The 72,089-nt window shown below is 37.5% G+C and overlaps 1 protein-coding gene, 1 long non-coding RNA gene and 1 other non-coding gene across 4 annotated transcripts; 1 reads left to right on the forward strand and 2 right to left on the reverse strand.

Moving 5' to 3' along the window:
* Positions 1-22,353: 22,353 nt before the first annotated feature.
* On the forward strand, positions 22,354-22,461 carry LOC112773623 (small nucleolar RNA R71). The gene has a single exon (XR_003188164.1). It is a non-coding gene; the product is annotated as a small nucleolar RNA R71 (small nucleolar RNA).
* A 3,267-nt stretch (positions 22,462-25,728) lies between these two features.
* On the reverse strand, positions 25,729-28,860 carry LOC140181537 (uncharacterized). 2 transcript variants are annotated; one of them, XR_011876271.1, is made up of 3 exons: positions 28,685-28,860; positions 28,537-28,592; positions 25,729-26,400 (listed from the first exon to the last, which is right to left on the reverse strand). It is a non-coding gene; the product is annotated as an uncharacterized lncRNA (long non-coding RNA). The 2 variants fall into 2 exon arrangements; XR_011876272.1 differs by having other exon boundaries at positions 28,496-28,592; positions 28,685-28,850.
* Positions 28,861-29,857: 997 nt separating this feature from the next.
* LOC112771370 (ribokinase) lies at positions 29,858-32,997 on the reverse strand. The gene is made up of 5 exons (XM_025816097.3): positions 32,250-32,997; positions 31,792-31,977; positions 31,087-31,282; positions 30,882-30,994; positions 29,858-30,232 (listed from the first exon to the last, which is right to left on the reverse strand). The coding sequence occupies exons 1-4, from the start codon at positions 32,901-32,903 to the stop codon at positions 30,903-30,905; spliced, it is 1,128 nt and encodes a 375-aa protein (XP_025671882.1). The 5' UTR covers positions 32,904-32,997; the 3' UTR covers positions 29,858-30,232; positions 30,882-30,902.
* Positions 32,998-72,089: the final 39,092 nt, after the last annotated feature.

A 72,089-nucleotide genomic window follows, 5' to 3' on the forward strand; every position in this document is an offset into this window, starting at 1 on the left:
ATGCAGTGATATGTTTGTTAAGTATTTCCAGGATTTATAGTGCAGGAATGGCTTAGAGGATGGAAAGGAAGCATGCAAAAGTAGAAGAAACACAAGAATTTGGAGATTTGAGAAGCTGATCCCGATGTGTACGCATGAGTGACGCGTACGCATGACCAAGCCATAGTCCAAATGACGTGTACGCGTGGCTGATGGGTACGCGTGACAAGTGGCACGTGCCTCATTAAAGTGGAAACATTAGGGGCGATTTCTGAGCTGGTTTTTGGCTCAGTTTCGAGCCCAGTCTGCAGATTAGAGGCTGGAGAGTGAATGAGGAGGGGGAGAACACAATACACACATTAGTTTTAGATAGATGTAGAATTCTAGAGAGAGAGGCTCTCTCCTCTCTCTAGGTTTTAGGGTTCTTATTTTCTTTTTAGATCTAGATTTATTTTTGCTTCAATTTAGTTTTCCTTTACTTTTTATTGTTCTAGTACCTTAGTTTATCTTCTTCTCTTGTTAATTCCTTTATTTTGCCAATTTTAGTTTATGAACTCTCTTGTTATTTTTAATTCTATTTTAATGTAATTTTATGTTTCCATGTCTTTTTATGTTTACCTTAGTTGCTATTGTTGATTTCTTACTTATGTTAGTTATAGCTTTTATTAATTCTTGCATTTTATGATGTTTCTCTTTATTGCATTTTATGTGTTTGATGAAATGTTTCTTTTAACTATAGAGTAGATTTTTCTATTCTTGGATTGGGTTGGTAACTTGGGTGACTTTGAGTTGCTAATGTCCAAGTTATTGATAATTGGTGTCCATTGACTGTAGTCTTCACTAATTCAATTAGTGAGTAGCTAGGACTTATGGATTAGGGTTGATGAAGCTCATTTGACTTTTCTTCAATTATTAGAGGATGACTAAATGGGATTAATCCTTGTAATTACCATGTTGTGGTTAGTAACAAGGATAATGATCCTAAACCATCAACCCTTACCAAAACCTTTTACCATTTGATTTCCTTTTCTTTGTTAGTTAATTGTCATTTAATTTCTTGTTATTTATATTTCTTGTCCATTAATCCCAAAAACCCTAAAAAAAACCCCATAACCAATAATATACACACTTCCCTGTAATTCCTTGAGAGATGGCCCGATGTTTAAATATTTCGGTTATTTTTATTAGGTTTGCACTAGTGACAAACAAAATTAAACTTTGATTGAGGATTAATTGTTGGTTTGGAACTATACTTCGACGGAATTATTTTTGTGAAATTCCTAACTGACATTAATACTCCATCAGAGGTAAAATGCTTAAAGCTTTTAATCATACAAATATCTGTCTTATTTCTAAGATTTTGAATGCAACTACTATAAAGCATATTAGCCCTATCAGCCTGAGTAGTGTGTTTTACAAAATAATTTCCAAAATTCTTGTTCATCGTATGCAACATATCATGAATAGAGTAATTAGTGATAATCAAAGTGCCTTTCTAAAGGGTAGGCTAATCAGTGACAATATTCTAATTGCTCATGAATTCATGCATTTTCTTAAGAACAAGAATAATAGAGGTTATGAATTAGCTCTGAAGCTATATATGAGTAAGACATATGATAGAGTTGAATGAGACTTTGTTAGGGCTGTTATGAGAAAATTGGGTTTTTGCAATCAATGGTTGAATTGGATTCAGGAGTGTGTGATGATTATTTCATATTCTATTACTGTGGAAGGACAACCACATGGTTATTTTAAACCATGTAGAGGATTGCGGCATGGCGATCTTTTATCAATCTATCTTTTTTTGTGCAGAAGGATTATCCCATCTGCTCCACAGGGGAGAAAAGGAGCTGGATTATTCTGGTTTGAAACCTAATCCTAGATATCTGAGAATCAATCATCTATTCTTTGTAAACGACTCAATTTTGTTTGCTAAAGCTATAGAACAAGACTGTCTCAATTTAACTAGAATTCTTCAAGCCTATTAGGAGGTTAGTGATCAGATGGTTAATCTTGATAAGTCTTTGATCTATTCTAGCAAAAATACCCCTAGTCATGTAAGCAAGCAATTGGCTTTGATTCTACAAGTGGCTAATATTGGGAATCAAGATAAATATTTGGGACTTCCGGCAACGGTTCATAGGTCTAAAAAGGCTACTTTAAACTATATTAAGGACAAGGTGAATCAGAAACACTGGAAATTCTCATTACTCTCATCTAGTGGAAGAGAGATTTTGATCAACGCAATTGAAATCGCTATACCGATTTATATGCTAAGTTATTTTAAACTTCCCAAATCACTTCTCGAAGACATTCAGAAAGCAATTATGCGATTTTTGTGGGGTCAGAGAGGCACAAAACGAAGAATGCATTGAGTTGGATGACAGATTTCATGCAGATCAAAACAACAGGGAGGACTGAATTTTAAGGATTTAAGAGCTTTTAATCTGGCTATGTTAGCTAAGTCAGGTTGGAGATTACTTACTCGGACTCATTCTCTAGTCCACAAGGTCTTCAAGAGTAGATATTTTAAATATTCTAGCATTCTAAATGCAAAAACGGGGTACAATCCGTCATAGGGATAGAGGAGTATTATGGAAGGAAAAAGGGTGTTAGAAAAGGGCATTCTTTGAAAAATTGGAAGAGGTAATTTAGTGAGAAAAACAGAAGACAACTGGCTAAAAGAGCTTAGTCCACACAAATTATCATTCCAGTCTAATTTGAACTATCAGCCTACTTAGATTTCTGAATTAATTCTACCAAACACTCAATGGGACCAGACCAAAATCACTCAACTATTCAATCCAGCAAGTGCACATGCAATATTAGAAACTTCTATACAGCAAGGTGAAGATAAAATTACCAAGCAAAAGGAGAAATCTGGAGAATATTCAGTGGCTTCAGGATATAAAGTAGTGTTCCAGGTTTTCCATCCACCTCAAGAATTTCTACCAGAACGGTAAAGATCAAAACAATTATGGGCTGAGCTTTGGAACTTGAAAAACACGCCCAAAGTTATGAATTTTTTGTGGAAGACTTTACATGTAGGGATCTCAATAAAAGCAATTCTTCATTCAAGATTCAAAATATAAACCCCACCTGTCCGATTTGTGATGCTATGGAGGAATCGGTACACCATTGCCTTTGGGGATGTCAAAGCGCGGTTGAAGCATGGGATCTTGTAGGACTTCCACTATTGAATCAAGTTATAGATCCATGAAGATGGTGGTTATCTTTAATGGAGTCTTTGAATAGAAGCCGAGAATCTTGAAGGAAGAAGGAGCTTGCTACGAACCTTATTTGGCGCATCTAGAAGGCAAGAAATGTTGTTGTCTTTGAGAATCGGAACGATTACTAATGAAAATAGCTGAAGAAGCTTGCTGCATGATTGAGAAGAGACGCCTCTTACATGAAGCGTGAAACTCTCATCTGAACCTACTTTACCTTTACTTTTCTTCATTTTCCTATTGTTGTTTTACCTTTCTATTAACATAGTTCAAAATACCTTTTTGCTTGTAGTCCATTATGGACTAACCAATTTTATCTAATGAAATTCATTGTCTATGGGAAAAAACAAAGTAAACGTGCAACACTGTCAAATTATATATTTTATAAAAGAAAAGTGTACTTTGTGAGTGAACGAATCAGAAGGAGATTTTCTTTTCTTTATTGCCATAGTGGTTGCGTTAAAACTTTTTTTTTTATGTCTTAATGTCAACAAATTAGGTTAGAGAATAAAATAATACTTACTACAACGGATACGCCGAACTGCCAACAAACAACATACCAGCGGTTCCATAAACGTTGCGGTTTAGGACATGGACATTTGATTTTACGGCGGTTTTTATGAACCGTTGATACAACAGTCACCAATCAGGGTTATGATTTTATGGCAGTCTATAACCGCAGCTATTTTAGTAGGTGAATTAAAAAAAATTTGCGGTGGTTACAAAACCGCCGTAAAATTATGTACGTTTTAAAAAAATTTTGCGACGCAATTTCATACACGAGCTTAAAAAAAAGCTTACTAACTACAATAGTTTATACCATTTGTCTTTACTATAACCTATCTTCTTTACATCATATTTATTAAACTCGAAATATTAACATAAAAACACACTAAATAAATAATATTAAACTTGTAGAGAATTCATTGGGTGCTTAGTTTTTTTCATGATCTGATATCACCTAAAAAATGAATTACATTGGAAAGTCATTAGAAGCTTCATATATGTTCAATATATTTGGGCTAAGGATGTTATATAGACAATTGACTTAAATGTAATTTTTGTTCCGTATAGATATACATCGTTTTAATTTTAGAGTAGTACTGCAGGGGCTACTAAGTTAAAAGGTAGGATATATTATTACCTAATTTTTTTAGTTTCTTCCAATCAAAATATTTTTCTTGCCTTGAGGTAGAAATATATAAGGAAAAAAAAAAAGCAACAACAACACCGATAATTATTTCAGATGTTGTCAGCCAAAATGCAAACTGCATACAAATTAAAAAATTTAGTTATTTTATAGAAATTTTTGGTTTCTGAGACCAAGTGACAACCATTTGCAAGAAGAATCAAGAAAGTCATGCATGAAATTTGATTTCAAAAAATAACATACCATATGTTCTTCAAGATATGACTTCAGGTTCTTGCCAAATATACCTGAAATCATGAAAAATAATCAATCTGATGCATTTGATATTCATGTAGCATCCCTAAGTTCTTATGTAATCTGCATATTTATTTTTGATATTTCATTCAACATCAAAATTGAGCAGTTGAAAATCCTAAATATTAGCAGTCCTTGTTCACTATAGGTAGAATAATAAGACAAGAATTTTGTTGTTATCATGGTAATAATTTATGAAGCAAGTAATGAAATGCTTAAAGGCCAAATACAAGTTCATATGTTTTAGCCTAACTTCAGAATTTTAAAACCTTGTTGTCAGACTATCTACCTTTGGCCACTCAAAAAAACTTGATCTTGACCATTGCTCTTGCTCAAATTTTGACAAATACTCCCACGCTTGTTTATTGATCCGTTTCACATTAGCCATTGCATCGTTAAACTCTTGATCAGTAGTTGCTTTCGTACATTGCCAAAATGCTCCCTTAAGTTCTTTATCCTTCTATTTCTTGTTCAGGTTTTTTCACATATGCATACAACAAAATTTGTGCTTGACACCTGGCATCACATCCTGTAATGCTGGTATCAATCCCTGCATCATAGAGTAGATTCAAGAACAAGAATATATTCATGCAATAATATAAAGAATCTAAACCCACAAAAACAAGTTAATAGTACATAGTCACCTTTTGCTGATCAGACATAAAAACTCATTCATTCTCATTGTAGTCCCCTATGTCATTATGTAATTCCTCAAGAAAGAATCTCCAATTTTTTCTAGTCTTTGCATCCACAACCCCATACGCAATTGGGAACAGTTGGTTGTTCACATCTTGACCAACGGCTATTAGTAATTGTCCTCCAAAGTTATCTTTCAGAAATGTCCCATCCAATGTGATAAAGGGTCTACACCCTGCTTTAAATCCATTCTTGCAAGCAGCCAAACAAATATACAGGTTCCTAAACTTTGCCAACCCATCAGGCCGTGGAGTAGTCCCCATGTTTGCTCTTGACCAAAGATTTGCCTTCATTATTTCATACAGATAGTCTCTCAGCCTTAGGTATTGGTCCTTCTCTGTGCCTTAAATAACATCTTTTGTCTTTTTCGTAACCCTATACATCATCTTCTAATTAACCAAAATGTCATACTCCACCTTAAACCACTCTTGTGCCTCCCTCTGTAACATGTTGGGATGGATTATGAGCTTTGACACCAGCTCTTCAGCAACCCAAGAACATGTGACTGACTTACTCTTGTTGCTTCTCAGACACATATGTTCATCTACAAACATCTTAATCTAAAATGAGGCTGGATAAGTGGTCCTGCCATAGTAACACAACCAAGGGCAATCGGGGTCATAGCATATCACCCTGCACCTCTTCTTCTCGTTCCTAAGATAGAATACCTATCTCCTAATTTGTATATTGTACTTCTGCACTGCTGTCTTGAAGTGGTCCATGGTCTTGAACTTCATGTTTAACTCCAAAGTAATTTTTTCATACGGTGTGTTGGGATTATGTTGAGGAAATACAGGTTCCTCTTCATCATCAGATCCAGGAGGACTGCATAGTTCTTCAGACTCATATTGATACATCTCAGCTCTGCTATCTCCATATTCTCTATTCGGGTTAGGCACCTCTACTGTAACACCCTACCATACAGAGTCTTATGCTTAAGTCATAATTCAGAGATGGCAAGGTATTATGACCTCTAAAACAAAAATTTAGTACGTATAGTAGTATGAATAATTGATTATAACTAGGAGCCTTTGTAGAAAAAGGGGTAAACAAAAACCGTAACTCGAACGCGCAACACTCCGATCGATAACGTAACGAACAGGGATAAGCTAATGCGAGATCATATATATACAAAGAGTGTCAAAAACGGGAATATCAAGACTCAAAATCCGGTTACGAAGATAACCGGTCCAAGCATAAGAAAACCCCAAAGGAAACCCAAAGGGACACAAATACAGAAACCTATTCTCCAAAAATCTCCTATAAGAGGAGTAATCACAGTTTGTATTATTTAATGGAGATAAAAGTATCTAAGTAAAACATATAAACCAAAATAGAGTCCTGAAAACAAGTGTCTTCGCTAATCTAGAAGCCTCCAGCATGCTTCAGCGAGAAACCTCACGCCTTGCATCTGAAAACCACAAAATCCGCATGGGTGAGAACCAGAAGTCCCCAGCATGGTAACAGCTTCCACATATATAATACATAATAATAGAGGAAAGCCGAAGGCAATCCTAGAACTTCCTCCAGATAATATCAAAGCTTATAAACAAACTAAACCGTAAGTGGCAACTGACTAAAGATTCTTCAGTCTAACTAATACTTCCCTTTCTAATTCCTTCAGACCTCCCAACCACCAGCAGGAGTATAATATAGCAAACACAGTTATATTAGACAAGAGATTTACAAATAGGAACAGATAAGGCATTTAGACAATTAGCAAGTAATATGCAGTCAAATAGGCAATCTCAAACAATTCATATAGTATGCATATGATGAATGCCTGTCCTTAGTGGCTGATGATATCATCTGTCGGTTATAGAGCCAACCCGACAAGTCCTGGTAGCTAACTGTTGGACTGTCCCTCTGTCGCGCATCCCCAACTCGAGTTATACTCATCATAAACTTGATCATAATCATGATCCATATCCATCACTCTCACTGGTGAATGTTTACGGGGGCGAGCTCATCCGGGCCTTTCATAGTGCCCGGCCACACTTACGACATAGGGTCAAAAGAGCTTCGAGTCTCAACCTGGAGTACGTGGTGGCTAGCCACTGCTTCCTCCCAGGGAAACCCTCATCTCCGATGGTGGAAGTGCAAACATTCACAATTCATTTAACAGCATATAAGCATTTATACTTAGCCATAATCATGGCTCCGCCGTAACACGGCAATAATCTAGCCATCCGGCTCACAGTTAAATCCATAACCAGCCAATTCATTAACAATTACGGCCCTTCGGCCCATGGCACAATAAGCACTTCCACCGCCATTCTCCTCATCTCACATAATCATCTTTGATCCTCATTGATCATTCATTTTTCCCTTGCTTCACTCGCAAGTTACCACATTTACTAGCCCGTTGCCTCATTTCTAGGCCTATTATAATGATTTAAGACATAAGTGGTGAGATCGGAGGCTTAGAAGTATGAAATTTGGCTTTTAAAACTCAAAAATCAACTTTGGGATGAAAACAGGGCCACGCTTACGCGCACTCCACGCGCACGCGTGGATGGCCACAAAATCTCATCGACGCGCAAGCGTCATACGCGCGGACGCGCGGGTTGAAAATAGCCAAACGACGCGCGAGTGTCAACCATGCGTACGCGTGGGTGCTCTTGCGCCCCAGGCACAAAACTAGCACAACTCTGGCACAACTCTCTGAAAAATGGCTGGGCATTTGGTGCAGCGCATCGACGCGCTCGCGCACGCCACGCGCACGCGTGGATGGTGCTTTCTCGAAGAACGGCGCGTACGCGCCAAGTGCGCCTACGCGCGGGGGGTCATTCTGCTAAAAATTTTCTAAGTTAAAAGCTGCAGAATTCACAGATTCAACCCCCAATCTTCCGACGGACATAACTTTCTCATTTTAAATTGTTTTTCACCCGTTCTTCGAACGGCATGGACATCCCGGATCCAATTTCATTTCTAAATAGATTTGGCACAAATCAGAGATCTCTAGTCCAAGTTATGTCCCGTCAAAGTATGCCTAAAAACCATGTTTTCATACAAAACCATAAAGTGCCATTTTCAAAACAAGTCACTTTCAACTCTTTTCAAAATCAATCAAAACATGCCAATTTCATCCCTTTTCTTTGAAATCAATCAAAATATACCAAAATTAATATCAAGCCATCCTCAACTCACACATTGACATTTTACCAAATTTTCCAAAATCACCATCCAACCCTTTTAACACTTCTCAATCAAATGGCTAAAGGACAAACACAATATCATGTCATACATCCTCCCTCATCCTAATTTCCAATAATACCATTTCTAATCAACCATTATTATACATAATCAACATCATACTCACCATCAACATGGTATCACCCATCAATTCAACCTCAATCATCCATCAAGCATATATCACAACATGCATTTCTCATATATCACACAATCAAGGCATCAATATTTATAATCACATATATGATCACATCATATATCTCAACCATTCAACAACATCAACAATTCAATGCCTATCTTAGGGCCTCTAGCCTAAGTATTTCCTACCACATTACATATTAGATACGGGAAACCGAAACCATACCTTAGCCGATTTCCCAAGCTCAACCGGAACACTTCCAAACCACTTGTCGACAAGCTCTCAAGGTCTCAACACCTCCAAGAACAGATTTTATCACACAAAACCCTCTCCCAAGCTTTCCAAAATCACCAATCAAGCTCCAATATTCACATACACACAACCTAAGCCACAATCATCATACCCATACACAACATCTCAATACCCAAACATCATAGAACAAAAACTTACACTAGGGTTGAGAATCTTACCACACCCAAGGTCCAAGGAGACAAGATTAACCTTCTCCTTCAAGAGAGTTGGGTCCTATAACATCAAAGAGCCCAAAATCTCAACATTTCATCCATGAAACTCGAAAATAAGGGCTGGAATTTCGAAGAGCAAAACGTGGCTTACCTTAAGATTGATTGTATGGGTTTTGTAGAGCTATTTGCGGTGAATGCGTGGCCGCAAACGGTGCAGCAATCGGAGCTCTGGATCAAAAGTTATGGTGGTTTGAAGATCAAGTGAGAGATAGAAGTTTGAGAGAGTGTTCTTCCCCTCCCTTACTCCATTTCAGCGTGTTTGAGTGATAAGTGAGGAGAGAGAGTGCTGAAAACTAGGGTTTTGGTTTAGTTTAGTTGGGCCAAGGGCCCATTTTGGGTCTGTTAGACCGGTTTGGCCCCTTCGGTCCAATCTTGGTCCGTTTTCTATAAAATTGGTACCGAAATTCTCGTCTCAATCTCCTCTATCATATTAAGCCATAAAAATAACATCTTTGGCTTTCTAGAATAAATTCTCATTTATGGATTAATTAGCCGTTAATTAACCGGGTCTTACATCTACCCTTGGTGCTTTATCATCCTTTCCAGGTACAATTCACTGTCCAGGCAGTTGAGGCCTTAGATGATCTCTTTTTGTCTTTGTCTCCTCAGTTGTTTGTGTAACATTATCTGTTACAAATACAGCTAAGATAGGTAACCATCGAATCCAAGTTATGCAATGATACATGTTTCACAGCAACGATACAACGTTTATTGAGATATACTTTAAGTAAACGGTAACAAAAGGTTTACCTGTTGTGTTTTCTGTATTAACTTCCTCTACCATCAAGTCATCCACAATTGGATGGCCAAAATCAGAACCTTCGTTAGGATCATTAGCTTCATCAGCATTACTCTCATGTGTGGCTTCGTTTACTGTCTCAGCTTGTCCAGCATCACCCTGAGCTTGTCCATTTTCACCAACTCTTCTATCTTGGGATAAACCACTTGGTGGTGGTCTTGGATGCCTCTTTCTAACCTTCTTCACACCCTTCTCTGGAGCTAATGCCACTTTAGTGTCTTTATCCCCATTCACTTCATGCACTTCTTCATTCATTAAACCACTCACACCTTTATCCAACTCATTAACCTCAACAGTGGCTTCATTCACAACTTCGTTCATAATTTCATTCACAACACCACTCACACCTTTATTCAACTCATTAACCTCAACAGTGGCCTCAGTCACTACTTCATTCTATCTCTCATTAGTCTCACCAACTACTTTATTAGTCACTTTATCTTCGTGCACATCATCAACAGGTGGATTGATCTCATACACACTATCACTACCACCATCAGACACAACATCGTCGTCAACAATTTTAGGGTTGGCATCAATAGGTGATCAAAATAAAGATGGACAGTGTTGTAATTATTCATAGCACTCTCACACATCCTCATCACTTCAGCATCCGTCCTAGCCAATACACTTCATTAAATCCAGGGTAACTTAAGTCTACAAATAAGCCTTCAACAAAAAATAAATTGCATGTTTCCACATTTACCTTATGTATCTCAATTACTAAACCCCATCGTATATCACATTATCGTCTCCACCCCTTTTCAAGGAACCCATGTGATGATACACAAACGTAACTAGACGATTCATCTAAAAAATAGTAGAAGAAAGATACAATGAACAAACAAAAAGTTATAAGCACAGAACACAAACAACAAAAATGGTGCACTACTAAAACCATCGAATGAAGCAACACCTACCTCTTCGTAGGGTCGTTCACAGCGAAGAATGGAATCGCGATGCTGCCACTTGCAATCCCTTACACTTGAAGCTCCAGATTCGACAATGTCTCCCACGTCATTTCGTTCTTCTTTGCGCCATGCATCCACAGCAACGTCTCTCACTCTCTACGTGACCTTTCAGTTTTACTCGTAGTGAAACAATGGGAGAAACACTTAGTCACAATAAGTCAGTAACTAGCTAATTATGGCTTAGGGAAAACAATTTGATTTAGGGCAAAATGAATCTGAATTAGGAATTTTTCACCTAGGATGATGATTTATGTAATTCAAAATTTCAACTAAAATTAAACTTACCTTGTCAGCAAAAACCGGTTGCCAGCTCAGCATCGTTCTCACCGGAGCTATGGTCCGGCAAGTACGAGGATACGCTTGTCAATTTTTAAAATCATTCAAGTACCATTTTGTCAATAACAATAGTGGGGTACCATTTTGTCAGCGCCATAATCTTTCGGGTACCGATTTGATAATTAATGTTAAAACTAATTATTAGTAAAAAATAAATTCTTTTACATGAAAATAATAATTAAAAAATTTATTATTTAATTTTTTTATTTACGAAGATCCTGACCTTCTTAGTCTTACGACCTTTTTATAAAAGTAATTTAATTTTATAAATCTTTTGTGCCATAATCTATAATGTCAAGATAAAATTGACGTAATTTTAAAAAAATTATATTCTCGTAATGTTATAAAATCGACTTAATTTTAAAAAATTTATATTCTCGTAATGTTATTACAGAAAAAAAATACTTGTATGACTTAAAACATAAGACCAACGCATTTGTGCTTGTTCAAATATTTTAACATTTGTGTTTTTTTTTTTTTGGTAAAGTGGATTGGACAACCCTCAATTCTAAGTATCAACATTTCTTTCCCTTAAAAGTCTAGAATTAAAAGATTGACAAAAACAACAGAAATTTTATGTTATTACTCACTATAAGACTAAGTTAATGTTTTATGTTTAAAATGCATTAGACTTTAGACTAATGCATACCTAACTCAGCCTGCAAAGCTAAGGCTGGCCGGAGAATATTTACATATATATACATATCCCGAAAACCCAAAATACATAACTGAAAAATTAACTCTCCTCAACCCTCTAGGAGGGACAAAATAAACAAGTTTCTTGGAGAGAAAGCTAAGTACATATATATAAAGTTGTACATCAAAATAACCCAGAGACTACTCCACTTCAGAAGTCTAGACGCCTAGCGAGGAGCCTCTCGACCTGCATCTGAAAACAACAACACAGTATGGGGTGAGAACCGGAGATTCTCAGCATGGTAAAGGTGTGATAAACCCCAATTTTGTGGTTTATATTGTGTAGAATTTGGGGATTTTTGTCAATATTTTTCACACTTATCCACAAGAAATGCATGGTTTTGTGTTCTCTTCCTAGTTTTGCTTCATGATGAAAACATGCTTATTTTGCTTTAGAATTGCTATATTTTGATCCTCTTTTATTGCCATTTGATGCCGTGATATATTTGTTGAGTGATTTCAGGATTTATAGGACAAGAATGGCCTAGAAGAGAGAAACAAAGCATGCACAAGAGGAAGGAACATGAAGATTTGGATTTTGGGAACTTCAGCATGGGCGCGCACGCGCACTTCACGCACACGCGTGGATGTGGATAGCTGGAAGCGGCGCGCGTAAATTGGCGCATCTGCGTGGATCAGAGAAATCCCACCGACGCGCACGTGCACATGGCGCGCACGCGTGGATCACAAAATCAATTGGCGCGCACGCGCGACGAGCTGCACGTGACCTCATTAAAGAAAATCATGCCTGGCGATTTCTGAGGCTCATCAGGCCCAAATTCAAGCTATTTCTGCATGGAAAAGACCCAAGGATGCTAGGGAAAAAGGGGGGATCATTCATTTTACACTTAGACACAATTTTTAGCTAGTTTTTGGTTCTTGTTCTTCTAGAGAGAGAAACCCTTGTTCCTCTCTAGATCTAGCTTTGATTTGATCTTCCCTTGTTGAATTCTGAATTAAATTTTGTTAATTACTAGTTTTAATTGCTTAATTTGAATTCCTTAGTATAATTTTGCTTAGATCTTGTGTTAGTTTTATAATTTCTTGTCAATTGTCATTTTATACCCATCTCATGAATGTTGTGAACCTTGAATTGCTAATGTTACATTTATGATTTTTATGATTAATTGTGTTGTTTGAGTGATTGTATGTTGATAATTGTTAGTGGGTACTTGTTAGTTCCAATTTAATTACAATTTGAATATGTCTTCTATTAATTCTTACCATGTGTTTGATGAAATGTTTCCTTTGATTATGGAGTAGTTCTCTTTACTCTTAGCCTAGGCTAAGAGAATTGGGTAAACTTGAGTCATTGAGTCTAATGGATTTGATGATTTGGGAACCCTTAGTGGTCAATTTGATAGCCATTGACACTAGCCTACTACTAGGTTAATTAGTAGTGAGGTTGGACCTTATGGGTCGATGTTGACTAAACCATTTAACATACTTCAAGTATAGAAGTAGACTTAATGAGTTTGGTTCCTCATAATTGTCAAGATATGGTTATTAGACAAGGATAGTGACCCCAATTCCCATGTCTAGCCAAGAGTTGCTTTTAGTAATTATATTTGAAAACCCAAAATTTCTGATTGCTTTGTCTTAGTTATAGTTAATTGTTTAGTTTTAGAATAGAATTATATTGAATGTTATCTTGTTAGTTTAGAATTACTCACATCTTGCCTTAGTTATTTGGATTAGTTTCTTGCACCTCAAGATTACTTGCTTGTTAAGATTCCTAGTTTAATTTCTTGCTCATGACTTGCAACCCCAGAATTCTAACCAATGTTGATGCACATGTTTGCCCATTCCTTGTGAGATGACCCGAGGTTTGAATACTTCGGTTACTTTTATTGGGGTTGAACTTGTGACAACCAATTTTCTTCTAAATTTGACTCGAGACTTGACTATCGGTTTGGGCTATACTAGCAACATGAAAAATCTTGTGAAATTCCTTACCGACGGTACCCGTGTACATCAAGGTGCCACGCATATAATATATAAGGTCCTAGAAATGCCAGAGGCAATTCTAGAATGCTGACACTCAGATTATCAAGCCTGAAAGTATTAAACAGAAACCATAAAGGGGGTGGCTTTCGAGAGATATCCAAGCCTAACATAACTTAACCTTAATCATATTTCCTTCCGCCTTTCCTCCTTACCTCCATCTCCAATGGTATATCACGTACAGTTAAACAGATAAAATCAAACACAAGAAGAGTACAGGTACTGCAGATAACAATTATACAATTAGCATAGCAAATACATTTAGGCACACTCAATTAATGCACAAACAAGTAATTTAGGTAATATGCATATGGTGCATGCCTGTCCTATGGCTCAGGAAGCTCATCTGTCGGTTATCAAGCTAACCCACAAGTCTGGTTTGCTAAACCATGGACTGTCCCCCGATGCGCATCCCCAAGAGTCTATGCATAGCTTTTTCTCAAATATAATGAAATTGCTCAATGGGGGTCAACCTTCCCAGAAATTTAGAGTGTCCGGTCACATCTTACGTCGTAGGGTCAACAGAGTATCGAGTGTCGACCTGGAACACATGGGGGCAAGCCACGGTACTTTACCCGAGGAAACTTGTATCTCAGATCAATTGAGTATATAATGCCACAATAATATTCATAATATTCATAACCATTATAATCTTTGCAACTCATATCATACATGCTGTAATATCATATATGCTCCAATTATACTCATTTCTATATTTATTTCACCACTTTTCCTACTTTACTTCATCCCCAAGCTATCTTAATTTCCTATCTCCATTCTAATACTGGACCTCATACTAAGATTTGAGACTAAAAGGATGAAAATATAAGTTTAGAAGCTTAAAATTCGGTTTAAAAAACTCAAAATCTGGTTTTGCAAAAAACAGGACCACGCGTACGCGTGGGTATGCGTTTAGGCCAAGACGCGCACGCATCCCCTGATTACGCGTATGCATTAGCGCCAGGCAGTAGCGCATGGTCACGCATGAGGATCTTGCGTACGCATAAACCTCAAGTCATGCGCACGCGTCGGCCACGCATACGCGTGGGCGTGCAAACTTAGCCCATTAAGCGTACGCATAGACTAATACGCGCACGCATGCGTAGGAGGCAGTAACTACCTTACGTGAATGATGATTATGTGTACATGAAAGTCTCATATCACGCGTACGCGTGGGCGACGCATACGCGTGGGCATACGTTTTTCCAAAAAATTTACCAAATTAGAAATCTGCAGATTTGCTAATTTAAACACCAAACTTCTGACGCACATAACTTTTTTGTTTTAAATTATTTTTCCTCTGTTCTTTGAACTCCGTAAAATTCACGGACTCAATTTTCATACAAAAGAAGTTTGAAATCGTTTGGAGGTCCGGAAGCCAAGTTATGAGTCACCGAAGTTCGGCCAAAAACCAAATTTCACAAAAAGCTTCAAAATCTCATTTTCTTTGCAAAGCTCATACCAACCCAAACCATCATACCTATAATCATCAATATAACTTACCCTTAACAATATCACAACAATCTTTGCAATCCTACCATTTCTCAACTCAATAACAATTTCACTTCAACCTAAATTTCACAAGTTTATCAACAAACATCAATATACCAACCTATATATACATTTTGCCATGATCACAAGTTCATCAAACATCATCATATCATCATCCATCATTCCAATATTAACAGAACCAAGTGAACACCACACATACTCAAATCATATCATTATCACTAAACATTCCATACACATAATCATTCCAGCTTATTGGTGCACGAAATTGTGATGTCCAGGCTCAAACAATCCCTGGCAACGTGAGCAACTTGGTACGCGCAATCGTGATTACACTTTGATTATGTAAAATTCATGGCTCTTTATTTCCCTGGCAATGGCGCCAAGAACATGGTGCCAATACCATGGTTCACAACTTCGATACAACTAACCAGCAAGTGCACTAGGTCGTCCAAGTAATACCTTACGTGAGTAAGGGTTGAATCCCATGGAGATTGTTGGTATGAAGCAAGCTATGGTCACCTTGCAAATCTCAGTCAGGCAGATATAAATTGATAATGGTGTTTTCGAATATTAATTAATAAAATAGGGATAGAGATACTTATGTAATTCATTGGTGAGAATTTCAGATAAGCGTATAGAGATGCGTTTCGTTCCTCTGAACCTCTGCTTTCCTGCTATCTTCATCCAATCAGTCTTACTCCTTTCCATGGCTGGCTTTATGCAAGGGCATCACCGTTGTCAGTGGCTACATCCCCTCCTCTCAGTGAAAAATATGCTCACATGCTCTGTCACAGCACGGCTAATCATCTGTCGGTTCTCGATCATGCTGGAATAGGATTCACCCTCCTTTTGCGTCTGTCACTAACGCCCAGCACTCGCGAGTTTGAAGCTCGTCACAGTCATTCAATCATTGAATCCTACTCGGAATACCACAGACAAGGTTTAGACTTTCCGGATTCTCTTAAATGCCGCCATCATTCTAGCTTACGCCACGAAGATTCTGATTAAGAGATCTAAGAGATATTCATTCTAGCTTATTTCATGTAGAACGGAGGTGTTTGTCAGGCACGTGTTCATAGGGGAGAATGGTGATGAGCGTCACACATAATCATCACCTTCATCACGTTCTTGGGTGCGAATGGATATCTTAGAAGCGAAATAAGATGAGTTGAATAGAAAATAGAAGTACTTTGCATTAATCTTTGAGGAACAGCAGAGCTCCACACCTTAATCTATGGAGTGTAGAAACTCTACCGTTGAAAATACATAAGTGATAGGTCCAGGCATGGCCGAGATGGCCAGCCCCCAAAACGTGATCACAGGATCAAAATACAATCCAGGATCCAGGATGGTCAAAAAGACGTCTAATACAATAGTGAAAGGTCCTATTTATAATAAACTAGCTACTAGGGTTTACAGAAGTAAGTAATTGATGCATAAATCCACTTCCGGGGCCCACTTGGTGTGTGCTTGGGCTGAGCTTAAGTGTTGCACGTGTAGAGGTCCTTCTTGGAGTTGAACGCCAGCTTTTGTGCCAGTTTGGGCGTTCAACTCTGGTTTTGGATCCTTTTCTGGCGTTGGACGCCAGAATTGGGCAGAAAGCTGGCGTTGAACGCCAGTTTACATCGTCTATTCTTGGCCAAAGTATAAAATATTATATATTGCTGGAAAGCCCTGGATGGCTACTTTCCAACGCAATTAAAAGCGCGCCGTTTCAAGTTCTGTAGCTCCAGAAAATCCACTTTGAGTACAGGGAGGTCAGAATCCAACAGCATCAGCAGTCCTTCTTCAACCTCTGAATCTGATTTTTGCTCAAGTCCCTCAATTTCAGCCAGAAAATACCTGAAATTACAGAAAAACACACAAACTCATAGTAAAGTCCAGAAATGTGAATTTAACATAAAAACTAATGAAAACACCCCTAAAAGTAACTAGATCCTACTAAAAACATACTAAAAATAATGTCAAAAAGCGTATAAATTATCCGCTCATCACAACACCAAACTTAAATTGTTGCTTGTCCCCAAGCAACTGAAAATCAAATAGGATAAAAAGAAGAGAATATACTATAAATTCCAAACTATCAATGAAACAGAGCTTCAATCATATGAGCGGGACTTATAGCTTTTTGCCTCTTGAATAGTTTTGGCATCTCACTTTATCCATTGAGGTTCAGAATGATTGGCATCTATAGGAACCTCAGATTTCGAATAGTGTTATTGACTCTCCTAGTTCAGTATGATGATTCTTGAACACAGCTTCTTTATGAGTCTTGGTCGTGGCCCTAAGCACTTTGTTTTCCAGTATTACCACCGGATACATAAATGCCACAGACACATAATTGGGTGAACCTTTTCAGATTGTGACTCAGCTTTGCTAAAGTCCCCAATTAGAGGTGTCCAGGGTTCTTAAGCACACTCTTTTTTTTTTGCTTTGGACCTTGACTTTAACCGCTCAGTCTCAAGTTTTCACTTGACACCTACACGCCACAAGCACATGGTTAGGGACAGCTTGGTTTAGCCGCTTAGACCAGGATTTTATTCCTTTAGGCCCTCCTATCCACTGATGCTCAAAGCCTTGGGATCCTTTTTATTTTCCCTTGCCTTTTGGTTTTAAGGGTTATTGGCTTTTTGCTCTTGCCTCTTGGTTTTAAGAGCTTTTGGCTTTTCTGCTTGCTTTTTCTTTTTCTTTCTATTTTTTTTCGCCTATTTTTTTTTCTGCAAGCTTTGTTCTTTGCTGCTTTTTCTTGCTTCAAGAATCACTTTTATGATTTTTCAGATTATCAAATAACATGTTTCCTAGTCATCATTCTTTCAAGAGCCAACATATTTAACATTCTTAAACAACAACTTCAAAAGACATATGCACTGTTCAAGCATACATTCAGAAAACAAGAAGCATTGTCACCACATCAATATAATTAAGCTAAGTTCAAGGATAAATTCGAAACTCATGTACTTCTTGTTCTTTTGAATTAAAACATTTTTCATTTAAGAAAGGTGATGGATTCATAGGACATTCATAACTTTAAGACAAAGTTACTAACTACTAATGATCATATAATGAAGACACAAACATGGATAAGCACACAACATAGAAAACGAAAAACAGAAGAAATAAGAACAAGGAATGAATCCACCTTAGTGATGGTGGCGTTTCCTTCTTGAGGAACCAATGATGTCCCTGAGCTCTTCTATGTCTCTTCCTTGTCTTTGTTGCTCATCCCTCATTGCTTTTTGATCTTCTCTTATTTCATGAAGCATGATGGAGTGCTCTTGATGTTCCACCCTTAGTTGTCCCATGTTGGAACTCAATTCTCCTAGGGAGGTGTTGATTTGCTCCCAATAATTTTGTGGAGGAAAGTGCATTTGAGGCATCTCCGGGATCTCATGTAAATGAGCTTCTTGCGCCTCTTGAGCTCCATGACTGGGCTCTCTTGCTTGCTCCATCTTTTTCTTAGTGATTGGCTTGTCCTCTTTAATGAGGATATCTCTCTCTATGTCAATCCCAGCCGAATTGCATAGGTGGCAAATGAAGTGAGGAAAGGCTAACCTTGCCATAGTGGAGGACTTGTCAGCCACCTTGTAGAGTTCTTGAGGTATAATCTCATGAACTTCCACCTCTTCTCCAATCATGATACTATAGATCATGATGGCCCGGTCTATAGTAACTTCAGACCGGTTGCTAGTGGGAATGATTGAGCATTGAATGAACTCCAACCATCCTCTAGCTACAGGCTTGAGGTCCAATCTTCTTAGTTGAACCGACTTGCCTTTGGAGTCAACCTTCCATTGAGCTCCTTCTACACATATGTCCATAAGGACTTGGTCCAACCTTTGATCAAAGTTGACTCTCCTTGTGTAGGGGCGTGCGTTCTCTTCCATGTTTGGCAAGTTGAACGCCAACCTCACATTTTCCGGACTAAAATCTAAGTATTTCCCCCGAACTATTGTAACATAGTTCTTTGGATCCGGGTTCTTACTTTGATCATGGTTCTTAGTGATCCATGCATTGGCATAGAACTCTTGAACCATTAGGATGCCGACTTGTTGGATGGGATTTGTTAGAACTTCCCAACCTCTTCTTTGAATTTCATGTCGGATCTCCGGATACTTATTTCTTTTGAGTTTGAAAGGGACCTCGGGGATCACCTTCTTCTTGGCCACAATATCATAGAAGTGGTCTTGATGGGCTTTGGAGATGAACCTTTTCCATCTCCCATGACTCGGAGGTGGAAGCTTTTGTCTTCCCTTTCCCCTTTCTAGAGGATTCTCCGGTCTTAGGTGCCATCAATGGTAATGGAAAAGCAAAAAGCTTATGCTTTTACCACACCAAACTTAGAATTTTGCTCGCCCTCGAGCAATAAAAGAAAGAATAGATGAAGAAGAAGAAGAAATGGAGGAGAGGGAGAGTGGGGAGTGTTTCGGCCAAGAAGGGTGTGTTGTGTGAATTTGATGAAGAATGGAGGGCTTTATATAGGGGAGGGAGGGGGGGTTAAGGTTCGGCCATATGGGTGGGTTTGGGTGGGAAATTGGTTTTGAATTTTTGAAGGTAGGTGAAGTTTATGAGGTAGGTTTATGGAGAAGAGTGGATGGATGTGAGTGGTGAAGAGGTGATGGGGAAGAGAGTTTGAGGTGATTGGTGAAGGGTTTTTGGGGAAGAGTGTTTATGGGGTTGTGTGAAAGAGAGTGGTGAGAAGAAGTGAGTGGAGGTAGGTGGGGATCCTGTGGGGTCCACAGATCCTGAGTGGATCCTGTGGGGTCCACAGATCCTGAGGTGTTCAAGGATTTACATCCCTGCACCCATTAGGCATGTAAAAATGCCTTTGCACCCAACTCTGGGCGTTCAGCGCCAGGTTGGTGGCCATTTTGGGCGTTCAACGCCCATTTGTGTGCCATTTCTGGCGTTGAACGCTAGAACCATGCCTGTTCTGGCGTTCAGCGCCCAGAAGCTGCCCATTTTGGGCGTTCAGTGCCAGAACCATGCTCTGTTCTAGCGCTGAACGCCAGACAAATGCTCCTCCAGGGTGTGATTTTTCTTCTACTGTTTTTGATTCCGTTTTCAATTTTTATATTTATTTTGTGACTCCACATGATCATGAACCTACAAAGACATATAACTAAGAAAAATATAGTTAGATAAATAAAAATTGGGTTGCCTCCCAACAAGCGCTTCTTTAATGTCGATAGCTTGATAGTGGGCTCTCATGGAGCCTCACAGATGTTGAGAGCAATGTTGAAACTCTCCAACACCAAACTTAGAGTTTGACTGTGGGGGCTCTGGTTGACTCTGCTTTGAGAGAAGCTTTTCATGCTTCCTCTCCATGGTTGCAGAGGGAGATCCTTGAGTTTTAAACACAAGGGAGTCCTCATTCCATTGGAGGACTATTTCACCTCTATCAACATCAATCACAACTCTTGCTGTGGCCAGGAAAGGTCTTCCTAGGATGATGGATTCATCCTCTTCCTTTCCAGTATCCAGGACTATGAAATCAGCAGGGATGTAAAGGCCTTCAACCTTTACTAACACGTCCTCTAGTTGTCCATAAGCCTGTTTTCTTGAACTGTCTGCCATCTCTAATGAGATTTTAGCAGCTTGCACCCCATAGATTCCCAGTTTCTCTATTACAGAGAGGGGCATGAGGTTTATCCCTGAACCAAGGTCACACAGGGCCTTAAAGATCATGGTGCCTATGGTACAGGGTATTATGAACTTTCCAGGATCCTGTCTCTTCTGAGGCAATGTCAGTTGATCCAGATCACTTAGTTCATTGATGAACAAGGAAGGTTCAACTTCCCAAGTATCAATGCCAAATAATATGGCATTCAGCTTCATGATTGCACCAAGAAACTTGGCAGTTTGCTCTTCAGTAACATCCTCATTCTCTTCAGAAGAGGAATACTCATCAGAGCTCATGAAGGGCATAAGGAGGTTCAATGGAATCTCTAAGGTCTCTAGATGAGCCTCAGAGTCCTTTGGTTCCTCAGAGGGAAGCTCCTTATTGATCACTGGATGTCCCAGGAGGTCTTCCTCCTTGGGATTTGCGTCCTCCACTCCCCTTGTAGGTTCGGCCATGGTGCTTATGTCAATGGCCTTGCACTCTCCTTTTGGGTTCTCTTTTGTATTGCTTGGGAGAGTACTGGGAGGGATTTCAGTGATCCTTTTACTCAGCTGGCCCACTTGTGCTTCCAAATTTCTAATGGAAGACCTTGTTTCATTCATGAAACTCACAGTGGCCTTAGATAGATCAGAGACTAAATTTGTTAAATTAGAAGTATTTTGTTCAGAGTTCTCTGTCTGTTGCTGAGTGGATGATGGAAAAGGCTTGCTATTGCTAAACCTGTTTCTTCCACCATTATTAAAGCCTTGTTGAGGCTTTTGATCCTTCCATGAGAAATTTGGATGATTTCTCCATGATGAGTTATAGGTGTTTCCATAAGGTTCACCTAAGTAATTCACCTCTGCTATTGCAGGGTTCTCAGGATCATAAGCTTCTTCTTCATAAGAAGCCTCTTGAGTACCGTTGGATGCAGCTTGCATTCCATGCAGACTCTGAGAGATCATATTGACTTGCTGAGTCAATATTTTATTCTGAGCCAATATGGCATTCAGAGTATCAACTTCAAGAACTCCCTTCTTCATAGGCGTCCCATTACTCACAGGATTCCTTTCAGAAGTGTACATGAACTGATTATTAGCAACCATGTCAATGAGTTCTTGAGCTTCTGCAGGCGTTTTCTTTAGGTGAATGGATCCACCTGCAGAAGTGTCCAGTGACATCTTTGATAGCTCAGATAAACCATCATAGAATATATCCAGGATGGTCCATTCTGAAAGCATGTCAGAAGGACACTTTTTGGTCAACTGTTTGTATCTTTCCCAAGCTTCATAGAGGGATTCACCTTCTTTCTGTCTGAAGGTTTGAACATCAGCTCTAAGCTTGCTCAGCTTTTGAGGAGGAAAGTACTTGGCTAAGAAAGTCGTGACCAGCTTATCCCAAGAGTTCAGGCTGTCTTTGGGTTGAGAATCCAACCATAATCTAGCTCTGTCTCTTACAGCAAAAGGGAAAAGTATGAGCCTGTAGACTTCAGGATCTACTCCATTAGTCTTAACAGTATCACATATCTGCAAAAATTCAGTTAAGAACTGAAAAGGATCTTCAGATGGAAGTCCATAAAACTTGCAGTTCTGCTGCATCAGAGAAACTAATTGAGATTTCAGCTCAAAGTTGTTTGCTCCAATGGCAGGAATGGAGATGCTTCTTCCATGTAAATTGGAATTAGGTGCAGTAAAGTCACCAAGCATCTTCCTTACATTATTATTATTTTCGGCGTCGAAAATTTCTGAAAGGTTATCTCTGGATTGTTGTATTTTAGCTTCTCTTAGTTTTCTTTTCAGAGTCCTTTCAGGTTCTGGATCTGCTTCCACAAGAATGTTCTTATCCTTGCTCCTGCTCATATGACAAAGAAGAGGGCACAGAAAAAATAATAATAATAATATGGATCCTTTATACCACAGTATAGGGATCCTTTTGTGAGTGGAAGAGAAGAGGGAGACAAAGAGTGTGATGTAAAGAAAGAAACACAACTGTGAGGATGGCAGAGATGTGAGATGAGATGTTAGTAGATGAATAAATAAATAAAATAAGATGGGAGAGGGAGAATTTTCGAAAAATATTTTTGAAAAAGAGTTAGTGATTTTCGAAAATGGTTTTTGAAAAATGTTAGTATTTTTCAAAAGTTTTTAAAATAAAAAATAAAAATAAGAATAATTAGTTAATTAAAAAGAAATTTTTGAAAAAGAGGGAAGATATTTTCGAAAATTAGAGAGAGAGAGTTAGTTAGGTAGTTTTGAAAAAGTTAAGAAACAAACAAAAAGTTAGTTAGTTAGTTGAAACAAATTTTGAAAAGATAAGAAGTTAGGAAGTTAGAGAAGATATTTTGAAATCAAATTTTTGAAAAAGATAAGAAGATATTTTTGAAAAGATATGATAGAAATTAGTTTTTGAAAAAGATTTGATTTTTAAAATCTCAATTAATGACTTGATTCACAAAAAATCACAAGATATGATTCTAGAACTTAAAGTTTGAATCTTTCTTAACAAGTAAGTAACAAACTTGAAATTTTTGAATCAAAACATTAATTGATTATGTTATTTTCGAAAATTTGGTATAAAAATAAGAAAAAGATTTTTGAAAAGTATTTTTGGAATTTTCGAAAATAACTAAGAATTTTGAAAAAGATTTTGAAAAAGATAAGATTTTCAAATTGAAAATTTGATTTGACTCATGAGAAACAATTTGATTTTAAAAATTTTTGAAAAAGTCAATCCAAATTTTCGAATTTGATGAGAGAAAAAGGGAAGAATATTTTTTTTTATTTTTTTGAATTTTTTTATGATGAGAGAGAAAAACAACAAAAAGACTCAATGCATGAAAATTTTGAATCAAAACAATGAATGCATGTATGAATGATATGAATGTCAAGATGAACACCAAGAATACTTTGAATGTCAAGATGAACATCAAGAACATATTTTTGAAAAATTTTTGATGCAAAGAAAACATGTAAGACACCAAACTTAGAAATCTTTCATGTTTAGACTCTAAGAAACGAAAAATGCACATGTAAAACAAGAAAAGGCACAAAACATGAAAACATCAAGATCAAACAAGAAGACTTACCAAGAACAACTTGAAGATCATGAAGAACACTATGAATGCATGATATTTTCGAAAAATGCAAGATGCATATGCAATTGACACCAAACTTATGATATGACTCAAGACTCAAACAAGAAACAAAAAACAAAATATTTTTTATTTTTATGATTTTCTAATTTTTTTTGTAATTTTTTCGAGAATTAATTGAAAAAGAAAAAATAAGGATTCCAAAATTTTTAACATGAATTCCAGGAATCTTGCATTCTTAGTCTAAAACTTCAGTCCAGGAATTAGACATGGCTCATGAGCCAGCCAAGCTTTCAATGAAAGCTCCGGTCCAAAACACTAGACATCGCCAATGGCCAGCCAAGCTTCAGCATGTAATTCAGACATGACACGCCTGACATACTCATTCCCAAAGGAATTAGACATGGCTTTACAGCCAGCCAGGCTTCAACATGCTTCATGAAACACTAGAATTCATTCTTAAAAATTTTGAATAAAATTTTTGAAAACATTTTTATATTATTTTCGAAAACAGATGAGAAAATTTTAGAAATATTTTTGAAAAATTTTTGAAAATAAAATAAAAAGAAAATTACCTAATCTGAGCAACAAGATGAACCGTCAGTTGTCCATACTCAAACAATCCCCGGCAACGGCGCCAAAAACTTGGTGCACGAAATTGTGATGTCCAGGCTCAAACAATCCCTGGCAACGTGAGCAACTTGGTACGCGCAATCGTGATTATACTTTGATTATGTAAAATTCATGGCTCTTTATTTCCCTGGCAATGGCGCCAAGAACATGGTGCCAATACCATGGTTCACAACTTCGATACAACTAACCAGCAAGTGCACTGGGTCGTCCAAGTAATACCTTACGTGAGTAAGGGTCGAATCCCACGGAGATTGTTAGTATGAAGCAAGCTATGGTCACCTTGCAAATCTCAGTCAGGCAGATATAAATTGATAATGGTGTTTTCAAATATTAATTAATAAAATAGGGATAGAGATACTTATGTAATTCATTGGTGAGAATTTCAGATAAGCGTATAGAGATGCGTTTCGTTCCTCTGAACCTCTGCTTTCCTGCTATCTTCATCCAATCAGTCTTACTCCTTTCCATGGCTGGCTTTATGCAAGGGCATCACCGTTGTCAGTGGCTACATCCCCTCCTCTCAGTGAAAAATATGCTCACATGCTCTGTCACAGCACGGCTAATCATCTGTCGGTTCTCGATCATGCTGAAATAGGATTCACCCTCCTTTTGCGTCTGTCACTAACGCCCAACACTCGCGAGTTTGAAGCTCGTCACAGTCATTCAATCATTGAATCCTACTCGGAATACCACAGACAAGGTTTAGACTTTCCGGATTCTCTTGAATGCCGCCATCATTCTAGCTTACGCCACGAAGATTCTGATTAAGAGATCTAAGAGATATTCATTCTAGGGGGAGAATGGTGAATGAGCGTCACACATAATCATCACCTTCATCACGTTCTTGGGTGCGAATGGATATCTTAGAAGCGAAATAAGATGAGTTGAATAGAAAACAGAAGTACTTTGCATTAATCTTTGAGGAACAGCAGAGCTCCACACCTTAATCTATGGAGTGTAGAAACTCTACCGTTGAAAATACATAAGTGATAGGTCCAGGCATGGCCGAGATGGCCAGCCCCCAAAACGTGATCACAGGATCAAAATACAATCCAGGATCCAGGATGGTCAAAAAGACGTCTAATACAATAGTGAAAGGTCCTATTTATAATAAACTAGCTACTATGGTTTACAGAAGCAAGTAATTGATGCATAAATCCACTTCCGGGGCCCACTTGGTGTGTGCTTGGGCTGAGCTTAAGTGTTGCACGTGTAGAGGTCCTTCTTGGAGTTGAACGCCAGCTTTTGTGCCAGTTTGGGCGTTCAACTCTGGTTTTGGATCCTTTTCTGGCGCTGGACGCCAGAATTGGGCAGAAAGCTGGCGTTGAACACCAGTTTACGTCATCTATTCTTGGCCAAAGTATGGACTATTATATATTGCTGGAAAGCCCTGGATGTCTACTTTCCAACGCAATTAGAAGCGCCCCATTTCGAGTTCTGTAACTCCAGAAAATCCACTTTGAGTGCAGGAAGGTCAGAATCCAACAGCATCAGCAGTCCTTCTTCAACCTCTGAATCTGATTTTTGCTCAAGTCCCTCAATTTCAGCCAGAAAATACCTGAAATCACAGAAAAACACACAAACTCATAGTAAAGTCCAGAAATGTGAATTTAACATAAAAACTAATGAAAACATCCCTAAAAGTAACTAGATCCTACTAAAAACATACTAAAAACAATGTCAAAAAGCGTATAAATTATCCACTCATCACTTATCCTATGGTTCTCTAGCCTAAGTTTTTACACGACATTATATATTATATACGCGAAACCTAAACCATACCTTGGCCGTTTTTCACGTATTAATTAAGGTAACCCACTAAGCCAAAATACAGCTCCAAGGTCAAAAATCACCCGATTCAAAGCACTTAGCCTCTGATGCCAGAGCTTTCCAACCATGTATAATAGTCGATAGTGAAGCACAAAATTAAAGCTTAAACCAGGGGCAACTTTGGGCATCAAAACTGAAACCAAGAAGAAGAAGAGCCAAGTTGTTAGCAACAACTTGGGCTAGCAACGCCCATCTCTCCAAATAACTCCCAGCCCAGGAAATCCATGAGCACGTTGCCAACGTGCATTTACATAGGCGTGTTGGCCAAAAACGTGCTCCATTGGGCCAGAATTGCCAAGACATACGCACAAGCTCTCTGTTTTTAACTTGGTGCTACAATTTCATTTAGAAGCTAGCTAATCCAACCTCAAGCAAGCAAAGCCCATAAATCTCAACCAATCAAGGCCACAAGAATCATCTAGAATAGTTAATTTTTATTTTGTTTGTAATTTGTTTTTAATTTCATTTTAATTTGTAATTTAGGAAAGCCTATATAAAGGCCATAGTTTTATAGAATTAGTGAGCTCTCTCTTAGATTTTTTTAGACTTTTTATTTTTTTATTTTTAGGACACTTAGACACTTTTACACTTAGAGTTTTTTTTTTTTTTTGTTTTCACTGCTTCTCAACCATATTCTATTTTGTTTTCTTTTGGCAACTTTGAATTTCAGTTTTCAAGAACTTCTTCTCCATTCTTCATCACTCTTCTCTACTCAATTTTAATTTTCATCTATTGCAATTGTTGTTGAAATTGGAGCTATGATTCACTAAACCCCACTTTCATTAGGGGGAAGAGCTCTGCTTGTTTGAATGAATTGATAACTCTTCTCCTCCTTCTTAATTCAAGTGGTTAATCCAAGAGGAAACTCTTGTTCTTCAAAGATTCAATTACCATCCAGAGAGGGATTAATCTATATGAATTATGTGGTGAATTTGAGAAAGGAGTTACATAATTCAGTTTAGAGTTCATCCTTTCATGATTTCCTTAATCAATACACTTTGGTTGGTATGTGAGATGTAACCTCCCTTAGTTGAGATTCTGGAAATTGTGTGGCTTGGATTAGGAATTGAACTTCATCTCTTCTCATGAACAATTAGATCACGAGAGTGGCAATTGGTTGTGTTGAGAGAAATTGAGTTACCAAGAGATTGGGACTCAATTACCCACAAGTTGCCATGGATCTATACCCATGATTGAGAAGGAATTGATCAACATCAATTCAGGAGAATTTGCATCTCTAATCCCTAATGATCCTCTCCATCATCAATTCTCATTTCTTTTGCTCTTTAGTTGTTTGAATACCCATTTCCCAATTTCCTTCTACATTCTTGCAATTTATTATTCTTGTCATTTACATTCTGTTTCTCTATTTCTTGCAATTTCCTTTTCTGCTTTTTACAATTCCCTAATCTTTACTTTCTTGCAATTTATCTTTCATGTCATTTAAGTTTCTTGCATTTTAAGTTTCAGTATTTACTTTCATTGTTTTTCTTTATTCTAGTTCTTTAAATTCCTTGTCATTTAACTTTCCGTAATTACATTAAAAAAAAATCAAATCTCATGAATTCAAAACCATGTTTGCTTAACTAAATCTACCATTTAACTAAAGTTGCTTAATCTACCAATCTCCGTGGGATCGACCTCACTCTAAGTGAGTTTTATTACTTGATACGACCCGGTATACTTGCCGGTAATTACGTGAAATTAATTTTTTATGTATCAGCCTCCACCAAATTCTAAGGCTTACAATCCAAGCTCCAACCTATACATATATAGACCTAATACATATATACATCACATACATACCCAAAATCAATACCCACCTCACATAGGCTAAGAAATTGTAGAATTTGAAAGTCCTCACCTTGTCTATGCCATGATTGAACAAAGACCCACAAGTTTCTCAAGCTAAACTTGAACCTAGAGAACCAAAATCACAAATTCTCAACATGAATTCTCACCAATTTTTGAAAATTAAGGGGTAGAGAGGCTGGAGCGTTAGAGTGACTTACCAAAAAAATTACTCTGATGAAATCGTAGAGCTCAACGCGGTGAACGCGTAGCCGTAAATGGTGCGGTGATCGGAGTTGGGATGAAGAAGTTATATCAAATGGAGTATTTGAATGAGGGTTTGGAAGCTTTAGGTGTTCTTCCTCCTCATTAAATGTTTCCCAGCGTGAATGAGGCTAGAGAGGGGAAGGGAAGCTGTGTTGGTAAGGTATGGTTGGGCCTAATTGGGCCTTGGGCTCTTTTCGGGTCCGGTTCGATCGGTTTGGCCCGTTTGACCCAATTTTGGGCCAAATTCTATCCTATTTTGACATAAGATTTACATTTCTAATTTTTCTTACTAAAATTCAATTTATTGACTAATTATTTACTAATTTAGCGGGGTTTACAAACTTTTGTCCCCTACGACTTTTTTATAAAAGTAATTTAATTTTATAAATCTTTTGTGCCATAATCTATAATGTTAAGATAAAATCGACGTAATTTTAAAAAATTTATATTCTCGTAATGTTATTACAAAAAAAAAATACTTGTTTGACTTAAAACATAAGACCAACGCATTTGTGTTTGTTCAAATAATTTAATATTTATTTTTTTTTTTTGGTCAAATAGATTGGACAACCCCAATCCTCAGTATCAACATTTCTTTTTCTTAAAAGTCTAGAATTCAAAAACAACAGAAGTTTTCTTTTGTAAAATAAGCATACTCAATAAAGTGTCTATTCTCGTTCAAAATAAAAGTATACAGAAAAGAGAGTAAGAGTGAATGACAAATTATATGGGTTTCACTATTTTTTGTTTAAATAAAATATGATTTTACCAACAAGTATACTTATTTTCTGTTTCTTATATATTATTATTCTGTATGTGAATATTGACCACTCAATAATTTACAACTCGCGTAAACTTTGGATATTGTTCATTTAATTTGTTAAAGATAGTATTATCCTTTGTGTAGATAGACAGGAATCGGGGTAGGAGTTTATTCCCCTTTTAAATGATTATAAACCCCAAAATTATTGAAAGTCATTTATCCATTGTTTGATCATCATTCATCAAAGACTTCATTCATTGCATCATAAACGGAATCTTTTAATGAAGCAAAGTGAAATCTACTTCATTACCAACCTTTTCATTCCATCATATATTATTAATCCAAACAATAGAAACTCATTAAATTTTGCTGAATTCTGTTCTATTCCTCTGAGTACCATCAGTCCAAATATAGCCTAAGGAAAATCCTAGAAAGCCAACAAGCTAACATTTTGGCCAGAAAACTCATCACATTAGCCAGGAGATCTTTTTCCTTTTGTCTTCTTTTCCCCCTTAAAATTAAACAAGCTAATTTATTAAAATGATTTTTTGCATGTATGTTACAACCCCATGAACCAAACTTTTTCTTTAACCTCAGAAGTGATTATTCAGCCTAAGTGGGTAGCTTAACCTTATTTCAATGGCATAAACTTGGCGAAAAATTCTGCTTTCCTTGTGTCCTCTTTCAGGGATCTTTCTTTCCCTTTGTCATGAGTGGTGATTCTGGTAATGAATCTAACCTGTGGCAGATCAAAGGTTGCAAAGAATATGTGTCAATTGATATCAGTTTTGTCTTTTGTGTTTCAACGTCATCAATGTTTACTGTAATTTGTTTAAGTTGATTAACAATAACATGAAAGAAAAATAACAAGATTCTCCGATGCAAGCACTGGTACCACACCTCTAATGCGAGAGCACATGCATGGAAAGGAAGGGTATGAAGAGTAACCCTCCCTTTCCTCGTCGCTTTCAAAATCATAACTCACAAACACCCTTAACATTAAAAATCATAATCGCGGCCTTAGAGAACAAGTTTTGAACATTAAACTACAGAACTTTTTCAATAAATGGAATGATCCCCAAAGGTGTATTTGAAAATTCTCAAACAGAGTGATTATTGCTTCTTAAGATTTCAAGACATCGGAAGGATATTTCATATTTGGGAGGATCCAATGATGGGAATTTATCATTTCTCATTTAAATAATAATTAACCAAGAATCATGAACACTGACAATTTAAGATCCAAACACCAGGAACTTCCTATGTAAGTTGAAAACTTGACATTATGTCGTTGACTAAATGATATCAGAAGAGGATTTTTTAATTTTTCGGACTAATAAATAAGAAGTACAAATGAAGGGTGACTGGGTGAGTATGAAAATAATCACCTTTTGTCTTATGCAAGATTCTCAATGATAGTTAAGAAGTTCCAGAACAGATTTCCTATCAGGCATGCTGGGAATGGCCCCCTTCACTTGAACACAAAGAGAAGCCGCGGCAGCTATTGCACAAAATTGGCACACAAGAGTTAGGCACATCTTCCATAATGGAAAATTGTAGAAAGAAAAGGGAAATGCCTACGGTAAAGCATACCGGCAAATTTGAGGCATTCCTTTTTGGATTTGCCCTCAACTAATGCAACAGCAAAAGCAGCTGTAAAAGTATCACCAGCCCCAGTGGTATCAAGAACCTTCTTAGCAAATATGGCAGGTTGCTGAATTGGTTCTTCTCCTTCAATAAAAAGTGCTGATCCTTTCTCCCCGAGTTTCACAAGGACTTGCTTAACTCCCTAACAATAGAGAAACATAAAGAACACTAATGGCATACAAACTAGAATCACACAGACATAAATAATGCCATTGCAACCACAGTGTCATTCATCTATCAATCAGCATTTTGCAATCAACAAAGACACATGAAGAGAAATTGAGACAACTTGGAATAAAAAAAACAATCAAGATATTGAGAGGACAAGTGCAATTAAATAGCTTCAACAGTTATTGAACAACTTCTATTTATTTATTTATCTAAGTCATGAAAATTATAAGGGTGGGTAATGAAAACCATAAAATTAAACAGTTGCTGTGTGCCACCCAATTAAGGGATAAAATATATATAATGGCATATCTTAGTTAACCAACATCGCATATAACATCAATGCACAGAGTGATCAGTTTTTCAAATTGATACTGAAACAATATACTCCTCTCAAAAGATCCATAGGCAATGAAAATGGTATACAAGAAAGGTAATACAAAAAAGCATTTCATGATGACCCAAATGTAATACAGAACTCACCCATTTATGGCATTTAGCTGCAGCCTGTGCAATATCTTCAAAGCTTTCAGTTGCCATTCCTGTAAGGCGACCAAGTTCAGTTTCATTAGGGCTCAGAATATCAACATAGTTCAGTAATTCTTGTGGAATTGGAGAATCCATGCCCCCAGCGTCAAAAATTACTGGGACACCAGCACTCCTTGCAGCCTGTATTTATAACATCATAATACATAATGCGATAATCACAAACTAGAAACTTGATTAAGGAAAGAAAATGAGAAAGGGGAAATTTTGATGAAATTTGACCAATAAGTAGGCACAACGAGGCCAATGTTGTAAAAGAATGCCAATCATATCTCTTTCAATCACTTTTAGCTTCTGAAGCAGTACGGATTCACAACACACACATACTCAAATAGAAACCCCACGGGAACGGAAGAAACACAAAATGCAATTGCCTTGGAAAGAGAAAACCCAACCTTTGCGACCTGAATGTTGACAGCATCAGGGATTTCCCTCTGGAGCAAGACAATGCCAGCGTTCCTAACAACATCAAGATCATGCTGAGGAAGAATCTCAGGCCAGCAGCTCATATTCGCACCACCAACAACAATTATGGAGTTCTGCCCATCAGACTGCAGCATCACAACAGCATGCCCAGTTGGGGTTCCACCACTAATCGTCGTCACGTGATCAAGACACACTCCACCACTCCTCAGCGCCTCGGTCACAAGCTTCCCATACGAGTCCTGCCCGACCTGCCCGACGAAGTACGTCGGGTAGGACAGCTTCCCTCCGCAAGCTGCCTGGTTTGCGCCCTTCCCGCCCGCGAGGGTCTGCCCAGTCTTAGCTGGCAGTGTTTCGCCTTCCTTTGGGAGCCTGTCGATCTCCACGTAGATGTCGGCATTCGCGGAACCGACCACCACGAGCGGCGGTTGTGGGTGGATTTTGGATGGGTTTGTCGAAGAGAGACATAGGATTGGTGTCTTGGGTTTTTTCTTCTTGTTGTTATGCTTTGTTTGGAATGGGAGGAATTGAACTTGGTTGGGGTTGGTGGTAGTGGTGGGAAAGGTTTGCAATTGGATTGTGTTCGTGGTTTGTGTTGGTGGTGGTGAAAGGTGTATTCCCTTCATTGTAGTTGGTTTCTCTAGTTTTTCTGTATTCTCTCTTGCGCACACATGCGACAAAGTCAATGGGTACCGAGATAGATGTGGCTATTTCCTATGCGAAAGTGACTTTGTTGGACCACCTTTTATCTAGGATTAGGATCCACTTGGGATTAGTTTAGCTAAAATGGGAATTAATTAAGCCAATGGTTTTTGTAAATACCAATTTTTTAAAATATTTTTCTTTTGTTTTATTTGTATTGTAAATGTTACAAAATTTATTTAATAATATCTTTATTTTTAACTTCTTTAAAAGGATTGATTTTTTTATTACTATATACACAATAAATTAACTATTAAATTAGTTACAGGTATAAAATATATATTAAAATATAAATATATATCAAAATAAATTATACACATAGTAACTATTTTTTGTATGCACACAATTTTTTTATATTTTTAATATTGGGCTTTGATGTTGTTAGAAACAAGAGAGTAATATAAAAGAGTGTATTATTCAGGTTGTGAAAAAGTACAATGTATAAGAGATATATATAAGTGTTGGAAGAATCAGAGTAATGAAAGTATACAATTCTATAATTAATATACATATATGCTATATAAATATAATGATACTAATTGATCTAATATTGATTCTAATTTATTCTCTAATAGCCCCCCTCAAACTCAAGTGGGAGCTAAAGATACCATCTTGAGTTTAGATACCAGAGTCCGAAAACGAGTCGGATGACGAGCCTTCGTAAAGATATCAATAGTCTGATCCAGTGTTCCAACAGCGATGAGACGAACAGCATCAATAAGGATGCATTGTGGAACAAAGTGACAATCAATCTCAATGTGTTTAGTGCGTTCATGAAACACATCATTATGGGCAACTTGAATAGTAATGCGATTGTCACAAAAAACATCAGTGGGGAACGACTGCGATGCACCCAAGTCTTCGAGAAGCTAACGAATCGAGACAACCTCAGCAGTGGTGTCAGCAAGAGTACGGTATTCAGCTTCTGTGCTTGATCGAGCAGTGAATGTTTGCTTCTTAGCTCGCTAGGAAATGAGAGAGTCGCCAAGAAACAAACAATAACCAGTAGTAGAACGACGATCAGTTGGATCACCAGCCCAATCAGTAAGAGTATGCTTGAAGGGATAACAATGAATATGTATAAAATAAAGGCCATGAAATAGGGTGCCTTTGATGTAGCGAAGAACGCGAAGAACTGCCGCATAGTGAGTAGTACGAGGAGCTGACAAGAATTGGCTAAGAACATGAGTCAGATAGGCAATGTCCGGTCGGGTGATAGTTAAGTAGACTAGTCCTCTAACTAACTGCCGATAAAGAGTAGGATATCCAAAACAGTGTCATCCATAGGAGTAAAACGAACATTAGGCTCAAGAGGAGTAGACTCAGTGCGACTATCTGTAATACCGGCTCGAGCAGGAAGATCCGAAGCATACTTAGCTTCAGAGAGATAGATACCATCATCTGTGGATATGACGTCGAGACCAAGAAAATAACTGAGAGAACCAAGATCTTTCATCTCAAAAATACGGTGAAGGGAGGCATTGAGATAAGAGATACCATCAACATCATCTCCAGTAATGATCATGTTGTCAACATACAAAAGCAGAAGAACAATTCTATGTTCACTTTTACGAATAAAGAGAGCATTCTTATTAGGGCTGTAAGTGAAACCGAGATTGCATATAGTGGTGTTGAACTTGTCAAACCATTCGCGAGGAGCTTGCTTAAGACCATAAAGTGCCTTGCGAAGGGGACAAACTTTGCTAGAAGGACAAGGATAACCCGAAGGGAGTTTCATATAGACCTTTTTTTTCAAATCTCCATTAAGAAATACATTCTTCACGTCCATCTGACTGAGAGACCATTTTTTGACCGCAGCAATGGCAAGAAAAGCTCGAATAGATGTGAGATGAGCAACAGGAGTAAAAGTCTTTTCATAGTAAATACTATACTCTTGCGTACAACCTTGAGCAACCAATCGTGCCTTATAACGGTCAATAGAAGCATCAGAGCGAGTCTTGATCTTGTATACTAATTTAAGAGAATTACTCAATGGTTTAGAATTTCTCTTCTAGAAATAAGAACTTCGTTGTAAGCATAGTTCTAAACCAACAAATAATTCCCACATCAAAAATTTGAGTTGTCACATGTACAAACCCCAAAAAGAATTAACCGAAGTATTTGAACTCCAGTTCGTCTCATAAGGAATTGCAATGAAATGCTTAATTATTGGCTATAGAGGATGTAAAGGGGTTTGATTTTTATATTGTTGCAAGAAAATATAAAAGCACAAAGTAAATGACAAGAAGGTAAAATAACAAGAACTAATAAAATAAAGGAAAGTACTCTTGGCTAGACATAGGCAATTGAGATCACCATCCTTGTCTACAAACTATATATTGATAATTATGAGAGGCCAAGCTCATTAAGTCTACTTCCAAAAGCCTTAAGTACGTAATATCTACTCCTAGGCTTGAAGTACGTCAAATGGCTTTGATCACATCAACCCATAAGTTCCAACCTATCTACTAATTAGATTAGTAGTGGGTTAGTGTCAATGGGTATCAAATTGATCACCAAGGGTTCTCAAATCACCAAATCATTGAGACCCAATGACTCAAGGTCATCCAATTCCCTTAGCCTAGGCCAAGAGTAAAGAAAACTACTCAAGAACTAAAGGAAACATTATATCAAACACTTAGTGTGCAAGAAAAGTAAACATCATAAAATACAAGAATTAAAGGAAACCCATGAATACCACAAGCAAGAAATCAATAATAGCAAGCAAGATCATCATAAAAGAAGCATAGAAACATGAAATTGCATTAAAAGAAAAATTAAGATCTAAGAATGGTTCATCAACATAAAAATGGCAAAATAGGGAAATTAACAACAAGAACTAGAAGAACAAAGGTGTAACAACAAGAAATTAAAAGAGAAAACTAAATCAAAACAAGAATTGAAAGGTGAATTTGAGAGAATTAAACCTAAACTACCCTAAATTCTAAAGAGAAGAGAGAGCTTCTCTCTCTAGAATTCTACCCTAAAACATGATGAAAACTAAACTATGACTACTTGGTTCATTCCTACTTCAATCTTTGGGTTCAATATCATCAAAAATGAGTTGGATTGGGTCCAAAATGCTTCAGGAATCGCTGGGGGCGATTTCACTTTTAATGGGCCATGTGCAGCATCGGCGTACACGCGTACATGGCGCGTGCGCGCCCCTATATGTGAAGCAAAATATGGAAAATTTTGTATTATTTTGAAGCCCCGGATGTTAGCTTTCTAATGCAACTGAAACCGCCTCATTTGGATCTATGTAGCTCAAGTTATAGTCGATTGAGTGCAAAGAGGTCAGGCTTGACAGCTTTACGGTTCTTTCATTTCTTCATGAGTTCTCTCACTTTGCATACTTTTCTCCTCATTTCTTCCATCCAATACTTGCCTTCTAAACCTGAAATCACTCAACAAACACATCAAGACATCGATGGAATTAAAGTGAATTAAAATCACCAATTTTAGGGCCTGAAAAGCATGTTTTCACATTTAAGTACAAATCAAGGGAGAATTGCAAAACCATGCTATTTCATTGAATAAATATGGGAAAAGTTGATAAAATCCCCCAAATTAAGCACAAGATAAACCACAAAATCGGGGTTTATCAAATCTCCCCACACTTAAACCAAGCATGTCCTCATGCTAAGAATAAAGGACAAGAAAAGGGGTATGAACATTTATTCAATGCAAAGAAACTATATAAACCTATCTACATGCATGCAACTAAATGCAAAATGCTGCTACCTACTTGGTTAAAAGTAAATCAATCTCTAAGAACATACATAAGCAAGTAGGGCAAAGGTCATATGATGACTCACAAACTCTACCAATTCAAATATCAAAATGAAGTTCAAATAGACTTGCAAGAAGAAAGCTCGTGAAAACCGGGAACAAGGAATTGAGCATCGAACCCTCACCGGAAGTGTATCCGCTCTAGTCGCTCAAGTATATAGGATCGATCCACTCAATTCTCTTCTAATCATGCTTTCTATGATTTGTTTTTCATCTAGCAATCAATAATTATTCAATGCATGCATACACTCATCATAAGGTCTTATTCATAGGTTGTAATAGGGCTAGGGTAAAGGTAGGGATGCATATGGTCAAGTGAGCTTGAAATTTGTATCTTTGATTAGCCTAAGCTCTCACCTAACACATGTAACAACTTATACAATTCTAATACACAACCTAGCTACCCATGATTCTCACTTTTTCCACATACTCATGCATCCTCTTTAATTAACATTTCATATGCATTGATTTTTATTGAACTTTACTTTGGGACATTTTTGTCCCCTTTTTATTGTATTCTTTTTCTATATATTTTTCTTTTTCTTTTTCTATATTTTTTTTCTTTTTATATATATATATATTTTTTTTTTCTACATTTTTTTTGAAAAGTATATATAAACATATCAATGCATATGGTTTTACATATGGTGCATGAATATGTACCCAATTTCTAATATTTTTAACAAAAATAAAAATTACACTTTTACCTCAACCAATGTTCCAAGTTTTCCATTACCCAAATGATACACACTCTCACTAGCCTAAGCTAATCAAAGATCCAAATTAAGGACATTTATTGTTTTTCACTTAGGGGTAGTGATGTGCTATAATTAAGAACAAAAGGGATTCAATAGGCTCAAAATTGGCTAACAATGGTTGATGAAAGGTAGGCTATTTGGGTAAGTGAGCTAAATGAAATGATGACCTCAATCATATAAATACATGTATACATGGAATAATGGACATAAAAAATCAAACAAATCAAAGATTACAATCATAGAAAGAGAATAATGCACACAAGAATGAAAATAAGTGGTTATATGATGTAACCACACAATTGGGCTCAAAACTCACATGCTTGTGTTCTTAGCTCAAAAATCATGTTCCAAAATACATTCTTCAAGCAAGTTCAACACAATTTTTTTTTTCAAATTGGTAGGGTGCCCTAAAAACAGTTTCTTGGAAAAGAAATCACCACCCTAACCAAGTAGTCCTAACATAAAAAGAAATGGTAAAATATGTACAATTTCTAACTAGCATGCAACCTATCATGCAATGCAACAACTAACTAACAAGGACAAAAATTAAGAATTGGTGTTGAAAAAGGAAGTTGTTACCCATGGAGGTTGGTCGGACGACCTCCGCACACTTAAAAATTTGCACCGTCCTCAGTGCATGCAAAGAAGAGTAAATTGGACGGGTTGCTACAATTGATGAGTTTCTTCAAAGGGTTGTGCGGGTGAACTTGTTTGTTGCCCCATTTAGAAGCCCTTCCATTCCTTTCCTTCTTGGTGGCCAACCTCAAAGGAGAGAAAAAGAAAGAAAATTAAGCCTACAACAAAGATATGAAAGCAATTAGAACATAGGCGGGGCTAATGCCAAATACAAGTATGGTTCTCAAATACATGGTAGCTACAACATATAAGTGAGAAAACAATATAAGCTAAGGGCATATCAACTAATACTTGATGCAAGAGTAAAGTCAAAGCATAGGCAAATGACAGGAAGAGCATGTTGCATCAAACTTAATCAATAATTGACACAAACAAGATTAATGATAAGCATGAGAGCGTTTGGTCCCATCCTAACTCAATGATGATGAGGTTCAAAAACAAGGGATCATGAGTCGGGAAGAACTAAAGAACTAATCTTGTGTGTAGAGCAAGTATTACGATTAATGCCAAACAAGTCACAAAGCACCAAGATTAACCAAGAAATTCTCAACAATTGAATATAAGAATCCAACACCATTATTAAAATAAGAAACTTAGAAAATAAAAGGAAAAACAAGTTACAAAAATAAAATTAAAATGCAATGAATGAAAACAAGGAAATGCAATAAAAGAAAACGGAAGAAAAGAAAAAAATTTTTTTATTTTATTTTTATTATTATTATTATTATTATTATTATTATTATTATTATTATTATTATTATTATTATTATTATTATTATTATTATTTTTATTTTATTTAAATTTTTTTTAAGAAAAAGAATTTTTCAAGAGAGGAAGAAGAAGAAAAAGAAAAAAAAGTAGAAAGAAAGAAGAAGAAAAGAAGAAAGAAGGAGAAAGGAGAAAGGAGAAAAACAGGGTACAAATCTGCGTGCGCGCGCCATGTGTGCTTGGGTGCGGATGCAGCAGGAATAATCCGCGTGCGCGCCATGCGTGCTTAAGCGCGGATGTAGCAGGTACAATCCGCGCGCGCGCGCCATGCGTGCTCATGCGCGGATGCGGCAGGGACAATCGGCGGGCGCGCGCCATGCGTGATTACGCGCGGATCGCCTGGCACAAAATAGGCATAAAGTGGGCACAACTCTCTGGTTTTTGTACCAGGAGGGTGAGATGCACCACCGGCGCGCGCGCACAGCGCGCTTGTGCGCCGATGGCCGTTTTTTTTTTTTATTACAGGGCACTCTCCTAATCTACAAGCATTCTAATATAATCAAAAATAAAATTTAACAAAAAATCTTTTTGGTTTTTGAAAAATTTTCAAACATACTAAAAACAAAACTTATACTACAAGCAAAATACTATTCAACAACAACTAAACTAATCAAAACAAACTAAGAAACAACTAATCAATCAAAGCAAAATGCATAAGAGTATAGAAAATAACAAAAACTACCTACAATGGCAACTCAATTTCTTCATTGATTATATCTACAAGAGAATGGAAAGTGGTTACCATGGTAGGGTGTCTCCCACCTAGCACTTTTAGTTTAAGTCCTTAAGTTGGACATTTGGAAGGCTCCTTGTTATGGTGGCTTATGCTTGTACTCATCTTGAAACCTCCACCAATGCTTGGACTTCAAGTAAGCTCCAAAATTCAAAACCAATGGCACCAAGCTTTGATGAAGTTTCACCCAAACTAAGGGCTTCCAAAATTGGTCTTCATATATTTGATCCCAAATCTTGTTTCTACACCCATCTTCAAGTTGATCATCACAATTCCAATTGGGTGAGAAGTGATCCGAATTCTCAAGTAAACACCAAAGCATCTTCCTAGACCCCTTTAGTTGAGAATTATACTAACCATTGCACTTAGACTTCGAGTTTCCAACCATAAGGAACCTTGATTGGTATTTTCACCCACTAATAAATTCTGTTTTGCTCTTAACCCCACAAAGAGCTCTAAGTTGCCCATCCGTCTCAATCAAACCATATTCATGTGGAAAAGTAAAGATTAGAGATAAGAATTTTACCCACTTGAATGTTATGTTGGATGGTGACTTAGGAAGGGACGTCTCCAATGGTCTTGTAAGTTCCATTCCCTTGTGCTCTTCTTTGAATACCTCCACCTCTTGGCAGGCTTCTTCCACCTTCACCTCTTGACAAGACTCTTCATGTCCAACTACTTCCTCACCAACCTCTTCTAGCTCCTCTCTATTCTTCATATCACAACTTGGAGGTAATGTGAAACTTGTCTCAACATCCACCTCAATTTCAAGAGGAGAAGATTCCTCAAATACCAAAGGATCATGTGTTGGTGTGGGCTCATTTCCAAGAGAAAGATTTGTTATTTGCTCACCTTCTTCCAATTCTTCATTATTCATTATATGCTTAGGAGGTTGCACATTATCCTCCTCAATACCAAATTCAAGCTCATTGAAAGAAGGTTCAACAACTTTCACAAAATCATCAACAATGTTACTTGGTGTGGAAGTGCTCTTGTAAGTTCCTCTAACTCTTCAACCACTTCTTCTTCTTCAATAATCTCTCCTTCCTCCACTTTTTGCAAGACATAACCCATCTCCTTGTCCTCATGTTGAGATTCTAAAATCTCCTTCATGCTCCTTTCTTCGGTTGATTTCTCACATTCATCTGTGGAGATGCTTTGCTTGTTGCATGAGTCCCATGAGTCCAAGTTGGCTTTAATTTTGGCAAGGTTAGCCTCAATAGCTTCATAATTCTTTTGGGCTTCCTCTTGCTCCTTTTGACGGATTATTGCTTGAAGCCGGTCTATTACTTCCTTGAGACGATCCATTGGCTCTTGGATGGATGGATATGGGTGTTCTTCCATGGAGGGTTGTGGTGGAAAGGGGAATTCATTATGTGGTTGAAAGTTATCATACATGGGAGGTGATTCATCTTGGTGATAATATAGAGGTGGTGGTTCTTGAGGGTATTGGTGGTGGAATTGCGGTGGTTCTTCATATGGTTCATATGGTTCACAAGGTTGTTGGTATGGTGGAGATGGGTTGGGGTCATATGGAGGTGTTTGGTGAAAAGGGGCTTGTGAGTAAGGTGGTGCAAAATTATGTTGAGGAGGTGGTTCATAGGCATATGGTGGTGGTTGTTGACAATCACAATAAGGGTCACCATATCCATTAGATTGATATGCATTAGGATGAGAGTTATACCCATAAGAACCCGGAGGTTGTTGTTGCCAAGAAGGTTGATCAATCCCTTGAGGCTCCTCCCATCTTTGATTGTTCCATCCTTGATGCATATTGTCATTGTAGTTCCCATTACCTACAACATAATTTGAGCCAAACTCATAGCCAAAGTGTTGAGAATTCATAATAGCAAATAAAAACAAAAGCTAACAAAAATAAGCAACAAAGTCCTAAAGCTAACAAAAACTAACAAATAAGCAAAAGGCAAACATATTCACAATATGCACAATAGCCAATAATATAACACCATTGCAACTCCCCGGCAACGGTGCCATTTTGATTTAAGAGAATTGCTCAATGGTTTATAATTTCTCTTCTAGAAATAAGCACTTCATTGTAAGCATAGTTCTAAACCAACAAACAATTCCCACATCAAAAATTTGAGTTGTCACAAGTACAAACCCCAATAAGAATTAACCGAAGTATTTGAACTCCAGGTCGTCTCACAAGGAATTGCAATGAAATGCTTAATTATTGGCTATAGAGGATGTAAAGGGGTTTGATTTTTATATTGTTGCAAGAAAATATAAAAGCACAAAGTAAATGACAAGAAGGTAAAATAACAAGAACTAATAAAATAAAGGAAAGTACTCTCGGCTAGACATAGGCAATTGAGATCACCATCCTTGTCTACAAACCATATATTGATAATTATAAGAAGCCAAGCTCATTAAGTCTACTTCCAAAAGCCTTAAGTACGTAATATCTACTCCTAGGCTTGAAGTACGTCAAATGGCTTTGATCACATCAACCCATAAGTTCTAACCTATCTACTAATTAGATTAGTAGTGAGTTAGTGTCAATGGGTATCAAATTGATCACCAAGGATTCTCAAATCACCAAATCATTGAGACCCAATGACTCAAGGTCACCTAATTCCCTTAGCCTAGGCCAAGAGTAAAGAAAACTACTCAAGAACTAAAGGAAACATTATATCAAACACTTAGTGTGCAATAAAAGTAAACATCATAAAATACAAGAATTAAAGGAAACCCATGACTACCACAAGCAAGAAATCAATAATAGCAAGCAAGATCATCATAAAAGAAGCATAGAAACATGAAATTGCATTAAAAGAAAAATTAAGATCCAAGAATGGTTCATCAACATAAAAATGGCAAAATAGGGAAATTAACAACAAGAACTAGAAGAACAAAGGTGTAACAACAAGAAATTAAAAGAGAAAACTAAATCAAAACAAGAATTGAAAGGTGAATTTGAGAGAATTAAACCTAAACTACCCTAAATTCTAGAGAGAAGAGAGAGCTTCTCTCTTTAGAATTCTACCCTAAAACATGATGAAAACTAAACTATGACTACTTGGTTCATTCTCCCTTCAATCCTTGGGATCAATAGCATCAGAAATAAGTTGGATTGGGCCCAAAATGCTTCAGAAATCGCTGGGGGCGATTTAACTTTTAATGGGCCATGTGCAGCATCGGCACGCACCCGTACATGGCACGTGCGTGCCCCTATACGTGAAGCAAAATATGGCAAATTTTATATTATTTTGAAGCCCCAGATGTTAGCTTTCCAATGCAACTGGAACTGCCTCATTTGGATCTCTGTAGCTCAAGTTATGGTCGATTGAGTGCAAAGAGGTCAGACTTGACAGCTTTACAGTTCCTTCATTTCTTCATGAGTTCTCTCACTTTTCATGCTTTTCTCCTCACTTCTTCCATCCAATACTTGCCTTCTAAACCTGAAATCACTCAACAAATACATCAAGGCATCGAATGGAATTAAAGTGAATTAAAATCACCAATTTTAGGGAATAAAAACCATGTATTCACATTTAGGTACAAATCAAGGGAGAATTGCAAAATCATGCTATTTCATTGAATAAATGTGGGAAAATTTAATAAAATCCCCCAAATTAAGCACAAGATAAACCACAAAATCGGGTTTTATCATATACCCATCTACTTCCCACAACTTCCTGATTAGAAGGAGGATCAACTAAATCCCAAGTGTATGTTTTCTCAAGTGCCTGTATTTCTTCTTGCATTGCTTGTTGCCAATTTGGATTTATGGAGGCTTCTCTGAATGAATTAGGTTCATGTTGATAAATAATAGTAGAAAAATAATGATAATCAAGAAGATGAGAAAGTAGATTTCTTACCCTAGAAGAACGAGTGAAAGGAGGAGGCGTGATGGTAGGAGCAGGATCGTCGTCTGGTCTAGAATCATCAGGAGTTAGAGAAGGCGAAAGAACAGAAGGTTGTAGAGGTTGACTCGAGAAAGAACCTGTAGAATCATCACTAGAAAAAAGATCAACATTAGGGTTAGAAAAAAAGGTGACTGAGTAGGAGGAATGGACTCAAAGGTGGAGAACCAAGAAAACATGTGATTCTTCTAAAAGACAACATGACGAGATATACGAATACGTTTAGAGAGAGGATCCCAACAACGATAACCCTTGTGTTCAGTGCCATAACCAAGGAAACAACACATACGAGCCTGAGGTTCAAGTTTACTATGTTCATGAGGCTGAAGAAAAACAAAACAGATACAACCGAAAACTTGAAGAGAACTGTAATCTGGAGAGGTATGATAAAGACGCTCAAAGGGAGTAACGTTACCAAGAATAGAAGAAGGAAGTCGATTGATAACATGAACAGCAGTAAGAATAGCTTCACCCCAAGTACGCTCAGGACACGAAGAAGAAAGAAGCATTGCATGAATGAAGTCAAGAATGTGATGGTGTTTGTGTTCAGCTCGTCCATTTTGTTGAGATGTACCAGGACAAGAAAAATCAGACAAAGTACCCTGTTCTGCAAGAAAGGTTAAAAGTTTGGAATCACGGTATTCCATAGCATTATTGCATCGAAAAATCTTAATGCCCTTGGAAAACTGAGTTTTAATCATAGTGGCAAAGTTAATATAAATCTGAGGTAACTCATGGCAATTACTCATCAAATAAACCCAAGTAAAGCGTGAATAATCATCAATAAAAATGACAAAGTATCGAGCGCCTCCCATAGAAGCGGTGGGAGTGGGGCCCCAAATATCAGAGTGGATAAGATAAAAAAAGAGAACAAGCAAGAGAGGAATTATTGTGAAAAGATAAAGCATGTTGTTTCGTAGTTTGACAAGAAATGCAATCAAAAGACTCATTAAGAACTTGACCCAAAACACCCTGAGATACAAGAGGATGCAATTTTCCTAAGGAGCTGTGGGCAAGACCTTGATGCCATAAGTGAAAGGTAGATGATTTCTCGAGTTCAAACAACCTTCCGACCATACATCCAGTCCCGATGATTTGTCCCGTCCGGCGATCCTGTACATGATAACCAGAAATGGAAAAAGTGAAAACCCAGTTCTACAAGTTGACAAACAGAAATAAGATTAAAGTTCAATTTGGGAATATAATAAGTATTAGGGAGATTAAGAGTTGACTATGAGATTGAACCCTTGTGTGTTGCGTGCAAGAGGGAACCATTAGCAGTATTGACAAAAGGTGCATTTGTAGTGGTAGACAGAGACGAGTAGAAAAGATTACACAATGGAGACATGTGATTAAAGCAACCCGAGTCAAAATACCATTTAGAATTACCTAGGGGAGTCAAAAAAATAGCAATAGTATTACCAGAAAGGGAGAGAAGATGCTGAAGAAGAGACACAATATCAGATAGAGACACAGAAGATGGGTTGAGAGTAGTAGAGGTGGTAGATTCAGTAGTAGCAGCAACAGCAGAAGCAAACACAATATTGGAGAAGTTGGGACGATAATGATACTTGACTTGATCAAGACGTGGTGGGTGAGTAGGATAGGTAGTAATCAAATGTCCCGAGAGCTTGCAATAATGGCAGAACAGTTATGAACAATGGTAGCTAATGTGACCTTTTTAGTGGCATGTGTGACATTCAATAGAAGGACAGTCAGAGAAGAGGTACCCGGAACGGTTACAGTTTCGACAGAATTTATTCTTTCTGTCTGTGGTAGCAACAACATCTGATTTTTCGATAATAGTAGACACAGAGATCAAAGAGATGAGAGAAAACTACAATTTCGGAGTAGAAAATGAGAAAACGAAGTGCAGAATCGAAAAGAGCTCAAAAAATATCTTAGGGAGGGTCCCACTATTTGCCACGTCAATGCCACGTCAGCGCCACGTCAATAGATGGATGCCACGTGGTGACGTCTGAATGGATGGGGAGGACACGCTGGCGAGGTAAGCTGGAATGCGGGTCAACCGGCGGACCGGGTTGGGTCCAGGTGCGGACTGTCGGGTCAACGCAGAGTAAAAGGCGGGAGACACATGGAGAGCATTGGGCCGTTGATCACAGAGCCCGATCTGACGGCACAGGATGAATCTGGAAGGAGAAAAATACTGGTCGCAACAGCGTCTTGCCGCAGCACGTCTGGCGACGGTTGACAGCGAATCTAGATGCGTTTGAATCACGACGACGATAGGAACACGGTGGGAATGGCTGTGACGAACCAAAGTTTTGGGAAAAGATCAAAAAATGAGGCTAAAGAACACTGCTGGAGGAGAAGAAACAAAGGGGCTATAAACGAATTTACATGGAAAAAGAAGAACCTATGCTCTCGATACCATGTTAGAAACAAGAGAGTAATCTAAAAGAGTGTATTATTCAAGTTGTGGAAAAGTACAATGTACAAGGGGTATATATAGGTGCTAGAAGAATCAGATTAATAAAAGTATACAATCCTATAATTAATATACGGATATGTTATATAAATATAAATGATATTAATTGATCTAATATTGATTCTAATTTATTCTGTAACAGATGTGTTATTTGTTAAAATATAGGGACTTTTCGTTAATATTGAATTGTCATGGGAAAAATAAAATTAAAAGTGGCGTTTTGTAATTTTTTTTAAATAAACATCTATTATGACAACAATTTTACCATTTACAAGGTTATGAATCTTATTTTTTATGAATGAATTAAGCACATTGTCATTAAAACTGACTGCCACTCTGTACGGGACAAACTACAAGAGGAATTAAATTATATATTTTCTATATCTACTCATGATCAAGTTGTGAATATTCTAACTAAATCATTAGTGTATGTGCCTTTCAACAGCATGAACTTTAAACTTAGTTTATTGGACATTTTGTTGGCCAATCTCCAAGCTTAAGAAAAGATGTTAATTGATAGTGGTGATCATAACTTGTTAGAGTTAGTTAAGTTAGATTAGATTCTAGATATGCATAAATGATTTAGTTATAGAAACTTTTCTATTTACAACAAGTTTGTTAGTGTAATAATTAATTAGTTAGCTCATCATATATAAATAGAAAAAGTTTGTTGTAAGAATTGAGACTCATCATTCTATGCAAGATCATTTCACTTAGTTCATTTTCTTATCAGTTTTCTCTATTTTCTCACTTTTCACTATTTCATATGTAATCTTCAATACATACAAAAGATTCATTAAACATAAAATCAAAGTCCGTTTTCATTAGAGTTTTTAGCTATTTGTTGAAATGAATTGTTTACTAGTCTTATATAATGAGAAACTAAATTTAAAGTAGAGTCTATGAATGTAAATAAATGATAATTGATATTTATAAGTCCTTTCATAACAACTAACTAGTCTTTAACTTCTACTTTTGTAATGACTAGTTTAAAGTGACTAGTTTTGAAATGACCGATTTATAACCACTAAATTGTAACGGCTAGTTTATAATAACTAGCAAATAATTACTTTTGTAACAGTTATTTTTAATTTGTAAATCTTAATTCTTAATAATATTGACTCATTTTAAAAGCTACATTATAAAGGAATAAAACATAGTACATGATGAGATGGACTTTTATGGTTTATAATTCACAAATGAATTCTCGTTGGAAGTATAGTTTCTAAACCAACAAATAATCCTTTCATACAAAAGATTGTTTGTCACAAGTACAAACCCCTAAATTTATAAACCGAAGTATTGGAACCTCGGGTCGTTCTCCCTAGGAATTGCAATAAAGTGTCATTGTTATTGGTTATGAAATATCTTTGGGGGTTTTTGAGGTAGGAGACAAGAAATGTAAAATACAATGAAAATAAACTAACAACTATGAAAAGCTCTTGGCAAGGTTATGAGAATTAGAAGTACTATCCTCATTATCCTCCTCAATTGTGATGAGAATTGTCCATTGCTACCACTTAGTTAACCTCTAACCATGGAGGAAAGTCAAGTGGATGAATCAACTTGATTCCACAAGTCCTAGCCAACTCCCAAGGGAAAGACTAGCTTTAGTGGTATCCAAATCAATTAGCAACTTCTAATTGTCAATCAACAAAGGAATTAGATAACTCAAGCGTCACTAATTACTCTACCTAGGCCAAGAGGAACAAAATCTATACTAAAATCCAACCAAGCATTTTATCAAATACTTGGAAGGCATAAAAGAAAAGCATAGTAAAAAGTGCAAGGAAAGTAAATCTACACTACTCAATTGCAAGAAATCAAACAACAACAAATCAAATGAACAATAAAGGAACATGAAAACATAAATTGCAATGAAATGAAAATAGAAGAAACAAAAGTGCATGAACATAAAAGTAAAGGATTACAAGAATTAAATGCAAAACTAGAGAGAGAAGTAGAAGAAGAATAATTGATAAAGGAAAAGTAAATCAAAGCATGAAATTAAACTAGATCTAAGAGTTCCTAATCTAGATCTAACCTACTCCTAATTCTAGAGAGAAGAGAGAGCTTCTCTCTCTAGAAACTAACTAAAGCATCCTAAAACTAAAATAAAACTAAACTAATGACTAGATGTCTCATCTCCCTTCAATCCTTGGGTCAAATAGCATCAGAAATGAGTTGGATTGGGCCCAAAATGCCTTGGAATTCGCTGGCCAATAATTTGCTTTTAATGAATCATGTGCAAATCAGTGCGTGCGCTCCCCCTTAAACGTGATGCAACTATGACAAATCTTATATCATTTCGAAGCCCCGAATATTAGCTTTCTAATGCAACTAGAACCACATCATTTGGATCTCTGTAGCTCAAGTTATAGTCAATTAAGTGCGAAGAGGTTGACTTGACAGCTTTTGCGATTGCTTCATTTCTTCATGAGTTCTCCATTTTTACATGCTTTTCCTTCATTCCCTTGATCTAATCTTTGCCTCCTAAACCTAAAATCACTTAACAAACATATCAAGGCATCTAATGGAATCAAGGTGAATTAAATTTAGCTATTCTAAGTCCTAAAAAGCATGTGTTCACTCTTAAGCAGAATTAAAGGAGAATTTACAAAACCATGCTATTTCATTAAATAAATGTGGGTGAAAGGTGATAAAATCCCTTAAATGAGGCATAAGATTAACCCTACAAATGGGGTTTATCAACCTCCCCACACTTAAATCAAGCATGTCCTCATGCTTAAACCAAGAGAAAGCAAAGGCGTATCAACATTTATTCAATGAAATCTAACTAAATACAACCTAAACTATATGCAATTATCTACATGAATGCAATTGCTTGGTCAAAATAAATCAATGTCCAAGAAGCATATATGCATAAGGGCTAAAGGTATTAGCAACCATGCCAATCCACAATTGAATTGAGCTATTAAATATTTTTACAAACTTGCATGAAGAATGATGATCATAGGTGAAAACATGTAATTGAGCATCAAACCCTCACCGGATGTGTTTGCACTCTATTCGCTCAAGTGTTTAGGGTTGATTCACTCAATTCTCCCCTAATCATGTTTTCTAAGATTTGTTTTTCTTCTAACAATCAACATTTATTTCATGCATGCATACACCTATCATGAGGTCTTTTCATTAGTTGTAATGGGGCTAGGGTCAAGGTAGGATGCATATTTGGTCAAGTGAGTTTGAAATTTGAATCTTTGATAAGCTTAGACTTCCCACCTAACCCATGACATCCTATACAATTCAAACTAACCTAACTACCAATTTTTCACTTTTTTAACATACTCATGCATTTTCTTTTCAATTCACAACACATATGCATTGATTTTATTGAGCTTCACTTGTTTTGGGGCATTTTGTCCCCTTTTTATTCCTTTTCTTTTTTTTTTTGTTTCTTTCTTTTTCTATTTTTTTTCTTTTCCATATTTTTTTCTTTCGTCTTTCTAATTTTTTTCTTTCTTTTTGCTTTGCAATATATACAAAAATATCAATGTATAAGGTTTTACATTTGCTTAAAATATGAGCATGCACCCAATTCCTAATAATTTCAATAAAAATACAAAACTACCCATTTATTCCCCAATGTTCCAAGATTCCCACACTTGAATGATACACACACTAGCCTAAGCTAATCAAAGATCCAAATAAAGGACATTTATTATTTTTTTCACTTTAGGCTTGTAATGTGCTAAATTAAGAACAAAGTGGGTTAATCGTAGGCTCAAATTGGCTAACAAAGGAAGATAAAGGGTAAGGCTATTTGGGTAAGTGAGCTAAATGAAATGATGGCCTCAATCATATAAATGCATGAATACACAAAATAATGGACATAAAGAATCAAACAAATCAAAGATTACAATCATAGAAAGAGAATAATATACACAAGAAGGGAAAATAAGTGGTTATAAGATGTAACCACACCATTAGGCTCAAATCTCACAAGCTTGTGTTCTTAGCTCAAAAATCATGTTCCACAATATATATATATATATATATTCAAGCAAGTTTTATGAAAAGTTTTCACTCAAATCAATTGGTGCCCTATAGATAATTTCTCGAAAAAATTTCATCATTTTGACTAAGCTTATTGTGTCTATATATGCAAAAATAAGAAAATGAAAGTAAAATCCTAAAAACCTAAAAAAATGAAATGCAAAAGTGTTGAGATTAGAAACTTGTCACCCAAAATCGCCGACCGGTCGGACGACCTCCCCACACTTAAAAGTTTGCACCGTCCTCGGTGCATTCAAAGATGAGCAAGGGGGTACGGCGACTCTCCGGATTGCTACCTTCAGCTGGTAGATCAACCGGTTGCTGCGTGTTCTTTCTTCCGCTTCCATTTTTGCTTGCGGTGCATCATTCATAAAAAACAAAAATATAACACCATAAGATAAGAAAGTACATAAGCAAGGAAGCATATATTGTTGGAATGAGGTACTAATCACTAGAATTGAGTGAGTGAATTAGTGTGACAATAATGACAAATGAGTGTGTGAATTCTAAATTAGGCGCCTTTTAGAACACACACTAGCACAAAAGGCGATGTCACAAAAGAAGCATGCACTTCACTTATCCTAGTGTGCTTGAGATGCTTTAAGTAAACTTGTAAGGTAAAACAAGAATTAAAGAAGCATGAGACCATTCAAGCTAAAAGCATATGGATGCATATGATCAAGAAATACAATGCATTAAGGTGAATGCACACCATCCAATGTCAAGAGATTGCCTAATCAAAGAATAGGGTTCAAATCACATGGTGGCCAAATCATGCAATTCAAGAAGAGTTACAAACTCGAAGGCAATTCTCATCACTTGGTATTCTTAAAAGGTAAGCATGAAAAACTCAAAACCAAGTAGCAAAATATAACCTCAACAATAGAATCCAACAAAGATTATAAACATAATGATGTTAAGAGAACATCCCTTTTTAATACTCAGCGGCAATTAATGGTAAACAAGAATAACAATCCAACACTTACAATGAAAAAGAGAAAATAAAATGAAAACTAACTAAAACTAACTAGTCAACTAATAACTAACTAATCAACTAACTAAAATAAATGGTTATCAATGGTGTTTGGGAGTGTTGGATGAAGGGTAGGAGGAGGGAAGAAGAAAGGAGAAGGAAAGAAATGGAAAGAGGAGAAGAAAAGAGATGTATTAAAGGAAGGACATCGGCGCGTACACGCGCATGGCACGTCCGCGTCGATGGCTTATTTTGAGAGTGACGCGTATGCGTCATGTGCGCATACGCGCGAATTGGTTTGTGCGAAAAGCACAATGCGCGCGCAACGTTCACACAACTCTCGGGTTTTTGGCTTGGGGGTGGAATTTCTCAATCCACGCGTACGCGTATATGGCGTGTCCGCGTGGGTAGGCGAAAATGCTTGATGCACGCGTACGCGCAGTGCGCGTACGCGCAGATGGTGCTCTGTTTTTTTTCTATATTTTTGCACCCATCCAAGCATTCCAAACCTCCAAACAGCTACCAAAACACTATAAAATCTTATTTAACATACTAAACTACCAACTATACTCAACAAATCAACCAAAAACATGAATTTAAACTAATTACCAATATGTACAAAAAGAAAAAATAAAAAGAAGTTACCATGGTGGGGTGTCTCCCACCTAGCACTTTTGTTTATTGTCCTTAAGTTGGACTTATGTGGAGCTCCTCTTAAGGTAGCTTGTGCTTGAAGCTATCTTGGAACATCCACTAATGCTTGGTTCTCCATTGTGCCCCAAGATTCCTTATTTGTTGCACCAAGTGTTGATAGAGTTCTTCACAAGCTTGGGGCTCCCAAAGTTGATCCTCGTCTTGTGATCTGGGATCCCACACTTTGTTTTGACACCTATCTTCAAGTTGATCATCATGATTCTAATTGGGTGGCATGACCTTAGAATTCTCAAAGAAGCCCCCAAACAACTTCCTAGACCCTTGCAATTGGGTTCTACACCAACCATTACTATTCAACTTTGAACATGCAACTATCATGAGCTTAGAATGATATTTTCAATCACTAACCATCTACCTTTTGCTCTTAAAGCCACAAATATGTCTAAGTTGACCATCCATCTCAAGTAAACCATATTCAAGGAGAATAATAAAGCTTGAGTATAAGTAATTTACCCACTTGAATGAAAGAATGGATGGTGGTGGCTTGGGAAGAGGTATCTCCAATGTGCTAGCAAGCTTTACTCCCTTATGTTCTTCCTTGGTTGTCTCCATCTCTTTACAAACTTCTTCAACTTCAATCCTTTGTTCATCAATTTCATCTAACTCTTCTCCGTCACTCAAATCATAGATGGGAGGTTGAGAGAAATCTACCTCCACATTGCTTTCCATCTTATTGGGAGAAGGTTCTTCAAATTCAAAGGATTCACCACCAAGAGGATTGGATGCATGATCTTCATCACCAAGGGAACTCAATTCTTGCTTCATTCTCTCAAAGTCTTCATTCAAATATAGTTTTGGAGGTTGTGCACTTTCCTCCTCAACATCCAATTCAATAGCCTTGGAGAGGTTCTCTTCAACTCTAGGTTCCCAAGGAGGTTTCGCATCTCCTAAGTCTTCAACCACTTCTTTCTCTTCTTCAATGATCATAGGCTCCTCCAATTGTTCTAACACAAAGTGGCATTTCTCATTCTCCACTAGAGTTTCCAATCTCTCCTTCATGCTATACTTTTCAATTGATTCTCCACATGTGACCATGGGAGTGCTTTGAGTGCTCAAATATTGGGGAGACTAAAATGCTTACTACCTTGGTCAAGGTAGTCACAAATTCTAGTGTCTCTCTTTGAATTTCTCCTTGCCCTTGAAGTACAAGGCTAAGGATTTCATCCATTGAGGATTGGGGTGGGTAAGAGGGTTCATTGTCTTGGAGAAAGGGTTCATAATAGGAAGGTGGTTCTTCTTGGTAAGGTGGTGGTATATATTGAGGTGGTTCTTGGGAGTAGTAATTTTGGAATAGTGGCTCCATGTATGGCTCATGTGGTTCAAACGGTAGTTGGTATGGTGGATATGGATCAAGGTCATATGGAGGTGTTTGGTGAAAATAGGCTTGTGAGTGTGGTTGAGGTTCATGTTGAGGATATGACTCATAGGCATATGGTGGTGGTTCTTGAAAGTCACAAGGAGATTCACCATAGCCATTGGGTTGGTATGCATCATAGATTGGCTCTTCTTCATAGTGCATTGGTGGAGGTTGTTGCCATGAAGATTGATCATATGCATATGGTTCCTCCCACCTTTGGTTATCCCATCCTTGATACACATTCTCATTACAGTCCTCATTTCCTATAACATAATTAGAACCAAACTCATAGCCAAAGTGAGAATTCATGATAACAAGAGAAAAGGAAAATAAAATCAAATAAGAAACAAAGAAAACCAAATCCTAAAACTAGCAAGAGCTATCAAAAGCAAACGTATTCACACTATTCACATATATACAATAACCAATAACACAACATCATTGCAATTCCCCGGCAACGGCGCCATTTTGATGAGATGGACTTTTGTATGGTTTAGAATTCACAAATGAATTCTCGTTGCAAGTATAGTTTCTAAAGCAACAAATAATCCTTTCATACAAAAGATTGTTTGTCACAAGTACAAATCCCTAAATTTATAAACCGAAGTATTGGAACCTCGGGTCGTTCTCCCTAGGAATTGCAATAAAGTGTCTTTGTTATTGGTTATGAAATATCTTTGGGGGTTTTTGAGGTAGGAGACAAGAAATGTAAAATGCAATGAAAATAAACTAACAACTATGAAAAGCTCTTGGCAAGGTTATGAGAATTGGAAGTCCTATCCTCATTATCCTCCTCAATTGTGATGAGAATTGTCCATTGCTACCACTTAGTTAATCTCTAACCATGGAGAAAAGTCAAGTGGATGAATCAACTTAATTCCACAAGTCCTAGCCAACTCCCAAGGGAAAGACTAGCTTTAGTGGTATCCAAATCAATTAGCAACTTCTAATTGTCAATCAACAAAGGAATTAGATAACTCAAGCGTCACTAATTACTCTACCTAGGCCAAGAGGAACAAAATCTATACTAAAATCCAACCAAGCATTTTATCAAACACTTGGAAGTCATAAAAGGAAAGTAAAAAGTGCAAGGAAAGTAAATCTACACTACTCAATTGCAAGAAATCAAACAACAACAAATCAAATGAACAATAAAGGAACATGAAAATATAAATTGCATTGAAATAAAAATAGAAGAAACAAAAGTGCATGAACATAAAAGTAAAGGATTACAAGAATTAAATGCAAAACTAGAGAGTGGAGAAGTAGAAGAAGAATAATTGATAAAGGAAAAGTAAATCAAAGCATGAAATTAAACTAGATCTAAGAGTTCCTAATCTAGATCTAACCTACTCCTAATTCTAGAGAGAAGATAGAGCTTCTCTCTCTAGAAACTAACTAAAGCATCCTAAAACTAAAATAAAACTAAACTAATGACTAGATATCTCATCCCCCTTCAATCTTTGGGTCAAATAGCATCAGAAATGAGTTTGATTGGGCCCAAAATGCCTTGAAATTCGCTGGCCACTAATTTGCTTTTAATGAATCACGTGAAAATCAGCGCGTGCGCGCCCCCTTAAATGTGATGCAACTATAGCAAATCTTATATCATTTTGAAGCCTCGAATGTTAGCTTTCTAACGCAACTGGAACCGCATCATTTGGACCTCTGTAGCTCAAGTTATAGTCGATTAAGTGCGAAGAGGTCGGCTTGACAGCTTTTGCGATTCCTTCATTTCTTCATGAGTTCTCCATTTTTACATGCTTTTCCTTCATTTCCTTGATCCAATCTTTGCCTGCTAAACCTGAAATCACTTAACAAACATATCAAGACATATAATGGAATCAAGGTGAATTAAATTTAGCTATTCTAAGTCCTAAAAAACATGTGTTCACTCTTAAGTACAATTAAAGGAGAATTTACAAAACCATGCTATTTCATTGAATAAATGTGGGTGAAAGGTGATAAAATCCCTTAAATGAGGCATAAGATAAACCCTACAAATGGGTTTATCAATACATCACAAATAAAATAAAACATGTACATCATAAATGAAAATAATATGTAATGATTATTAAATAAGCAATGCTAATTTACTATTTAACTATATGAATACAATTGGCAATTAAGTAAATCAATTTGCAACAATTAAGTAAAAGAATTTAAATAAATTGTACATGAAGAGTTTGTCGTTTTCACTCATTGTAGATATTTTGGCATTAAGTATTTGCATATTCTTTTTTCTTTTTTTTATCTCTTTTTTGCCATTACTATAAGAAAAATGCTCAATACTGTTGGATTAGCATGTGACGTTACCGTCGGGTTTACCGGCAAATTTGATAATAAATTTGTCGGGTAAAAAAGTTATTGTCAGATGAAATTTTTAGATGGTAAATTTGCTGGTAATATTTAGAGAAAAAAAAAGATAGATTAGCGCGATCATTACCGTCAGAATTATTGCTCAATTAATGAAACGTTGTGTTTTGGTCACGCGTAAATTAAGGGTGACAAATGGGCCAAAACTGTAAAACCCAAAAAAATGATGAATAATTAATTAATAAAATAAATATGAGTAAAGAAGATTAAGAAATTAGAATTTATAATTTGGAGAATGAAAATATTTAGAATACGAATTAAAGCACTAATCTTAAAGGATTTGACCCAAAATTAGACCAACAAGCTAAAATAATTGAATCGGGCTTCACCAAGCCCAAGCTCACACTATTTAAACTCACAATTCACCCAAATTCAACACCAATGCCCCCATTTTGACAGAGAAACTCAATGGTGAAGACTAAAGAGAGAAGAGAGTGAGGAGGAGAAACTCTAACTCCATACAAGTTCAAACCTCCATAACTTTTGCTCCAAAGCTCCTATTGACGAGCTGTTTACCACCGTATGTTCGTCTTGGATTCCTCTTCATTTCTCTGTGATTATTGAAGTGAGTAAATTCGAAATCTTTTCCTATTTTTTGAATTTCTCTATTGTTTCACATTTTTGAGTACATAGTGTTGAGATATTATGATTTTGGTTCTTTAAGGATACTCCAGTATGGATTCCAAGTGGGTTCTATCCTAATTTCAAGTAGGTTAAGGTAAGAAAGCCTAATCCCTTCATTATCCATAATTTTAAGTAATACCCTTGCTTGAAATGTGAATTAAATTGGTGTACTAGATTAAATGAATATGATGGCTTACTTTGGTTGAGTTGTGTTGCGATTTTATGGCTTGATTTAGTTGCGGAGTATTCGTGGAGGCTTGATTGACATTGGGTGAACCTTGGAATTGCCGGAAAGGGGAAGGATTCAAGGGTGTGAACCGTTGTCAAAGAGGTACGGATTTTAGTTTCGAGTAGGCATTATGTATTGTGAATACCTAGGTTAATTGCCCCTAAGATAGGATTGAATAGAATTGGTTGATGTTGTATTAATTGTTGTGATTTGTGAATTGAGTGGTTATTGAGTGATATAAATGTGCATATGAATGAGTGGTATTGGATATGAGTTGTGATATGCTTTATTATGATGTCAATTGGTATGAAAAATTGGGCCGGAGGCCGAGATAGGGTGAGATGTCCCCTATATGGTAAGTCACGTTATGTAATGAATATGCCATGAGTGAATTGTTGTTGGATTTATAAAGATTTGGATGTATGAGTGTTGGGCATAAAGTTGTGAGTGGACATAGTTAATGAACGATGTTGAATGAGTTAAAATTGTTGTGATTAGGCTTGGAATAGTTGAGACTTGATGATTGAGTATTTGGCATGTTTAGGAATGGTAATTGAGTGATTTGAATAAAGTTGGATTTGAGAATTTGTCAAAATGAGCATTGTACAATATTTGATAAAAATGAGTTTTTGACCAACTTCGACGGGCCATAACTTGGGCTCAAAGTTTGGAATTCAATGAAATTTGTCTTATATTAAAGGTGGTGATGAAGCTTTAAAATGGATTAAGAATGATAGAAAACTAAATTTTAATAGAGGAAGTCATGAGTGATTAAAATTGGTGTTTTAAACTGAATTCTGAGAGTTTGTTGAAAACAAGAATTTCTAGTATGCGTGCCTATGCACACCATGGTGCGTGCACACTGAACAGAACGGGTAATAATGCTTGTGCATACGCACGACAGGTGTGCATACACATAACAAGGTGTGCGTATGCATGACGGTGTGCGTACACTATGCCCTGTTTTTGTGAATAAACTCTGCTTTTGACTATTTGGCCTTCTCAGCTCGCTTGTAAACCCCTATAACCCCTAAATAAAACCCGATAACTCATTTTTAAACCCTGGATAGGGTATCATTAATTCCAACGAATTAAATTTAATTATTTCCAAACTAGCCACTTAGTTAACCGGATGAGACATTGCGGGGTGGTGGTTTTATTCTGCCCGCAGTGAGGACGAAGGTTCTATCCTGCTCATGTGTTAAAGGAATTGACAAATTGATAAAAGATTGGGGTTAATGAACTTAATCTTGGAGAATTAATAACGAATGGAGGCTAATCTATCTAATAATTTAAGGATTTGATTAAAGTTAATGATTAATGATTGATTGTCTGGGTAAGATGCAAAGATTGTGGTTTGTCTTACTTGCTCCAGGTTGAGAGTTGAAACACCTGAGTAAGATGTCAGGATTGTGGTTTGTCCCACTTGCTCCGGGTTAAGTAAGGGTGGTCACCTGATTCCGTCCACAATAAGGACGGTGGTGTTATCCCGTTCACAAAAAAATAGAATCGATTATTTTTATAAATTGATAAAGAAACAGCCATTAATGAGTTTAATAACTTATGAAATTACTGAAAGACACTGATAATGACTAAGTAAGGCCTGATTGGCCGGATTGACAAAGTCTGGGTGATATCCTACTTGCGTACTAGTTGGTTATTGTATTGGCACCTACACTAGGCAAGGACGATGGTTAATCTCACTTGTTTTATGGTTGCGAGATGACTTGGGGAAGGTGACAAAATGGTACTCCCAATGAGAAAGTGACAAGGCACTTTTCCTCTGAGACAAGTGACAGGGCACTCTCCCTCTGAGATAAGTGAAAGGACACTCTCCTTCTAAGACCAGATTGAAATAAGCTGAGAATATTTTTTTGGGATCTCATGGGTTGTTTTTTCCATGTTCTCTCTGATTGCAAGGTGACATGACACTCTCCCTCAAAGACAAGTGATAAGACACTCTCCTTTTGAGACGAAACGATACCTCTAGTGAAAAGGTGACAGGGAACCCTCCCTCTGATATGAGACCGGCTTGTTATAGTCTGAAATATGTTTTTCCTCCTGGAGATGGACAATCTAGAGACAATGTCCAAGTTACCTACCGCATGTGTCGGGTTCTGGCAGTTTAATCGACACGTGAGCTCATGATTAGTAGGATAGGCATACATCATTTGTATTTCTGTGTATTGATTGGGTGTGCCTCTTGTATTTAGTTTGCCTTGTTAATTAATTGTATCTATATGCTACTTGACCTAATTGCTTTATCTGTTCTCTCTACTTATGTATTCTTTGTATTGCTTTGTATGAGTTTGAACAACTGAGAGGTCCCTTATGCTGGCGATAGTGACGCTGAGGGCTGTTCTTGATGTGATGTTAATAATTGAATTATGGAAATGAGTATCTATTGATATTTGAGCTCCCTGAGTAGATGCAGTGATTCGCTCCACTTGCTCTGGATTGAGAAATTGAGAGTACTAAACTTGTATTGAGACTGTTAAGATTTACTAAGCTTGTTGAGAAAAATGATGTTAATTAGTACTATTGAGACTGAATTTTGTTAATATAAATGGTTAGAGACTGATAAAAACTAGAAGGGTTTAATACTACAATGAACAATAATGATATTGAGAGGATTAATAACTTAGTGTTGGAAAGAATTGAGATTAGAGACAGTTGACAAGGACTAAGACTTAGTAACTTTACTCTGTTTAGATTAGAAAGGACCCTAGGCTTGAACCTTGAATGATTGGAGTATAGAATTTCCTAGTAGGTTCGTTCTTTTACATCGTCTCTATCTAGAATTGTTTCCCTACTGAGAACCCGAAAGGATGATGTTCTCGGCCGTTTTGGGAATTATTTATTTTCAGTTGTAGGATGTAAAACACCTCGTTGAGCGTGCTAGATTCTCTCTGGAAAATGAAGATTTTATTTTGGGACTTGTATATTTTGTACTTAGCTATATTTGTTCTCCACTTTTATATATTGTAACTATATGTCCCTCTTGGAGGTTAACTTTGGAGAAACAGATTGTATTTTGTATCTTTCTGGGCTGTATTATACTTACTACCCGACCTTGTCTTCGCAGGTCAGGACTAGTATTTGTTACGTATCTCCTTTTGAATTATATATATATATATATATATATATATATATATATATATTTCTGCCGTTTCTGTATATTGTCGGCATTTGAGTGTGATGCGATTATTGGTTATATCTTTTTTTTCCAAACTCCTAGTTAAATTATATTTTTCTTCAATCTATACATATGTATTTTATTTTTAGAGGTTGTAATACCTCACACCTCTAACATATGACTACAACATAAGGTTTTGTGTGGTAGGATGTTATACTATGGTATCAGAGCAGTTTGTTCCCGTAGAGCCTGAGGGTCGGAATGACTATGCTTCTGAGTATACTTTGGGTTGTCTGTACATGCTATTTAGAATGTCTGTTTGACATATATAGCATAAATGTTCATGAGTATACCTTTGAAAATTTGAAGCACTAGGCTTAAGATATTAAAACTGATAACATTGATATCAATTGTTCGATGTGGACAAGACCCAAATGGCATCTCGTGAACGTGAGCGAAGTTATCCGATTGATTTTTATGGCTGCTGTTGAGAATATGACTGCTGCTATACAAGCTACTACTGATAGGTTGGGACAACAAGTTAGAAATAGGAATGGAGGAGAAAATGAATTTGGTAGTGGAGACAACCAAGGAGTTAGAACTCGTATAAATGAGTAAAGGTCAATGAAGTTTAAATAGAGAGATAAAAAGATTCAAAGAGATGTTTGGTTGATGTGGGAGAATGATTAAGTTTTTAATGGCAAACGATTAGAGTGGCGCAGCGGAAGTGCAACGATTTTTGGTGGCCTTAGGGCTGTTATAATGTGAAAGAGAAATTTTGGGATATGAGATTGTTGTGAGGATTGATGAAACATCAAGAAATAGGAGGTGTGAGCATGTGATTTATGTTACAACGAATTGACTTAAACTAAGGTGTTTAGACGATGCTTATTAAAGATAGATATTGATGCCGTTGAGTGATTGATTATTATATTGAGTTACCTCTGTAATGGCTATGCCCACGAGAATGGAGGATTTATATTGAATTTTGAGTAATGGATAATTTGAAGTTAGTTTGGGATTAATTTGGTGACACTGAAATTAGGTGAGTTATTAGGCGAAAAGTTAGATGGAGCTAATGGTGAGACAAATGAATATGGCTTAGGCTTGGATTTAGCATTTTGGTTGGATTTGAAATTGATTAGCATTCGATTGTGATTATGATAAAGGGAATTCATTGGTTGTTTATTATGTCAAAGTTTATGACTTTGTGCTTGAGAATGAAAAATCTGAGTAGTACCCAGATTGAGGTTGAAGGTTATGACTTTGATTGAGCTCCTCATTACAATATGATTATTGAGAATGAAAATTTTAATGAGAAGTGATGAATAAAGATTTCGTTGTTGTTGAAAACTGAAATGCAAAGTTATGATCATGTGTGAGTGGTTGATGGCAACAGAATTGCGAGAGCCAATACTCCATTGTGTAGGTATGAGGTTGTAAAGTCAAGCCTGTTAAGTCCCAAGCTAGTGTCAAGAGACTTCGCAGAAGGAAAAGTTTTGTTAGTTGAGGTCGCTTGGAGTCAAGCAAGCCTTGAGGAACATACATGGAAATTGGAGACAGATGTGAGGAAGAATTATCCGTAATTATTCACAAGAAATTAAATTTTGAGGACAAAATTTTTATTAAATTGGGTAGGATGTAAAACTCAGAAAATTAATGAGTAATTAATTAATAAATTAAATATAAAAAAATAAGATTAAGAAATTAGAATTTATAATTTGGAGAATGAAAATATTTAGAATATGAATTAAAGCACTAATCTTAAAGGTTTTGGCCAAAAGTTGGGCCAACAGGTTAAAATAATTGAACTGGGCTTCACCGGGTGATGGGAGAAAGTCGGTTAAGAATTTCTAAAAATTATTTTCTAAAATAACGTTGTAGGCACAGTCTTAACTGACGTAATTCCCACTATCAATTTAGTATTGTGTCACAATTAAGAATAAATAACCGGGAGTAGAATCCTGGGTCATTTCCCAAAGAGTTGACACAATGATGTAAATTAATGGTCAGAATTTTTCTGAATATTTTTGATGTTGAGAATGGAAAAATAAATAACCATAAATTCAAGCAATGAATAATAACAAGAGGAGTTATGTATTTAATAAAAAGGTCTTGGCTGGAAGTAAAAATTGGAGTTCCTATCCTTGTTGATTTTCCCAAGTATAATAGTAAGAGTTTATTGCTTCCACTTAGTTATCCTCTAACTAATGAAGGAGAAAGTCAAGTGGGTAACACTAACTCTGATTAACAAGTTCTAGTCACTTCCTGGGGAAGGACTAGAGTTAGTCAAAACTGAGTGAGCCAGCAATTTGATAAAGCCCAATTTTGTGGTTTATATTGTGTAGAATTTGAGAGGTTTTGTCAATATTTTCCACACTTATTCATTTAAATTGCATGGTTTTGTGTTCTCTTCCTAATATTGCTTCATGATGAAAAACATACTTCTTTTGCCTTAAAATTGCCATATTTTGATCCTCTTTTATTACCATTCGATGCCGTGATATGTTTGTTGAGTGACTTCAGAGTTCATAGGGCAAGAATGGCCTAGAAGAGAGAATGAAAGCATGCACAAGTGGAAGGAACATAAAGATTTAGATTTTGAGAAATCAGCTGCGACGCGCACGTGCACCTCACGCGCACGCGTAGGTGCAGGAAGCTGGGTATGGCGCGCGAAGGGTGGCGCATCCGCGTGGATTGGCGAAATCTCCATCAACGCGCACGCATGCTTGGCGCGTACGTGTGGATCGCGAAATTCAAGCGACGCGCACGCACGCATGACCCGTACGCGTGACGAGCAGCACGTGACCTCATTAAAGAACTCGTGCCTGGCGATTTCTGAGGCTCAGCAGGGCCAAATTCAAGCTGATTCTGCATAGAAAAGACCCAGGAACTCAAGGGGAAAAGGGGGGATCATCCATTACACACTTAGACACAATTTTTGCTAGTTTTTGGTTCTTGTTGTTCTAGAGAGAGAAACCCTTATTCCTCTCTAGATCTAGTTTGATTTTGATCTCCCATTGCTGAAATTCTGAATTGAATTTTGTTAATTGCTAGTTATGATTACTTGATTTGAATTTTCTAGTGTAATTTTGCTTAGATCTTGTGTTGAGTTATGTTATCTTGTTACTTCCCAAATTTTCCATTCATGTTATGAATATTGTAGATCTTGAATTCTATGAGTACATTGATGTTTTCTATGACTATTAGTGTTAATTGAGTTGTTCTTTATGGATAATTGTTAGTGGGTCCTTATAATTTCCAATTTAATTGCAATTTGAGTATGTCTTTTGTTAATGCCTACCATGTGTTTGATGAAATGTTTCCTTTGAATATGGAGTAGTTTTCTTTACTCTTGGCCTAGGCTAAGAAAATTGGGTAAACTTGAGTCATTGGGTCTAATGGATTTGGTGATTTGAGAACCCTTAGTGGTCAATTTGATAACCATTGACACTAGCCTACTACTAAGTTAATTAGTAGCTAGGTTAGGGCTTATGGATTGATGTTGACCAAGCCATTTGATATACTTCAAGTATAGAAGTAAACTTAATAAGCTTGGTTCCTCACAATTGTAAAGATTTAGTTATTAGACAAGGATAGTGATCCCAATTCCCATGCCTAGCCAAGAGTTGCTTTTATTATTCATATTTGAAACCCAAAAATCTCAAGTGCTTAATCCTAGTTATAGTTACTTGTTTAGTTTTAGAGTATAATCATATTGGATGTTCTCTTATTAGTTTGAAATGGCTCATGCCTTGCTTTAGTTACTTGATTTAGTTTCTTGCACTTTAAGATTTCTTGCTTGATTAGTCTATTAGTTAATTTCTGGATCATGACTTCCAACCCCGGAATTCTAACCAATATTGATTCACATGTTTGCCCATTCTTTGTGAGACGACCCGATGTTTGAATACTTTGGTTATTTTTATTGGGGTTGAAATTTGTGACAACCAAACCCTTAAAATTTGATTCGAGGATCATTTGTCGGTTGAGGGTTATACTTGCAACGTGAATATTTTGTGAAATTCTTTACCGACGATAGCCCACGCTATCAAATTTTTGGCGCCGTTGCCGGGGAATGGTTGCAACGTATGTCTTAACATTGGTTATGTGAATATGTGAATAGTATAGATAGTTTACTTGCTTTCAATGTTGTAGTTTAGATTTCTTTTATGCATGTGCTATGACTTCCAAGTTTGATGACTCGGTCTCAACCGAACTCTAGTTTAGCCGAGCTTGACCTTGAGATTGAAAGAACTTTGTTGCACACTCGGCAAGCTAGACGACGGTTGGACTATACGGCTAGTACTTCGACCTCTCTTGAGGAACATACCGAATCACTAGATGGCACCAAGAGTGACTTGGAGTCCGCTACTTCTTATTCTTCTGTTGGCACCACTAATACTTCTTTGCATCCCATAGGTGAACCATACATGGCAGAGCCACGCCGAATCACCTTGCATGAGCAAGGAGCTCCGGATATCATACTCAACCCTTTGCAAGTAAGGTATCCCAATCTTGACCCAAACTTTGAGTTAAAGAATAGCTTGATAAATCTACTCCCCAAGTATCATGGGGTTCCGGGTCAAGATCCCATCCGACATCTAAGAGATTTTTAAGTTGTTTATTCCACGGCTCAAAGACATGGAGCCGATGAGGTGGCTATTATGGTTTTTTCCTTTCCCTTCTCCCTTGAGGGGCAAGTGAAAGTGTGGTTTTATTCGCAACCGGATGAGATTGTGACCAATTGGGATTTCTTGAGAAGAGAGTTTCTAGACAAGTTCTTCCTACCGGAGAAGACCGATTATATCCGGAAGGAAATCTCAGGTATAATGCAAAAGGACCAAGAGAGTTTGTATGAGTATTGGACTAGGTTCAAGAGGCTATTGGAATCTTGTCCACACCATGGATTGGACACTCATTTGCTTATCAGTTATTTTACCAGAGGTCTTGGTGCAGAAGATAGAAGATTGCTCACTGCCGCTAGTGGTGGTTCCCTTTCCAAAAGTAAGACGGCGGGAGAAGCTTGGAGCTTGATAAATGATATTGCCGAGGCTACACAACATGTAAGAGTAAGGAGCAACCCTCTCAAGGGTGTGGCGGAAGCATCCCCTTCCGAAACAAGCTTAACCAAGGCGCTTGGGGATATGACCAATATCCTTATGGAGATGCAAAAAGAACAAAAGGCATTCTACTCCATCCAAGCCATCCAAGCCCCACCCCAAGTTGCTCAACTTGAAGGTCCTCCTAGAATTTGTGGTTTATGCTCTAGCACTACACATTACACTGATCAATGCCATCAAATTCAAGAGGAGTATGCCCTTGCCGTGGCCAATGTGAATTATAACAACCGTCCACCCTACCCTCCTCAAGGCCAAAACAACTACTCTCATATCAATAATTACAATCAAAGGTGGAGAAATAATACACAAGGGAGTAATCAAAATCAAAGATGGAACAATTCTTCTTCTCACTACAACAACAACCAATCTTCATCCCAATACCACCATAACAACAACAACTACTAAGCCAACCAAAATCACCGCAACCAAGCATCCTATCAAAACCAAAACAACTACACCAAGTACCAAGCACCATATCAAAGACAACAATCCAACCAATCCTCCTCCTCTTCCACCAACCAAGTTGATGAACTTAGGGCTACTATGGAAAAATAAGAAGAGAATAACAAGGCTCAATTTAATACCTTGAGTACACAATGTGGTAGCATGAGTGCTCAAATAGCCAATCTCACCGATATGATTTCAAAGTTGGCCATGTCCTCCTCAAACAACAACACCAACCAACCTTCAAGCTCTTCTAATCTTTCATCCCAACCCCTTCCAAATCCAAAGGTCGGTCTCAATGCCATCACTCTACGGTCAGGAACTACATTGGAGGAGATACCTCCTAGGGTCATGGAAAACATTCATGAGGAAGAATTAGTTGTTGAAGTTCCACATGAAGAAGAGGAGGTAGACACAAGGCATGAGGAAGGAGAAGTAAGCCTTAAAGAACCTAAGAGGAAGGCTATAATAGATGAGTCTATTCATATCCCATTCCTTTCCATGGTAAAGAAGGCCAAGAATACTCTAGAATTTGATTTAAACATGCTTCAAGTATTCAAGAAGGTTGAGGTAACCATCCTACTTCTTGATGCTATTCAACAAATTCCGAAGTATGCAAAATTTTTAAAAGACCTGTGCACACACAAAGATAGGATAGGTGAGTTAGAGACATTGTCATTGGGTAGTTCTATTTCTTCATTGATGAAGCCTATTCCGAAAAAGTGTGGTGACCCTGGACCATGTTTGGTGTCTTGTCGTATTGGTGGATTTGCTTTCCATGACTGTATGTGTGATCTAGGGGCTTGCGTGAGTATCATGCCGCTTTCTATTTTTGCGCGGTTGAATTTAGCTCCATTAAAGAGGTCAGCGGCCAAATTTACCTTAGCCGACAAGAGTGTGATTACCGTTGTGGGAATAGCGGAAGATGTAATTGTGGCGATCAAGGACTTGGTGTTTCCAGTGGATTTCTATATCCTTGAAATGCCTCCAACAGATAATAGAAGCTCTTCCTCTGTTTTGCTTGGTAGACCCTTCTTGAAGACCTCTAAATTCAAATTTAGATGCTTTCACTGGCACATACTCTTTTGAGGTAGGAGACAAGAATATCAAGTTCAATTTGGAAGAAGCCATGAGATACCCTCCCGAAGAGCATTCCGTCCTCCGATGTGATGTAATCGATGAGGTGGTAGCGGAGGTACGAAGAGAGGATCACAACAAGTTGTGCTACCCTATTGTTGAAGAGACGGATGACCAAGAGGGTGAACAAGAGAAAGTTGTTGAGAATGAGATCCCGGAGCTTGATGAAAAGGAACCTCAACTTGAGGCAAAAGGTGAATTGAAGCCTCTTCCATCTCATTTGAAGTATGCTTTCCTAGAGGACAACCAAAGGTTTCCAGTCATTATTGCTAGCAAGGTTTCTAGCCAAGAAGAAGAGAGAAGCTCCTAGATGTCCTATGGAAGCACAAGAAAGCAATCGGTTGGAGCTTGGCTGACATTGTGGGGATTGACCCCCGCACATGTATGCATCGTATTTTTCTCCAAGAGGGAGCTCGGCTGGTGAGACAACACCAAAGAAGACTCAACCTGACTATCCTAGACGTGGTGAAAAAGGAAGTCACAAGGCTACTTGATGCGGGTATCATATATTCGATTTCTGTCAGTGAATGGGTGAGCCCAGTCCAAGTCGTCCCAAAGAAAGCAGGAATCACTGCGGTTAAGAAGGATGATGGTGAAATGATCACCACAAGAGTGCAAAATGCATGGAGGGTGTGCATCGATTATAGAAGGTTGAATGCCGTAACAAGGAAGGACCACTACCCTTTGCCCTTCATTGACCAGATGTTGGACCGACTGGCAGGTAAATCTCATTATTACTTTCTTGATGGATTCACTGGCTACTTCCAGATACATATTGCTCCTGAAGATCAAGAAAAGACCACCTTTACTTGTCCCTTTGGCACCTTTGCCTATAAAAGGATGCCATTTGGGCTGTGCAATGCACCTGCCACTTTTCAGCGGTGCATGACTAGTGTCTTTTCCGATCTTATGGAGACTTGTCTGGAAGTCTTTATGGACGATTTTAGCGTATATGGTACCTCTTTTGATAGTTGCTTGGAGAACTTGGCCAAGGTCTTGGAAAGATGTGTTGACACTAACCATGTCCTCAATTTCAAAAAATGTCACTTCATGGTGAGACAAGGCATAGTGTTAGGACACATAGTTTCTGACAAGGGCATTCTATAGACCCGGCTAAGATCGATGTTATTACCAGTTTTCCTCACCCCTCATCTGTGAGGGAGGTCCGTTCCTTTTTGAGGCATGCAAGATTCTATAGGTGCTTTATCAAAGATTTTAGCAAGATTGCATTGCCATTGTCGCGCCTACTCCAAAAGGATGTGGACTTTGAGTTTGATAGTGCTTGTGCGGATGCATTTGAGGAGATAAGGAGAGCTCTTACCATGGCACCAATTGTGAAGGGCCCTAACTGGACGTAGCCATTCGAGATAATGTGCGACGCGTCAAATCATACCGTAGGTGCCGCGCTTGCACAGCGCGATGGTAAGCTCCCTTATGTCATTGCTTATTCCTCAAAAACATTGGATGCGGCACAATCCAACTATACCACTACGGAAAAAGAACTTCTAGCCATTGTTCATGCCTTAGATAAATTCAGATCTTATTTGCTAGGATCCAAAATAGTGGTATACACAGATCATGCAGCTTTAAAGTATTTGTTGACAAAGAATGAGTCGAAACCTAGGCTTATACGTTGGATCTTGCTCTTGCTAGAGTTCGACATTGAGATTAGGGATCGAAGTGGGTCTCAAAATTTGGTTGTGGATCATCTAAGCCACCTTGAAAATCTTAAATATGACCCATTTCCGATTGATGACTCATTCCCTTTGGATAGTTTGCATGCTGTTTCGGATAGCTTTCCTTGGTTTACACTAATGGCAAACTACTTGGTTGCTAAGATCTTCCCTCCCAACTTTTCTAAACATCAAAGGGATAAGTTGAGGAGTGATTCCAAATATTACATTTGGGATGACCCTCACTTGTGGAAGAGGGGAGTAGACCAAGTAATTCGAAGATGTGTCCCGGAATCTAAAATCCAACCCATTCTTGAAGCTTGCCATTCATCCGAATGTGGCGGCCACTTTGGCCCACAACGGATGGCTAAAAAGGTTTTAGATTGTGGATTCTGGTGGCCAACCTTATTCAAGGATGCTAACCGATTCTGTGTGTCGTGTCACTAATGTCAGAAGTCGGGAAATGCATCCCAAAGGGATGAAATGCCTCAACAACCGATGTTGTTCTGTGAGATCTTTGATGTATGGGGTATAGACTTTATGGGCCATTTTCCAACTCAAGTGGGTATCTATATATTCTGTTGGCGGTTGGCTATGTATCAAAGTGGGTAAAAGTGATACCTACCTGCCTTGATGACGCCAATACTGTGATTTCTTTCATTAGAAATAATATTCTGTGCCACTATGGGTGGCCACGAACAATCGTGAGCGACCAAGGTTTCCACTTTTGCAACAGGAAAGTAGAGGCACTACTCAAGCGCTATGGGGTATTGCATAAGGTTGCAAATACTTATCACCCTCAAACCAACGAACAAGCGGATGTGTCCAATCGGGAGATTAAGCAAATTTTGGAGAAAGTGGTGAACCCACAAAGGAAGGACTGGAGCTCTCGGTTGGGAGATGCACTATGGGCATATAGGACAGCCTATAAGACCCCGTTAGGGATGAGTCCCTTCCGGATCGTCTATGGCAAGGCATGCCACCTCCCGGTGGAAATTGAGCATAGGGCCTATTGGGTGGTTAAGCAGTATAACATGGATTTCACCAAGGCGGGTATAGCCAGAAAATTGCTAGTGGAAGAGCCTGAGTGTCTTAGGAACGAGGCGTATGAGAATGCTCGAATCTACAAGAAAAAGACTAAGGCGTTTCATGATCACCATATCCTGAAGAAGGATTTTCAAGAAAGTGACGAGGTTCTCCTCTATAACTCGAGGCTCAGATTCATGCCTGGGAAGTTCCGTTCAAGATGGGAAGGACCCTTCAAGGTGAAGGAGGTAAAGTCCTATGGAATGGTGAAATTGTTTGACCCCCGAAGTGATACAACTTTCAAGGAGAATGGACATAGAGTGAAGAAGTACCATGGCTACAAACCATCAAAGGAGTTAGAGGTGTTCCTGCTTACTGATGCACCAAGAGGAAGTGAAGCTTAAGCGATTGATCGTCTAACTTAAGGACGTTAAAGACAAGTGCTTGGTGGGAGACACCCCACCGTGGTAAGATCTTCCTTTTGTATATTTTCTTGCTTCTAGCTTTAGATTCTTATGAATTTTATGATTTGTTGGTGTTGTTGAGTTGCTTAGGTATGCTAGCTTTTGTTGATTTTTTTGAATTTCTATGATATTCATGTAGATTGCATTAATCTTGGTATGGATGATTTGATGAAGTTAGAGAAAATGCTTTATTTTGAGTAATGCATGAATTTGTGAGTGTTTTCTTGACCATCTAACTTGAGTACCTGCCAAGAATGTGTTAAAAACATGCATTTCTCCATGTTGTAAAAAAATAGGTGGGGGGGGGGGAGGGGATGCACGCGTACGCGCAACTCCTACTCACGCGTACGCGTAAGACACGCCCACGCGTCACCTGCCTCACCCCCTATCCACGCGTACGCGCACATGACGCGTACACGTTGATCACTCTGCGTGCCATTCTTGGTGCGTTTTCCCGAGAGTTGCGCGAGCGATGCGCAAGCATTGCGCAAAACGCGCAACTCCTACGCATGCGTGCGCGTATGGGAAGCTCACGCATCATTTGTCCATTTGCTCACCCATGCGGACGTACACTTGACGCGTACGCGTTAGTTGCCTTACATGCATTCTCCCAGTATATGACACCCGAGACTTGCGCGAGCATTGCGCAAGCACTACGCAAAGCGCGCAGTTCTATTCACGCGTGCGCGCACTGTGATGCGTACGCATCCCTTGCCTGTTTCCCTACCCATGCATACGCGTGGGTGGCGCTCACGCGTCCCTCTGCTTTTCTTCACTCCACGCGTACGCGTGGCGTGCGCGCATGCGTCAATCCTCGAACGCAGGTAATGCACCAGCGCGCCCTGTTTTGAATTTTCTCTTCTCACCTCCCTTTTCCACTTTCTTCTTCCTATTCTCCTCTCATCTTTTCCTTTCTCTCTTTACCACTTCTCTCACCCACCACCACCGGCGACTTCAACCACCAGTGACCACCACCTCTGGTGGTCCCCACTTTCTCTCTCTTCTTCTCTCTCTTCCCTTTTCCTACTTGCACCTTATCTTCTCCATTCCTCTCAAGGTCATATTCTGTTCCATCCTCTTTGTCTTTACTTTATGCATTTCTGTCTTAATTGCATGTCTTTACTTTCTCTTATTTCTCTTAGTTGCACCTTATTTAATTTTCTCTTATTTATTTGCTTTCTTTCTTCTTCTTCCTTGCCGATTTCTATGGATGTTGGAATTGAGTTACCTCTTGCTTTGATGGGTTGATTTGTTATCTTTTGATTCCTTTGTGATTATGTGATGTTGATTTGAGTTTGGATATATCATTTTGGGGTATTGCACCTTTGCATGTATTCAATGTGCTTATAGTTTGAATGTTGCGCACCAAGTGTTTGATGAATTGCACCTATCACAATTTTAGTCAATTTTGATACTATGCTTTCAAATTGGTGCTCTCCTATCAATACACTTGCCTTCTTATTGTACATTGAGCTCATTGCACTCCATCTTTACCACTCATTTGTGCATACCCATGACTTTCTTCCTTAGATCATATTGCAAGAATTGTATTTCACCACTCTCTAACCCCACTTCATTCCTTTAGTATGCTTTATTGTTTTAGACTTAGACTAGGTAATAGATTTTCTTGTGCGTTTTATCTTTCTTGCATATGTCACCTGAAGTTGTTAGCAATGCTTGAGTTCATTCCTCTCATGCCTTACTTGCATGCCTTTTTCACTCTTGCATCCCATGTTAGTGCATTGCTCCGTATTTCAATGGTTGTCTTGCTTCCATGTTGCAGCTGTCATGTGATGCGTGGTTTCTTTGTTGATATAGAATTTCCTCAATTGAAGGAATTCTCGTTACAAGTATAGTTCTAGACCAACAAAGAGTCCTCACATACAAAAATTTAGTTGGTTGTCACAAATAATTAACCCCAATGAAAATTAACCGAAGTATTTGGACTCCGAGTTGTCTCCCTAGGATAACAATGTAATGCTTAGTTATTGGCTATGAAGGGGTAAAAAGGGGGTTTTTGGTTCATGAGATGACAAGAGAATAAATTTAGAAAAGTGAATAAAGGAAGTAAGATAAAGAACTCTTGGCTAAGACTTGGGTAATTGAGATCACCATCCTTGTCAACAAACCGAATATTGATAATCGTGAGAGGTCAACCTATTAAGTCTACTTCCTAAAAGCTTTAAGTACGTACGTTTACTCCTAAGCTTGAAGTATGTCAAATAGATTTGATCACATCCACCCTTAAGTCCTAACCTACCTACTAATTAACTTAGTAGTGGGTTAGCGTCAATGGGTGTCAAATTGATCACCATGGGTTCTCAAATCACCAAATCTATCATACCCAATGACTCAAGGCTGCCCAATTCCCTTGGCTTAGGCCAAGAGTTGACAAAACTACTCAAAAATTAAAGAGAGTATTTCATCAAACACATAGAGTGCAATAAAAGTAGGCATCATAAATTGCAAGAATAATAAAATCTAACAACTATTAAGTGCAAGAAAAGTAAGATCACAACTCAATTCATCAATAAAAAGAACATCAACACTAAATTGCATTAAAAACAAATCAAATCCAACATGAGTTCATCATCACAAAAGAGAGTAAAACGAGAAATTAACATCACAATTAAGAAAACCAAGATGTAGGAATGAGAAATTATAAAAGAAACAAGATGAGATCAAGTAATTAAACTTGAATTTAAGATAATCTACCCTAATCCTAACCTAATTTTAGAGAGAAGAGGGAGTTTCTCTCTCTAGAAAACTAACTAAAGGCTCATGTTGGCTAAAC

Source organism: Arachis hypogaea, chromosome 18 (genome assembly GCF_003086295.3).
Source record: "Arachis hypogaea cultivar Tifrunner chromosome 18, arahy.Tifrunner.gnm2.J5K5, whole genome shotgun sequence".
Classification (NCBI taxonomy): Eukaryota; Viridiplantae; Streptophyta; class Magnoliopsida; order Fabales; family Fabaceae; genus Arachis; species Arachis hypogaea.

What these genes read in the sequence shown, in the direction of transcription:
- LOC112771370 (XM_025816097.3), bottom strand. Translation starts at nt 32,903, where the DNA reads ATGAAGGGAATACACCTTTCACCACCACCAACACAAACCACGAACACA. An exon ending in CAGCTAAATGCCATAAATGG is followed by an intron (nt 31,283 to 31,791) that starts GTGAGTTCTGTA and finishes CTCTATTGTTAG; the next exon opens with GGAGTTAAGCAAGTCCTTGT. An exon ending in GGAATGCCTCAAATTTGCCG is followed by an intron (nt 30,995 to 31,086) that starts GTATGCTTTACC and finishes TTTGTGCAATAG; the next exon opens with CTGCCGCGGCTTCTCTTTGT.